Consider the following 71,498-nt stretch of genomic DNA (forward strand, 5'->3'; position numbering starts at 1 on the left):
AAAAAGCACAAAGGTGCCTAAGTGAGTGTTTTAACAAGTGGGAGATAAGGGCTTTTATGCTGAATGGATTAGAGGACAGAGTTGGTTTCCTGACACTTAATGCAAGACAAGAACGGGATCGTAAAGAACCTTGAAAGTGAAGCTTCTGTTTGATGCAATGGAGAAGAGGGTCCAGAAACCCAAGAGGGGTCTGAGGTGGTTTAGGTTTGATGGATAAGAGGGGAACACAACCATGTCTGTTGAGGGGAAATGAAAAAAAAAAACAAACCAGGCCACTGTAAGAGAGGAAAGAACCTGCTTGGGAGAGCTGCACCTTTGGGGGATTAAGAAAGGGTGGATGCCAAAATGTTACCTGAAGCAGTTCTCAAGAAGGGCCAGGCCAGGTGGGGTGATGGGACTGTGCCCAAGGAAGAGGAGGGAAGGAGATAAGGCTGTGAGTCCAGAGGGAGAGTTAAAGATGTCTTTGAGGTTTTTGATATGCTGAGGTTGTATTGCTGCCAGAAAGGAAGGGAGGAGAGAAAGTTAAGCCAGGGACACAAACACAACATGGGCGGGGGAGGAGAGGCTGAAGGGAAGAAATAACTGAAGAAGTAGGAAGAAAATTAGAGAGTACTGAGCAAAGAAGCCAGACAAGACAAGATTGTGGGTGGTGAATGATGCCAGAGCTCTGGGCAGACTGAAGAGGATGAGGCTGAAGCACTGATAGAGAAGTTTGATTAAGATAAGGCCACTTGCTGTGCTAGGAAGAGCAGTAATCATGAGGGCTAAAGGCTGGCATTTGTGTGCCTTTGATCCTTGAATAACAACACATGAAAATCCCTTGCATTTTTTATTTCTGTGTTTAATCTTGTCTCTAAAGCCTCTTACATTTGTGTAATTCCTTTCACCCCGAGGTATTTTACAGAGGGGACATTAGTTTGGCCAGCAGAGATTCTGGAGTGAACCAGAGCAGGTGTCAAATCTGGACAATGCAGAATGGAAAGTGGGAAGCAGCAGCAGGTCCCACAGAATACCTGGGTGAACCTTCTTTTGAGAGTATTAAATTGAAAGCAGATAAAAAAAAACACTTAAAAATTTTTAAATAATTTTCTTTAAAACCTTCCCCACCATGACAACTTGCAGGGCAAAAAGTTTTAATGGACCAGCATCTCTCCTCTTACAGCCCTGGAAATAAAACAGTCAGGTTTAAAACTGAAGGCATGATGAATTCATGCATTGTCTTCCAGCAGGAGGAACTATGGATGCTATTTTTCCATTTCCTGAGAAAACACAAATAATGAGGAAGTCGATATCCAGTATCTGATAAAAAAACAAAGACTGGGAGCCCACTCTTTTGTTGCTGCACAATGGTAGCTTACACCAGCCCAGATAAGTGCTGTGCAAATTATTTTCCAGAATGCCTGAGATGTGAAAGCCAGTGAAAGGTGTGCTGAAGAAAGCTTCCCTACTATCTGATTAAACAGTCCTAGAAAGGCCTGTTCTTGAAATAGCAAGAGAATTGCTGCTTGACACCTAAAAATTGTGCAAGACAGTAATCAGCAGCAGGGCTCTGCATGGTATGGAAGCAAAACATTGCTCTGTGAGGAAGGTGCTACTTGTTCTCTTCTCCTTTATGTATGGTTTTCATTTGTGCAGAGATTGTTTCTCACCCCCAGGCTCCTTTCCCACATTTCCCCTGAGAAATTCCATTGTGGATATCACAGCTATATTCTAAACCTTCCAGTAATCTGCTGCTCACTATTGGTGAGGATGTATCACACCCACAGAGCCATTACTCAAGCAAATCCCTGACTTACATTATTACTATTTCTGTTTTCCTGCCTTATTGCTCAGAAAACCTCTGCTGCTCTGTGTTCAGCCCTGCAGATGACTGGCTCCACCTCTAGGCCAATTACAGCTGGCTCTGCAGGGTGAGAGCTGTTCATGCTCAGGTTTTTATTTTTATTTAGGAGAAATCAGACCAGAATGTTTTGTTACATAGATGGCTCTCAGTTACAGCCACATTTCTATTGTTATACTTACCTGCCTGAAGTCTAGGAGGAAGGAAAGCTTTCACTCTATTCACTCTTATCATGAAAAACTCCCAAATATTTCCTAAACTTCATACATAAATATATTGATAGCATCCCTTCAAAAAAAGTTTCTTACTCCTAAGAGAATACTATTGATATCAGGTAATATCAAAATATTTTTCACTTTTTTTTTTTTTCCCCAAAGTTCTTGTGCTTTTTTTACTCAACACATCTTTATGTTTGCATTCTCAGCTAAAAAACTGGAAAGGGAAACATGAGTTTAAGATTAAAGCTCACAAGTTTTGGGAGATTCTGTGAAAATGTCACTTCATGAGTTAATGCATACACTAATGCACCTTATTTACTGGAACCAAAGTTTTCACAGACTCTCACATGCTCTCTGAATACATTCTGAGAAAGAAATTAAATACTTAATGACAAAATAAACAAAACTTGCACTGGGAAGTCTAGAGTTTGCTTTTTCCTTTTAGAGAAGCAAATAAATGGGTTGCTTTTAGAGATCTTAGAAGAGATTGCACACCCGAGTGGAGGCAGAGGCTCAGCAGAAGATTATTGGGAGATAATGGAGCAAGTCAGATGAGAAAACATGATGAAGCAGCAGAAAATTTACATGCTGTTTTGCTTCTTCCTTTTGCATTAATAAAACTGAAGCTTTTGTGTTTATCTCCAAATGCTGCCTGTTGCTGGATGTACCCATGTGCTGGATGACCTTCCCATTCCCCTGCTCCCGGCTGTGGGCAGCTAATGCCAGGCTGGAAAACAGCCCTGGTGAAACAGCCTGGGCAGCTCCAAATGCCTGGTTCTGTAAGGGACTGAGCACATTTTCACAGAGTCCTTTCTGCTGCTTGCACTGGCCCAGTGTCACCCAGATTCACAGAATGACCAGGTTGGAAGAGACTTTCAAGATCATTGAGTCTAACCCAGCCCCAACACCTCAACTAAACCCTGGCACCCAGTGCCACATCCAGGCTTTGTTGAACACACCCAGGGATGGTGACTCCACCACCTCCCTGGGCTGAGAATTCCAGTACTTGATCACTCATTCTGTGAAAAACTTTTTCCTAATATCCAACCTGCATTTCCCTTGAGGCTGTGTGCTGTGGTTGTGTCAGTGCTGCTGGAGACAGAGCCCAGCCCCAGCTGAGCACAGGCACCTTTCAGGAGCTGTGCAGAGTGAGGAGGGCACCCCTGAGTCTCCTTTTTTCCAGGATAAACCCCCCAGGTCCCTCAGTGGTTCCTCACCAGGGTTTGTGCTCCCAGCCCCTCACCAGCCTCGTTGCCCTCGTTGATAAATGAGACTGGCTGACCAAAGGCCCAGAAAACAGCCAAAATGAGGTTACTAATGAATAGCAGGCAATGTATTTTATTATTTAACATGAATCCCCTTTGATATTTGCTTATGGGACAGAATAGTCTGGTCATGCCTGTAGTCAGAAGGATTAACCCGTATCATGTGTCACAAATGTGATTGTAGTGCAATTACGCTAAAAGAATTGTGCTTTGTCTTAGTTCAAGAGCAAAATACAGTCCTGTTTTACAGGGTACACACACCTCCCACCCTGCAGCCCTCAGGGCTGGGCTCAGGACACTGCTTCATGTGCCTGACTGAGGTGACAGAGCATCCAGAGCGTGCTCAGGGTGGCTCTGCTGCCCAGGGCACACAGCTGGACAGGGCTCTCTCGTCCCTGTTCCCATGGGCCAAACACTGAGCCGTTCTCATATGCAGGAACTCGGTGACAGAGACCTTGAGATAATCCTGTTAAATAATTCATGAGGGAGGAACGTGTCAGCACTCGGCAGAGAAAGGTGACAGGGCATACACAGCACAGCACAGGTATGGAGTGAACCTTAAGCTCTGAGCTTAAACAGGGCACTGGTTTTATGGGAATCTAAGTGAGGCTGGTCTTGTTAATTATGGCAAACTAGAGTACTCACACTAGGGCACTCACACCAGGCACAGATGATGCAGGGAATGGGACCACTAGTGGGGAAACTGGAAAAATTTCAGTGCATATACTCCTGTAGTCATTGTGCTCTTAATATCTTGCTGGTGAGAGCATTCAGACAGAGAGAGGGGAGCTGTTTTGAATATACATTTTCATTTTAAACATTTTCACACAGTTCTGCGTCCCATCCTCTTTGTAAGGCTGAGAAGTAGGAATACAGCCTTGCTGAAGGACACAAGCAGGGACACACTTGAGCCTTATGTAAAAGTATCCCACATAGCCTAAGTACAAATTATGAAGCTGAGTTTTTGCACACACATCCAGGGTACCAGGAGCAGACCATGGAGTGACTCTTTAGCTCATTTCAGGAGAATATGATCTGATTTGACTCTGAATTTGTGTTCTGCCCTGCAAAGCAGCCATGTGGGACAGAACAGGGAAAGCACAGACATCCCTGGAGTACCTGGTGTTCGGCTTTGATCAGAGCTCACATCTACCCTGCTGTTCCCTGGCTGTTCCCTGGCTCTTCCCTGGTTGTTCCCTGGCTGTGTGCTCCTCTTCTCCACCAAAGGCACTCTGCTGGCACCTGGCATGAGCACACTCCTGCTGTCTTGGTGGGGATTCGCTGGAATTTCCTTTGTTCACAATAGAACTTCTGCCTGTGGAAGATGGCAAGGATTATTCCTCTTCAGGCAGGTGATTCCTGCTTGTGCTCTGACGCCTTCCATCGAGCTCAGAAATTGATAATGCTGGTCAAATGTGTTAACAGCCTTTAATTTTCCAAGGACTTATCACATAAACTGTGTTTTCCCATTTTTTTCCCTGCTTAGGCAGAGACCAACTGAGACACCATGATATGAGAGACTGTATATAGTCAGTGTTCACAAATTACATGCAGTCAAGAAACACTAAGGATGGTCTCTCCATCCCATAACTTTTCAGGAATCAGGAAAACTTTACACTGATCAACTTGCCCAAAGTGGGAGTTGCTGTTGAAAGAGGTATGCCACAAATTGCCAGTCTGCAATGGGACTTTCAGTTCCCTGCGCCTGAGCAAATCATCAGTTGTCAAAATATGTCTCAAAAATAACGAGCACCTAAATCTCCTTTAGGTTTATCTGCTCTCTGCCAGCACTCAGCAAGGGGCTGTCTTATTAAGCATTGAAAGAGCTGTGTTCCATGCTCCTCCTGACACACTGCTATTTAAGGCTCTGCCCAGCATTAATTTTTCTTTCTTGTTGGAATTATTTTCTTTTTTTAATTTGGTTTTTAGAACCAGAGCTATAAATCTGAAAAGCATTTTACACGCTGTGTTAGGGCTTGATTGAAATCCCATTGAAATCAATGAAAGCTTTCCTACTGACTGCAGTGGAATTGGTGCTTGGGAAATCAGGAAGAAATGTCTTTTAAAATAAGAATTGTATCCATGTCATAATGTTTATTACCAGTGGCAGGAAATAAACCAAAACACACACTTCTTTTCCCAACATGTCTCATATATCATATATCATTTAACTGCTAGCTATATACACCCAGCAGGGACACAGAGTGCAGAAACAGCTCTTCTGGGCTACCTAATAATTCTGCTTTATAAACACAAATCAATGAGAAAAACAAAATTCCCTTATCTGATTGATACAAATGTTCATACAAAATTGAAATTACACTAGAGGAAACATCCCAGTCTGCTTCTGAGAACCTGGAAGGAAAAGCTTCCTTTTAGTCCCATTTCTGTGAAGTTCTGTGTAGAAAATATTTCTTTATATATTAAAGATTATAATAATGTATATATTATAATATATATTATAATATATATATAATTATAATTATAATATTTCTCACACTTTCCATGGACAGGAACTGTCAGGAAATTTTAATTTGTAACAAAGCTTGTGGCTGTGATCTGGTTAACAAAAGTGGTGAGTCAAAAAAGAAAAGAAAAAAAAAGAGAGAAAAATTATGATGAAGATGTAAAAAACACTTGTGATACTTGTCTGGGTAATTACATGCAGATCCTGGAGACTGAAATGAAAGTGTGACATCTGCATGTTACTTTGTCATCAAAATTGCTGCAGTCTACTGATGAGCTAGTTACAACAGAGACAAGCCTCAAGTCTCCGGGGATGTTCCAGAGACATGAGGATCCTCAGGTCTTGTCAGAATTGAATTTTTATGTGGTATTCTCAGCTAACAGCAAAAATAATTATAGTTATGGTATTTCAAAACCTAACTTTGCCAAGGCAGTATTTAAAGCCTGAGTTGAATTTTCACATGCTGACGAGGAAAAAAGGAAGCAGTGCAGAGCAGTCTCCGTGCAAAAACAAGTGCTGCTGCAGTGATGAGCCCTTTGATAGTGCCTTTATCAGCGTGCAGGCGTGTTTTGAATAGCATGAGCCGTGGATGACTGTTGCAGCCTGTTCTGTGCCTTATGGGAGGCAAGAAAGGGCTCCTTGTTTGATTGGTAAGATGAGCCGCCTCGTTGCACAAGGTGATGGAGGAGAAATGCTTGTGAAGTATTTCCTAAGCTTTCTTGGATTCCTGCCACAAGGAAGTGCAGTGAGTGTAGTCACAGTGAATGGAACCTTGTCAAAAGGAACTAGAAGGGTAAGGTGCCTTTAAAGATTGTGGCAAAACCCCCAGCCAGCAAGCCAAACTGAACTGAACACCCAAACCAACCCAAACCAAACCAACCCGAACCAAACCAAACCAACCCAAACCAAAACAAACCCCAGCTGTTTAGTAAATTACAGAGATGGCAGCAGAAATAGGTGAGCATGAAAGAGAAGACATTTTAGAACTGAAAATGAAAAGCAGTAATTCTAGAACTGAAAAATGCTGTGTTTGTCCACTGCTCTTGGATGTTAGCATAAGCACTTTTGAAATTAGTAAAACAGAGATAAAACTCTGCTGATAAGAGTAAGTTTCTGATTCCTCCTCAGCTCGTGATGTTTTTAAACACTGGCAAACAATCAGAGACCCACTCCTGGGATCAGCAGGAGCAGATGAGTGGGAGGCTGCAGTGGAGTTGCTCTGAGGGCTGAGAACACAAACATGCCTTCCTCGAAGCAGTGGAGATATGCAAACTCCATTTACTTTTCTTTGTGGTTATCAGAGTTGTGGTTATCAACACTTACCTAAGCTGAAAATGTTTAAAGCTTGGAAAGCTTTAGCTTTCCAAGTTTAACATCCATTACAAATGACTCTACTGATACCTGCATTACACTGCACATCCAAGTCACTGAGCACAAATTGCAGCAGAGTGAACAAAAATGTCCTGTCTGTTCTCTTTCCAGGTGTGGGGAAGGTATGGATAGAAACAAACCAGCAGCCAGAGCAGGCCTGTGAATTTGCTGAAGCTGTAATCTAAGATCTATGCATGATGTGCCAAATCAGCTTTTGGACTCTGAGACCAAATTGCCACTGGTTGGGGTTTACCAAGATGGAAAATGAAGGGAAATGTCTGCTGGTTTGAGCAGAGCATTGATGTTCGGGGTGTGATTTTACATCCAAGGAAAACATTCTCAGTTCAAAAATGTACAAAGCCCCCCTGTGCAATAGGGACAAACTGTTTTCATCACTCGCCTTTATCAAAGCAACCTGGGATGGCTCCACACTGCTGTGAAATCAGTGACATCTTCTGCTTTTATAAAACAGAACAACTTTGTTTCATGCTAAAATAGAACCTCGGAAAAAAGATGATGTGCTTTTCACTTTTTATGAGACATTTTGGAAAGAAGGCAAGGCACTTTTGATCTTATCTACATTTTTCACTTTTTTTTTTGTTTTGCTTGCCAAGCAATATCAAAAACCCACACAGTGGAAATCTATTTTCAGTAAAAACCCACTGCTCATTTCCATTCTTCCATCACAGTGCCCAGGTGAAAATGAAAATTAAACTTAAAATAAGTGTACTTGAAGGCTTCTAGGCAATATTATCACAGGATCGTGGAATGTGAAGGGGCTGGGAGGGACCTTAAGGACCATCTAGTCCCAGCCCTGCTGCCATGGACAGGGACAGCTTTCACTAGACCAGGCTGCTCAAGGCTCATCCAAAGTGTCCCTGGACACTGCCAGGGATGGCGAATCCACGACTTCTGTGGGCAACCGGTTCCAGTGTCTCACCACGCTCACAGTAAAGAATTTATTCCTAATATCTGACCTAAATTTCCCCTCTTTCAATTTGTATCCATTGCTCCTTGTCCTATAATACAGTTCTTGGCGAAGAGCATAATAAAAAAATACGTTTTAATTGTTACGTTGTTTATTGCAAGACAAACGGCCTTACACCTTATTTGAGCAAGTTATTCCCCCCATAACAGGAGAATGGAAGGGAGCAGCAGGCACTGCACAGCTCCCGGCACAGCTTGGGCTGGAAGGGATCTTAAAGATGATTTGTTTCCAAGCCCTCCATGGGTAGGGACACCTCGCAGTGGCCCGGGCTGGTGCCGAAGAGCGGAGGGTGTGACAAGCGACATCCCGACCGCGCTCGGCCCCTTTTCCTGAGGCGGCCCCTCCGGCCGCCGCGCTCCCGCCAGGGGGCGCTGTGGGCACGGGGCCCGCTCTCCGCGCGGGCCCTGCCGGAGCCTCCCCACTCCAGAGAAACCCTCCCTGGCATCGGGAGGTTCCGGGAACCGGGAACAGCGAACCCCGGGCGCGGCCGGGGACGGACGCCGCGCCTCTTTCCGCGCCCCGCCAGTCGCTCCTCCCCGCCTCGCAGGACTACATCCCCCAGCATGCCCCGCGGCGGTGCCGCTCGGCGCGGCTGCCGCGTTCCGCCGGGCGCGAAGTGTCGCGCGGCGCGGCCGGAGCTGGGCTGGGGCCCGGGCCGAGCCCGCCGAGCCCCGCCGGGCCTGAGGCGGCGGCGATGGGCGGCGGGCGCTGATCCCGCCCCGCTCCCGCAGCCAGGCGCCCGCCATGGAGGAGGAGAGCATGGAGGAGGAAGGCGGCGGCGAGGCTATGATGGACGACCAGAACCACAACAACTGGGGCGCGGGCGGTTACGGGCGGCACCTGCTCGGCGAGCGGCTGCTGCCGCCGGCCGGGCCGCCGCGCCCCGCGGGGCCCGAGCACAACGGCGCGGGGCTGCGGGGCTGCGAGCCGGGGGCTGCCGCCGGCAGGGTGGGGGCGGCCGGGGCCATCGCCGCCATCAACATCAGCGCCTCGACCTCCAAGTTCCGTGAGTGACCCGGGCCTGGGCACGGGGGGGCCTCGCCTGCTGCGCTGAACCCGCCGAGCCCGCTCCTCTCTGGGGCCGCGCTCGGCTCTTCCCTGCCCCGACCTAGGGCTCGCCTCGAGAGGTTCTCGAAGCGAAGTCACACGGGTTAAGGCGCCTTGGAAGGCGAAAATAACCTTTCCAACTTCTGCTTTGCTGTCACGGTGGATGTGGCTGTAGAGCTGGGAGAGTGAGCGTGGGCAGGGCTCTCGGCTGCTGCTGGTTCTGAAGCCTTTTACTCAGTCCGTACTTTTAGTCTTTTGTCTCTCAGCCTGAAAAACCTAGAGATGAATTGGAAGCCTGTTAGGGATTGCTGGTGGCAGCTGTGGGCAGAGCCCCTGGAAGGGTCATGCTGTCCAGGAAGGGATGAGTGTCTGCAAAGGTCTGATAAGAACGTTCTGATAAGAACGACAGAAGGTTAATTTACCCAGTTTAGCCCCAAAAATAGAGTCATAATATTAGAGAATGGTTTGGGTTGGAAGGGACCTTAAAGACCATATTGTTCCCTGCTTGAGCAGGGACACTTTCCTCTAGACCAGGTTGTTCAGAGCTCCATCCATCCTGGCCTTGGGGATTCAAAATTGGCTTTTGTGTATAGCTTCTAACAAAAATAGCTTTTTTTCCCCCTATTTTTTTCTTAGTAAAGATTGAGGGAATGGAAGATTTTTTGCTGTACATTTCAGTTCTGCTTTTTTCCAAAAGTCACCTTTCTGGGCAAAATACACCATTTTTTTCTCATGAACTGTTGGAAAGCTTGGATTTGGATAGTTGAAAGCATTCCTGGAAGTGCAACTGTGTGATTACCACGATAAAATTTACATGGGAAATGCGCTTTGTGTGTCCTCCCTGCTTTCCCCAGTGCTCTCTCACCTGTCCACGTCCAGAGGTGAGCAAAAGCTCAAAGTTCAGGCTTCTGGACTTCTGCTTCTCTGGTAAGCCTGGCTTTTGTGGCACATGGCCAAGGCTGCCTACTTTGAAGTTAAGACTCCCAGGCTCTGTGAGTTTCCTGGCATTTTGCTGCCTTGCTTGTCAGGTCTCCAGGTACCTTGGGGTGGTTTCTAAACCCTGGAGACAGTTGAAATCAGATGTCGTTCAACCTTGCTAAACTAGGCTCTTGAAGTCCTACTCCAGACATTCAGAATCTTAGTTTTTCCTTCTGTTTCAGAATGAAAATGGTTTTCAAGCTGGATCTCTAACAAGTGGGAAGGTGATTTTCCAGCTAATCCACAATTTATGTCTGAGAGGGAGAAGCAGCAGCATGATTTGGCTTAGGGTGTGGTTTTGGAGTTCATGTTTTCACTTCTCCAGCACTGGTATCCCAGCGTAATATTTTACTGATTTTTTTAAAAATTGTTTTTCTGCAAAACAGAAAAATTCTCTAAATGAAGTTCATTAGAACTTTTCCACAGCTTTTTGTTGTGGGTAGTTGTGATGGTACATGTAAGTGAACAGAACAAGTCCAGTGAAGTAGTATTGAGTGAGAGCCTAAAGGAGCTGAGGTGGGCTCCTGCCTGTTCTTATCCTGGCTCTGACAGAGGATCCCTTACTCACCTTTAATTTTTACTCATAGAAGAAGGGAGAAAGGTCTCTTTGGATATAAATGTTCTCTAAGAGGGAATCAGCATGTGCTGGATTCCTCGTGCCTGCTCTGTCCCACTAATGGCAGAACGTGTGTGGAGAAGTTTGCCAGTCCTTAGCCTGATGGAAAAGTTGTCTGTTCTCTGCTGCATGAGGCAGTTCTGCAGCTGGATGAGCAACAACTCCTGCCTTGCTTCATGATGCAGAGGCTGTCCTGGATAGAGTATCATTCCTGTTTCAAAGAGGCTAAATCCAGTTCTCCTTGAGATTTTGGTAAGACTGAGAGCTAAAATTAGAATAATGCATAGTTCATTTAATAGTTTTTCTTTAAAAGCTTTTCTTCTACTTAAAGCAACTTAAGAAGAAACTTCTATATTGTAGTAAACTTAAAACGAAATATTTACAGTTGTCAATCATAGCTGTGTATTTATAAAGCAGTAGTGTTGTGAAAAGTATTTTTCAAACTTCATGAGGAAGAAAGAAGGCAAAGAACTTTTAGTACTTTAAGAACTCTTCCGTGATAGTAATTGCAGCATAACCTGATTGAGGTAAACAATGAAGAGTTTCCATTTTGTTTCTTTTCTCCTTTTCAAGAAAGGTTGGTGATAGGTGTTGTTGATGCCAGTGCCATTTGGGACAGGCACATGTGGCTGTGTGCACTGGCAGATTCACTGAATGTGCTGCATTCCCTCTTGCATAACATTGTTCAGTGCAGTGTGTGTGCACTGCTGCGTGGGCAAATGGTCTGATGAAGAAAAAGTTACTTTTACTAACCAGCCTCAAGCAGGCTGAGAAACAGGTTATAAAAATAGAGTAGAATTGGAAGCCAACCACGGGGCAAACTCATAAATTTGCTAATGTATGCTGGGATGTGTCAGGCAGGGGGGCAGAGCAAAATCTATTGTGAAAACATGCACTTGGGGCTGAGAAACAGGAAAGCACAGGGCCATAGTCTGTACATGGCTCTTGGACAGCTGCCTGAAGAGTTTGTACACTTTAGCAAAATATTGAGGATTGTAGGGTGCACTGCTAATTGAGCAGTAAATTTTCGTGTATCTCACTTGGTGAGATGAAATATAGCTTCTGAAAGTTGCTTGGTTGCTTTCTTTCATTTTTATTGCCAGAATAAATGACAGATAATTGTCAGCCTGCTGTCTGCATGCTTGGCAGTAGGTTGGATCAGCCATCCTGCTCTGTCTCTTGCTTTTTAGCTACAGATTTGAAAAAGTGAGTGTGTGTAAGGTTTTGTTACCAGTTCCATGGGGGATGTATACCTACTCATGATGGACTGTATTTTTTTTGGTGGTTTTTTTTTTAGTCTTAGTGGGTTTTGCCATTCTTTTCATTGAACTGGATGTCAAAGAATTTGGTAGGTTGAAGCAGACTGTGTTTCCATTATGACTATAATACTGATATATCTAGGTTATGATAGCTCATGCATATTCTTTTTTACTGAAATGGTTTCACTGCTGCATTTCACCTAAAGTTTTCCTTTGGAACTTTTTTTTTTTTTTTTGTATGGAAAAGCAGCAGTTGTTGCTGAAGATTTACTTGTGAAGTCTTTAATAATTTTCTGGAGAATGCTGAATTCTCTGGAAAATACTGACTTCTTTCGATTCTATTGGACTGATTTCTCTCGAAGCCCCAGCTCCCCAGCCTTGCTGAAGTTGGATAAAATCCAGCATTCTAGCATGCTTTCTTACAAAATATCAGTATCACTTCCCAGAAACCAACTAAATTGCAGTTCGGGAGTGGAAGCTGTTGGGCAAATCCTTTTAAATGTTGAACACCTAATGTAGGGATAAGCATTTAAGCATAACATCCTAAAAAGAGAGAAAAATAAAAAATTAAAGGGCAATCTGTCTTTCCTTGCTAAGGATCTGTGTGATTCCTTCCTTGCTGGTCTCGGCCTTTTTCTTGCAGAGTTTGTAGTTGGAGGGTCTTCAGGCCACCCTTCACTTCTGTGTGTGTAAGAGCTGCCAGGAGAAAAAGGGCTTTACTAATTTGTGATAATTATTAACATTTTAAAGTACTTTAAAAACTTTAAGTTTTCTGGATTAGAAGAATAAAAATAGTGGTTGTTCAGTTTGTAGTCTTGGACTTTTAGCTGTGTAAATATTGTGGTTGGCTTAGTTTCAGAACTGAAGTGTGGAAATCAAATTACATCGTATTTGTAAGAGACTTTTTGAATGAGAATGAAGCTTTTCTGGAACGTTACTGTGAATTTATCAGTAAATTTTCTATGCAGACTTTTCTGTGCAAGTCTCATGGGGCTTTTTGTAAAAGTGTTTTGTTCTCTACCTGTGCAGCATGTCTAATGGGCAAACCTTGCTGTCTGCTGCTGCTTTCTCTTTCCATATTGTAAAAAAATATAAAAAATTAACATCTCAACAGCCTGTTAAAATTATTTTGCAGTGTTCCCAAATCTTACTTGACTATTTTCTTTCAAATTAATATGGCTCATTTAATATGTTAAACCAGATGTGGGCGTGATTATACATTGTAATCTTAAAAGCAAGGCTTAGTCTAATGTTTATGCTGACTTCAGCTTAATAATTTCTGTGGAACAGAGTGGTTCTGTGGAGGCCCATCTTTTTGGGGGTAGCAAAGTAAAAAACAAAAGCTCATGTTTTTCTGCTGAGTGTAAGCAGGAAGAGTAAGGGTGCTGTGTGGAGCTGCTGCTGAGAACATCTGCCTGGAGTGTGGGCTCTGTAAGGGTTGAGAACTCAAACAAGGCGCTGCAAGGCAAGGAACAGGGGCTGAGTTTACTGCCAGGGAGGTGCTCTGCTGTTGCTGACTGCATGGGTGCTCTTTCATGGGGAAGCTGACTTGTTGGACTTGTTAACTGAAATCCTGGTGGTTGTGTAGCCCTGTGACCTTGACTCTCTCGTTAGCAAACAGTGATGTCCTTTCAGATTGCAGCCTGGGCTCATGGGGCAGTGTCCTGCAGTGCTTGGTAGAGGGGACCTGGTGACTGCTCAGACACTTTCAGGTTAACGAGATCTGATTCTGTAACAGCTGTGAAACAAGAGAGCACCAATGGCTGCAGCTGGAGTGGTGCCTGCTCAGACACTTTCAGGTTAACGAGATCTGATTCTGTAACAGAGAAACAAGAGGGCACCAATGGCTGCAGCTGGACGAAGAGGAACCAGGAGTGCTGCACTAACATCCTCCTCTAAGAAAAGCTTCTGGCTGAAATACCCTAACATGGCACACAAATTTGTAATACTTGCTCCTACAGATAGAGTTCCAGCACTTCCTTGTCTCACACCTCTCTCTTTTCCATGTTCTCTTTACAGTCTTTTATTTTCCTCATGATACTCATAACTGTTTTGCCAATTTCCTTACAATTGTTCCTTATAATGCTGCCAAAAGTGACTCACTCACAACCCCTTTGAAAATGCCTTTCAAAAATATTGCTTCTCAAACCCAGCAGTGAATCTACATTTAAATGTATATTTAAAATTCATTACTAACCAGAATATTTCTTTCCAGTGTTGTGTCTCAAATGGTCTATATTCTCTGCTCCATTTAGGCCAGGCCTGCATGTGGAGTTCAAATGAAGAAGTTATTCTAGATTTCCTAGGCAGGATAGTTTTGATCCTTTTTTGTTTTGATAGAGTTGATTTGATTTCATTGCTTGAATTCAAATCATAGATTTGATTGAGGTGCTGTTGGTTGCTGAGGGCTTTTTTGAGTGGGTGCTGTGAAGCTGTGGTGGTGTGACAAGGCAGCGAGGAAGTGCTGCGAGTAAGGCCTTGAAGGGAGGGTGTGAACCTGTTGGAACTGAGCCACGAGTGGTTGTTTCAGAAATCCTCCCTGAAAAGAGGGAGATCCAAACCCTTCTGTGGCTGTGAAGGTGCCCTGAGTCACTGCTGCAAGAAGGTGCAGTTGGGAAGCTCAGGGTCAGGGAGCAGTGGGGAACGCTAATTTAAACACCTCCTGTTCTTCCCTGTGGTCATCTTTATCTGCAGAAGGAGTGTAATTGTCCCTGCTAGAGGGGAACTGTAATGCAGATTCAGAAAAGTTGCCTGGAAGCCTAACTGCACTTGAAGGCACCGGGAATTGCATCATCTTTTAGACCAAGGAAGCTGCTGGTCCCACCTGAGACTTGTGAAATGAATGCATCTGCTGGGAAGCAATATTCAAAAACCTACCAGTCTTGGCCAGAGCTTGTCCTCCTGAATGTGAAGATGCTTTGTTAATGATTGATTCTGAACTGCCACAAAGTTACATAATTTATTAGTCTGATCGAATATTTTTATAAATTTTTATTATTATATTTTCATGCTAGAACTCCCAGCAGTTTGCTTTTCCGTGTTACTTAGGCCTCAGGGAAATACCAAAGCACTGATCTGGCAGGTTTTCTGATTTAATTCTTGTAAATACAAAGGTACAAATTCAAGTCTGGGCTTTAGTTTTAGATGAGTTTATTTTGGTGGAAGTGAGCTGTTCCCAGTTTTTTTGGCCTTGTTACTGGTGTGATCTGAAATCACAGTGTTCACTTTTTCTAGTCTTTTAGGTGAAGTTACTAAATCTGTTCTTGTCTTTTTCTTGCAGTAATGAATGTTATAACAATTGAAGACTATAAGAGCACATATTGGCCAAAGTTGGATAGTGCCATAGATCAGCTTTTAACTCAGAGTCCTGGTGACTACATCCCTATCTCCTATGAACAAATATACAGGTAAGGAAATACTTTAAATGCTACATAACTATTTTTTTTGAAGGAAATGTTTATTTGATGTTATCTATGCTTATGTCATATTTTGTACCTTTGAGGAGACAAATTGGAAAGTTATGTGACAAACAGTACTGTTTAAATGGGTAGAGTGAATAATAGATACGTATCTTGACATACCATGTTAAAAGGAATAAATGCTAAAGAATTAAAATGCTGAAGTGCTGAAGACACTAACATTAAAATAAACCCCATCACAGTTACTTAGTGTAATGTCCTAGGAAATGCATTAAAGACTCAACATCCTTTTCTCCAAAGAAATTGGCATGATAAGCAATTGACTTGCTATATCAAAAGGCTTCTTTATGGTAGCTAATAGGAGCCAGTTTGGTGTGGTTGATGTGTAGAAGGAAATAGAAGCACCTGGTGCCAAGGTCCTTTGATGTAAATTGTCATTTGTGTGTTTTGCCTCAGGTGTTTTGCTGTGTTCTCCCCTTGCCAAGTTCTAGGCAGTTTGAAGGACACTCCTTTGCATCTCCATTCTTGTCTGGAGAAGGCTTGGGCTGTAGCTGCCTTGGAGCTGCAGTTTGATTTGAAAGGAATCTAATCACACACCAGAACTGCCCTTCAGGCTAAACTAGTGCTTCCCTGTCACACTGCTGCTCCAAACCAAAATGCTGCAGAGACCTGGCCGTTTCTTGAGATGAACTGAAATGGAGATGTTTGTTCTGTAGGTGGCAGGTATTCGGGGTGTTGGTGAACAGGATGGAAAGTGGGTGACTGCTCTGCATTTACTGCCCAAGATGCTGTTAAACCCTTGGCCCTTGCACAACTGTGGCCTGCTCTCTTGGTTTTCTTCACCAGGTGTTGCCCTCTGTGGAATAATGCTGCCAGCTCCAGTCACTGATGGCTGTTTTTAGGGACTTTCAGCTCTGTTGCCTCATGCCCACTTGCTCTTAGCCACTTTTCTCTGCAGTTTAAAACTTTGGATTAAGAAAGGCGGTTCAGTTTTGCCCCTTAGTTCCAATTGAAAACTTCAAGAAACGTTCTCTTTCCTCTCCAAACTTTTGGAACTGCTTTTATCAGGACTCAGAGATCAATCATCATGTGTATAAATAATTGAGATGGCTGTTTGAATTAAGAGAGCCAGCTTTTGTGTAAGTAATCAGAATTCTTTCCCAGCTTGAAATCCCCGATGTGCAAACAGTCTACAGTAAGACATCTCTCAAAAGTGATCTCTGATAATGAGTAGGTGTGCAAAGTTGATGGTTTAATTATACCTAGTTATGGTTTGCAGATAACTGGACTTCATCCTTGTCATCTTTCTACTCAAAAGTTTTATTTACTGAGTTTTGAGTTTCTTCTGGATGAGCCCTATACATCTGGGGCACTTGGTGCAGGACTGTAATGATGCATGGATGTTTGTTGGATATATTTTACTATTACCAAAGCTAAAGATTTTCCATAGTTTAGTGTTACTGGTAAAGCTGGTGTGTCAGTTTTCCTTTAAAAATTATGTCTGTGGTTGTAATTACTCTGCCACAGCCTCTTCCAACCAGGAGATCGATTTTGGGTTTTTTTTGGTTTTTTTTTAAATATTTTTAGACTGTTCCTTTGGTTGAGAATCTGGACAAGATAGATTGACAAGGGAAGGATAATTGATTTTTTTTTAAGAATTGAATTTAATAAGGATGTTTGCTTGGAGGATTTTTGAGAATCTGTAGCAGACTTGAAGTTCAGATCTTCTCTACTTCTAAGCCAGTTCTTTAGTCTGAAAAATGGAATGTTTCTTGAAGTGGTTCAAACAGCTACATATGAATTTTTTTCTTTACAGTGAAACTGACATGAAAATACAGTAGTATTCTTGGTCATCTTTGTGCTGACTAAAGGAATCAAGTTTTCCATAATGCAAATTCAAAATACATTATTAGTTACCCAAATATTTGGGTATTTGCTATATTTGAGGTGGTCACTAATAGCTGTAGGTGTTGACTCCCCAGCAGTGAGAGCTGGGCGATAGCTTCCAAGATGTGTGTGCAGGTATTTACCATGGAGCAGTTTATCTCTAAAATATCAAAGTGTCATTAGTGTCTGTTTTCAACTGAGTCCAAAGCCTGCCTGTGCATAGTCACTTCCAGTTCTAAAAGGGTTGGATAAATTGGCAGAGAGGTGTGAAGGAAGGTTTGAGATGAGGAAAACATGAGCAGCTAAGTTGTCTTCTGGCAGTCTTCACTGCCTTCCAGGTGCAGTGCAGTTTTCTGTTCCTCAGGAGAGCTTGGGTATTCATTCACTGCTTACCCTCTTAATGTCCTTTTTAGGATTTCCTTTTCGTAAGGTGTTTGGTTATGTTAAAGAACTAACAAGCTTGTGACTTCTTTGGGTAATATCAGGGCAAGGATGATTCACAGTATTAGCCCACAATCAGGAACTGAAAACAGGATCTCAGAATGGAGAAGGAACCTCTAAGTAAAAGTGCTCAAATCAAATGTAAACACACCCTGTGTGAACATGGAAAGACTGGTGTTTGACTACAGAACATGTTGCAGAAATAGAGGCAGCAGTAGTGTGTGTTACACTAAAATCAGTTTTAAATATCAGTTTATTTGCATACAAATAAAACAGTCAGCTTGTGGAAGTGGCTGTGTACTGGTTAGCTGTGTAGCAAACAAATGTGTGGCCATTTGCTGTGGTTACCCAGCTGGCTGATTTTGTAAGAGATCACAAAAATCAGTCTCACTTTTCTTATCAGTGTTTCTCTCTTTGATCCAAACCAAACTGATATTTTTGCTCTTAGCAAAGAGCATTGTACCAAAATATCTTCTGCAGTTGCTTGTTTCAATATAGGATTTGCTGTTGGTAGACTTGATATGAAAAAAAAAGATTGACCTTGGTTGATAATATATAAATAATAGCAAACTAGAGATACTCAGTATTTTTAAAATATAATAATATGACAGGTGTGGGATGTCTTTTGGTTTTTAACAAATAATATGGTTCACCAAATAAGCAGATTTTTGCCATCTTTGTAGTTTGGGCTTTTGGGGCCATTTAAAGCCTGCAGAATTCAAGGCTGGGGTCTGAACCTCCCTGGAAATCAGTTGTTTGCACATGTCCTAAGAGCAGTCTCTGGCCTAAATTTCTTGCTGTCCCATTTCTTGGCACAGAGGAGTGGAGAGGGGAGCAGGACTGAGATGTGACTTGCCCAGGATACGAGGTGAAGCCTCCTTGGGCCTCTTGGATTTGGCAGCTAAATTTTGAAATGCTGACTGAGAGTAAAGCTGCTTGGTACAGATGAATGTTGGTGTTAGTCCTGACAGTGATGATTACTCCAATAACATCCTCCTGAAAGTAATAAATGTATTTGTTTTACAACTGCTGTAAACATATCTTCAACGAATAGCCTTGTTTTGCAGATGTTATATTGCAGTATGTAAGCAATAAAGTGTTCTTAAGAATCAAAGGTGGCACTGAAGACCAGACATAACACAGCAAAGCCATAGAATGCAGAATTAGTTTTAGTGCCCTTTTTCTGCATCTTTATTATGAAAGTGTGGAATTTTCTTAGAATTTAAGTAACAAAGAATGGAGACTCATGCTTGGGTCTGTAATTGTAGAACTTCTGCCATTTCTTTTTAACACTGCCATGGTTTTGATGCTACTTCTATCATACTTGTCAGCATTCCCCTTCTTTTAGTGAGGGTTTTGCCCTAGAATATTCATAGAATTGTTAAACTTGCTTATTTTAATGGAGACTTCATTCACAAAGGAGAGACAAAAGCCAGGAATATGCTTTTGACAGAAATGTCCTGACTGTTTTGAAGTGCATTCTAAGAGAGCTCATTGTAAGTTAAAATGAAGTTGTGGAGGGGGAATGGGATGGACACCCTGGAGTCTCCAGGGGAGTCCTAAGAGCCTGCTGGAGCTCATTCCAACCTTAGAACTGTATTTAAAAGTTCAACAATCATTCAATTAACTCTATAATCCTCTAAATTGAAACTTGAACAAAATGTTTTGAAGTCTGTTACCCTTCATTGCAAACTGTTGTAAGTTCATTGTTTGTTCCTATATTTGTTTCTGCAGTTGTGTGTATAAGTGTGTATGCCAGCAGCATTCGGAACAGATGTATAGTGACCTAATAAAAAAGATAACTAACCACTTAGAGAGAGTCTCAAAGGAGCTGCAGGTAAGAAGCTGCACAATCTAATTCTCTCTTTCCTGGGATCTGTGATTATATCAGAGCAGTATGGAGGTGGCCCGTGGAGGGGATTGCTATTACGACTGATTTACATGAACTTAAAAAATTGTTAACTACTTCACTCACTAGTGGGCTGTCAGACTGAAAGCCAACTACTAAATCCAGAGGTTTGGCACTGCTGGACCTTGGAGATCTCAACCACATGGAGAACAGTGGCTAAACCTGAATATATGATATAGAATGAAAGAATGGAGAATGGGAAATCTTAAGTATAATATGGGATGTAAATACCTCAGTCAAGTGTAAACTGAGCATGAGATAAATGTCTGCCATTCCTGTGTAAATGTGTATAAACTGTTTATGGTTCTTGTGCAACCACAAGCAGCACAAAAGGGAAAATCTAAAGGAAAAAAATTGTGTGAATTAAATATAGATTGTGAAGTATAAGTTAAGAATTACTGCATATGGAGTTCCATTACAGCTTATTCTGCATTTTTCTTGCCTATCTGTAGATGTCAGTGGTTTACAGCAGTCCTAATGTATACAGCTTGTATATCCGTATCCATCCCTGCATCTTACTTGTGCATCCATGGTTGTTTTCACGTGTGTACCTTGTTGAACATTCCTTTTAGACTAGAATCTCCAGATACGTACTTGAAATTGTCATTGTTGTAGCAGCAAGACTGCTTGATATTTTTCCCTGAAGCTTTTTTCACTTCCATAGCTGATGTTTGAGTTCTGTACTGATTTGCAGTGCATGAAGTAGAGAAGCCAGTTACAAAGAAACCCTAAAATACAGCAGCTTCTTCAGTGCTTCTAACACATTGATAACTAATTTAGGTCAGCCCAAAACAGTCTTAATGCTTAAACTGCCTCAGATATTTCTGGCTAAACATGCATTCCCAAAATGTGAAGCCTGTGATCTCTCTGATGTCCTTTTTGTTGCACTATTTTCCTCTTGTGGCTTTCCTTACAAAGAAATTTAATAGGCATGGTATTTGCTAGGTTCTTTCTTCTTTTCTCTTTTATGTTCTCTTTATTTGTCATGGAGTGATAGCCTCAGTGTTCTATAAAAATTGCTTGGAGTTGGTGAACACAATTTAAAGTAAAGCCTTGCCTTGGTTCTGCTGAGCTGGTGCAGCCTGTGCATTTTTTCTTCTGTTTGTGAGAACTATGAATCATTTCAGCTATACAGGTTTGGCCAGTTCTTCTGATATATCCTATGGTAATACACAGCTTTAATTTGATTTGAATTTGGGAATACCCCAAATTCTTTACTTGCTAATCCTTGACTATTTTCTCTTGAGTCCCAAAACTGAGGCAGCTGATGTTAAAGTTTGCTTTAGCACATATGAACCTAAATACTTCTGCCTAAAAACAAGGCTGCCTTCTGAACATCAGCTTGTTAAAAGAATAATTGAGACAACTGTTTAATGCAATCTTAGCCTTGCAAAAGCTTCCTTATGTGGGTTAGACACACCTGTAATATAACACAATACCATCCTTGAGTGCATCATGGCGGTTTTGTCTGACGTGTGAGCATGACTTGACTTTTGGATGACAAATGGATCTTTTTGAGCTGCTGGAGGTAAAACTCTCACGTGCCTCAAAAAATTATTCTATAAAGAAACTGTTTTAGCTGTGGGTTGTGAAATTTACTCTTAAGAAATTACTACAATGTGTTTTATTATTCCGAAACTTCTTTAATCTTAGTGCATTTTGGTGACATTCAGTTACCTGGAATGTATGTTGAAAATGCAGTTCTAGATCTTTACCCTAGCAACAATAGTAAATTACTTTGTAAATGTTGGTTGCTTGGAAGTTTCTGGTTCCCACAGGCAAACAATGAAAAAAACCCTATATATGTGAATCCTTTTAATGCACAGTTTGTGGTGTTTTGCTTTTTGACATAATCTCATTCACCTGCCAATAGACATTTAGGAGTTCTGTTTATTTGGCAAGCTATGACTTGTTGCAAGTTGTTGGTTTTTAATGTTCAGAGATGCAAAAGTAGCCCAGTAGAAGTAGGAATGTTGGTGTGTGTAAGAAAACTATGTTTCTAGAAACTGAAATGGCAGACAAATGCAATGCCTTTCTCTGGACAGGGCAGCACTTTCTTTGCATAGCAATGTAACAGTTAAATGGGAGGTGGGCTGCAGTGTCTGCATGGAACCAACATGCCAGTGCAAGCTGTCTCCTACAGGAGCCACTCACCCACAGCCAAACCAGTAAAACCCAGATACCAAACAGTAACAGTGGGAGCACCTCAGGGGACTGGTCAGACTTGCTCTTGCACGGATTTAGTCTTAATGGAGTTTGGTTTCTCTCTTCGGGGCATTCACTGCAGAAACTCCCTATATATATTTATTGTCCCCCTTGCTGCCTGTGTAGCCCTGTGCTTGCCTGAGCAGCAGGAGTCAGCAGAGTGAGGGGCACTCGTGTCCTGAGCTGGGTGTCCTGTGCTGGGACCCAGAACAAGCCCTGGTCATCCTGTGTGACATCTGCTTTTCCACACTGCAGGACAGCTTGTGTGGTGTTGGTGTTTGTTGCCCTGTGTTTTCCTGAGGGTTTGTTACACAGCTTTTCAGCTCGAGAGAGTTACTCTCAGTGGTGGTAGAGACCACAGGAAAATGTGGCTGGGCTGGTGTATTTCTGCATGTTGGACATTGGGTGAAGAGCAGTGAGCAGTGCTTGCTGAGTAATGGTACATTTAGAGGAGATGAATTACTTGTCACCAAGCTGATGTGGGGCCTCCTGTATGCCAAGACATTTCCAGCTCCCTCATTGCTGTATCAGGCAGTTAATGATCCCCTCTTCAGACTGCCATGGAGAGACTCGCAGCAAGGATTGCTGTCCTTTCCTGCAGCTGATGTCTGACCAGCTTCTCTGCATTAGTTAAGACAGAGTTTTACCATGCAGAGTTTCAGTAATTGAGAATTCAATCTCCCTAATTCCTGAGCTGATTTGAATTTTGGATTTTGTCAGCTTAAAAAAAATAACGTGTCGCTGCAGAAAACACAAATTAACTTGTTTCCTGTTGTCTTGAGGTCTGTGAAGCCTGTAGCATGCAGATGATTTTTCTAAGATGCTTTATTTGGAAACATTTCACTGGTAATGGACATGGTTCATTATGTTGTGGTTTAAAATAATGTCAGCTGTTTTTGTGGGTAATTGCTGAGTCATTCAGATGTATGAGGTAGGGTGGATACACAAACATATGCTTTCAAATTAAATACATCTCTTTAAAATGAGTAAAACTGTATTTGCATTAGGCACTGGTGTTTCTGGCTTAATTTATTCTTATGCACTCTGATAAAGTAATTTAAAATCAAGCACTTTACCCATTAGCACTTCAGCAAAAGATGCTGGAAAGTACTCAAAGCACTGACAATCAGAATGTGCTGTGGCTTTGAGCCCGCTTGTTACAAATGTAGCTCTTTTGTGCAGGTGCAGTGCAATATTTTCATTTTACTTAGAATAAACTCAGTACTTCCTTTTTGAAATGACTGAGGGCTGAAAACCATTTATTTGTCATGTTGTACCTTTTATTTATCTAGAGGAGAGAGAAAAGGGGATCTGTTGTTTTCTGTTTGTGGTGGGGTTTTTTATGATGATGAATTATATTTTTTTAATGAACATGACTGCACTGAGGAGTCACTGGTGTTGGTAGATAATTTGCATGTCTGCTGTTTGGCCCCCAGGATCTGCAGGTTTATAGTCTTTGTTGTGCAATGCCAGAAAGGTTTCCTGCCTGATATTAATCATTACAACTTCTCAGCCTTTTGTCTTGGCTCTCAAACCAGTCAGTGCAGTGTATGAAAGTATTATCCCACTTGCTGTTTCCTTGGGAGAATGTGTTTGGAAGTCAAGTATCCTGAGTGAGGGCTTTAAGGTGCTCAGAGAATCCTGGTAAAGGTATCAGCAAAAGCAGCTTTAATATTAAAGTGAATTTATTACTGTGAGTTTCACTGAACTGAATCAGCTCATATGGATGGTTTGAACTCAGATGTTTGAAACCAGCAGTGTTATAAATGTTTGTATATCTGTGTGTGGACATCAAAAAGATGGCTTTTGACTTGAAGTAGTAGGGGTGACCATATTGCCAGAATTGCCATTAAAAATAACACAACCATCAGCAAGTTAAGCTGAGAGGAGCATTCTTGTCTGCAGCTTTTTGGAAAGGCTTGTTTATCTCTGCAGCTCTGTTTATCTGTTTTGTCACACTACACTGGGGCTGCAGACCTTGGTGCAATTACAGAAAGATACCAGTAAGTACAGCACAAATTAATGTGTATTTAATCGATGGAAAAGCTTCGGAAGGTTTCTTACTGCTACACATTTTTTCATGTCTTTAGATACAATGTCTTTTTGTTTTACAAGCATGTAGAATGGAAATGGAATGTGACCCACACCTGCTAACCTGCTCTAAGACAGTTACATGAGAAAATGTCATGAGGCTTTGAACAGGTTTGAGTGCAGGCTTGACTAGGAAGACGCAGTCTTTGAATCAGTTGTGCTTTGGTTTGATGTCTGTTTTTTGTAAAATGTTTTAATAATACCAGTGTCTGGTGAGGTAGACCTGGGCATCACATATACATTGCAAGGCAAGGCAAACAAATTATATTTTCTTGAGAAAGAACAAAGAGTGGTTTAGAAGATTCAGACCACTTACATGAATAACAGGTTAATTTGTGTAGTCATAGCCATTCTCCCTTTTCACTTGGCAGGCGTGGGAGGGATGCTGCAGTCTATGTGCTGGCATTTTGGCAGGGAGCATATTCCCAGGAAAATGGAGCTGCCCATTCACCATAGGAATGTAAGCTCTACTACACATACTGCTGGCTGTGCCAGACAACTCTTCATAAACAGTTTAACTTTGTGTTCCTCAAGCACAGAACTGTTGTCGCTGTTGCTTTCTTCTGAGCTGTTTCTGAGTTATTTTGAGCCAGCAGCTGCCTTCTGATTTCATATGTTCAGTTTAAGAATGATATTGAGACTGGTTTTGAAGCTCAAAAACCCCATATCTTTTTCAGATAGTTTCTTGCCCACAAGTGCCTTGAAATGCCTAGGTATTAGATTTCAAATAAGGACAAAGTAATTTAGCACACAGGATCTCCAGCTGCTTGTTTTCTTTTACTGTGTCTTGTATGTAATCCTTTCCCAAATGTGTTTTATTGTTACTTCTCATTTCTGTTGGTGCTGAGATGTCCACTGTGGTGTGTGAGGAGATGAAATTGTGTCTTTAACATCACCTTTTAAACAGCAGCCATGGTATTTTATTCTAAGATGCAGATGACTCACAACCAAGCTGAAGATGTTAAGCAAATGCAACTGCATCAGAGTTTGAGAAATCCAAGCAAGCATTCAGTGCTCCTGTGAACAGACACACAATACAATTGTTGCTGGAAAACTGTTCTTAATCCTACGAGTGGTAGATAAGAGCAAATGTAGGAGAGGATTTAAACTGCCTGTATTGAGTGTTTTAAAAAACCCCAAACAATTCAAGATACCAACAAACTTACAAAAAAAACCATCCCCAACCCCCTGAATTGACAGTTTGATAGGATTCAGGATGAGGAGTGAAGGAATGAGGGATTCTCTTCTTTCCTGGAAAACCTTAAGCTAGGAATGTGTGCTTTGTATTTTTGAATACCTTCTGTAATACCTTAGGTGAGATAGAAGTGGGTTTAAACACTTAATAGTTGCTGGGGAGTTGTAAGAAGTAAATGTCATGCTTAATTCTACCCCATCCCTTGTAATTTAAGCAGCTGAATATATATATTCTCTTTTTTCTGGACTAGGACCAGGAGTAAAAAGTGCCAGCCAAAGCAGTTTTTTTGGGTTTTTTTTTCTTGTAATAGCTATATTTGAATAAGTGTAGATTTTAAATTGAAGTTGGGCTGTAATGATGGCCATTTAGTATGAAAATCTTAGCAACTTCTATTTACTCATGAATTTGTTGCCATGTGCTGCTTTTTAGTTTACAAAATTCAAATAGTTTTATATAAACTATTCCAGCTCCAGTTACTGTCCTGTAAATGTGAATGTAGAGATGTGGAGAAAGATCCTGTGCTGAAGCAAATAATTGATTTCAGTCTGGCACTTCGGAGCAGCTGTACAGTAACATTGTGATGAACAGAAAACAGATGGTTCTGTTTTCCCCACACAGATTACAGTAATTCATAGATGAGCTGTGAAAATACTATTATTGATTTCTCTTTGGCTTGGGTATTTTGGTAGTTTACAAGTCAGGCTTTAGTTGAGCAGAGTTTGATTGTCAAGCTTGCTTTTTTTTTTTTTTTTGTTTGCTGTCCGTTGCTGTTACTGTCTTGGCTATTGAGGCTTGACATGAAACACTATAGGAGAATAACATTGAAAAGTGACATGTCATGCTGATAAAGCAGACAACACCTTGATTTCTGCATTGCAGAGGTTAAAACCAAGGTCTGATACTTGCCTGACACTAGTGCAGCACTTCCTCTGAAGCCATCAGGACATCTCTTGGCCTTTTTGTCTTTTTCCAGAGCAGTTGCTTTCCACTTCATTGTGAGGCACAGCGGTGGTTGGCAGCTCCCAGGTGTCGTTCCATTAGAGGCTCCTGAGATTCTGAGATGTTGTGCCCTCATAAACAGCCTCCCTTACTGTGACACCTTTGGGAGCTGAACTAGCACAGTTCTCATCTGCAGAGGGGAAAAGAGATATCAGTGCTTATATCCCTTGTCAAAATGTGGCAAACTGTCTGCACACATTGCCTGGGATTAAATCTCCTCTGCCCAGACAGCTTCTGATTGTGTTTCATTTTGTTGGCTTAATTGTTATTTTGTTTTTTAATGAAAAAGGCAATCTATCAGTGAGAGAAGAGCGGTGCCCTGTGTCAGGCTATGGTCTCTTTTTGTCTGGCATGTTCTTTCAAGTCAAATTTTCCTTTTTCTTTCATGTTAGAAGCTGTATACAAATCAGAGGGTATAACCGTATTTAAAGTTGAGGTTGAAAAGGAGTGAAGCAGGAATACATACTGCTTAGAATGCAGATTTCATTGCATGTTATTTGCAACAAATTGTATATGTAGCTATATATGTAAGGGAGTCCTTGGAGCTCATAGCCACTTTTATATGGTGTTGGCATTTTTGAACTAAAATTTGTTTGGCCACCCATGAGAACTACATTTGCAATAAGATTAAATCCTTATGATCAAAATGAGGAATAACCATATATAGCCTTTGGCAATTGCATGTGGAATAGCACTCTTTTTTCCTTTGCCAGTTTTGCTTTCCTTTCTGAACTGTCTGCTCTGTATTGGTGTTTGCTGTGAAAATTATCCACGTGTTCATTAAGCATATTAAGAAGGGAGGCAAAAGAAGCTATTTTAAGGGGGAAAAAATGGTCATAAATTTAGAATACTTAATAGAGCAAAATATCAACATAAATTTTAACTCTTCTCTTAGGGCTGCTGGTGAATGTCCATACAAAGGTTGAAAAATGATTGTGAAGATAGCTTTAAGTTCTGATAAGGTGGTCGAGGTGCAGCTAAGCCTTTGAATGTTTCTTGTGCCACAGATGCTTTGGCTTTAGGAAAATCTTTGAACTTGTTTTCTTGCAAGGCCCCAGTTACCGCTGTATTCTCCATCTTCTTTTGGCTTGGTGCTGTCTGAGGGGAAAACAGTGTGGGGGAAGAGAAGTTTTGCTTCTCATTGGCAAGCAGCACTTTGCCCTTGGGTTTGTATAGGTGTATCTATATATGTGAGCAGTAGGAACTCGGGCAGCCACCCAGCCCCTCTGGAGAGACCAAAGCAGGGCTTGGGCCAGAGGTATGTAGTCAAAGGGGGAGGATTGGGGTGGAGAAGTGGATAGTGGAGGACGACATTGCTGTAGCTCCACTTCCAGCTGTGAGTATCTAAGTGCGCTTCTGAATGCTCCAGTGCAGCTCCCCTGGGGCCTCCACATGGATATTGTAACAGAAACAGTGCTTAGTGCTTCCTGTTCTTCTGCTTCTCTTCTCAATTTAACTTCACATGCTGCTGAACAGATCTTTTAAGTTCCTTATCCCCTTCTTTGGGAGATAGGGTATTATAGCCAGAAAATAGCACATTCAGGTTTTGTGTAGCCAAGTTTAGGCTGGGGCTCCAGGGAGATGCTCTGTTGGAGCACGGCTGGATTCCCACAGGCCTAACCTGGAGCATGAGCCCTGAATGCAAAATTCTCTCTGAAGATGTTGCTTCTTTGTGAAGCTGAACCCCCTGAGCACTTGCCTTGCCTGAGGTGACCCAGCAGTGACTTAGAAAGGTTTTCTGTGCAGGGCAGTGTTCCCTGGAGCTGGAGGATGTGCCACTCACCAGCTCAGCTGCAAAGCAGCAGCTTAATGCCACCCTGCTCTGGTGGAGGGAAAGCTCAGGGGGGTGGGAGCACACACTGCAGCACTTGTGCACATTTGGTTATGAATTCTAGGCATGACAGCTGGTGCTTTCAAAACAAACCTCTGCTTTTTAAAAAGTGTTTATTTGCATATGCTAAATGTCAGCTTGTTACAGGCTCACTGTAGTTCTTACTGAATGGACCTTGTGCTGGGCACTGATGTACAGTACTAGGATAACCTATTTCCTGAAGGGAGACTGGTTTTGCTGGAGGGAGTTAGAGCAGAAACTCTGGAATGATGTGTGGCTTGCTTTGTGTGAACCTAGTGTATCAAATCCTTTGTAGTTGTTTGAGTTTGCTATGAAAGCATAGCCCATGCTGTTCCAGATCTTTCTCTTGTTCAAATTACAACCTGACTTTTACGGTTTCTTGCAGGCCAGCCCTCCAGATCTCTATATTGAAAGATTTAACGTAGCTCTTGGACAGTATATGGGAGCATTGCAGAGCATTGTGCCTCTTTTCATATATATGGTAAGTTTTAGAAAATTCTTTTCAAATAAATATGTCCATATATAAGATGGTGACTGAAAATGAAAAGAATAAAATCCAGCTATAATGATTTCTGACATGTAAAACTAATGATTCATGCCTAGTTTTGGTGCTTGCCTAAAAATACAGATCAAATTGTATGGGGAGAGGAAGGGGAAACCATGTTTTTTACAAGCAGAGTTTTGCAGTTGGTTTCTGCCCTAATACTTCTTTCCTGGGAGTGGGGAGAATAGTTTTGGTTTTAAAGGGGAAAAAGCCATCTCAAATAGTTCATTATTCATAACTTTTTGTACAGAGATCATTTATTGACTTGTTAAATTTTGGCTTCGTCGTTTGGTCAGGTTGTGGAGATGATTATTTTTTGCTTTCAAATAGTACACATTCAGAAAAGACAGGAAGAAGTGTGGCTTGGAAATGTCGTCATCATTTGATAAAGCAATTCAAAGTGTTGGATGGATGAAGCCAAAATAATATTCATAGCACTGTCAGGTGTACTTGGACTGGTTCAGAAACCAATAATTTGCATCCTTTTTGTTAAAGTTTTATTGCCTTTTTTTTGTGGTAATGAATAACTGAAGCTTGAAATTTGTCCTTCTCCCAGAACCTGTCCTTGTTTTGACATCACTTAGAAATGAAAAAAAGAAAAAAAATAGATTAAATAAACCTCAAACTCTTCAAAGTTTTTCTCATTAGTAATTCCACAGAGTTTGGGAAGCAGCAGCCTTTAGGAGGCTCTCCTGTGTCTCGGTGAATTTAGGTAACTTGCTACAGTATTTTGGCATTGTGTTGCCATACAGATTTGTGGCATTAAAAGAGGAACTTGGCTTTCTTGAACCTGATGTCTTCTAATCTGCTCTTTTATCTGGTTCTGTTACCTGTCAGTTCCTCTTGCTGCCAAAAGCAGTGCTGACTTGGCTCAGCTGTACAGCTGGTTTGTAAGACCAATGGCAAATTAGCTGTCATACTTTTTCACTGAAATAATTTCAGTGTTGTGCATGATGTGGGAAATATATCTAGAGAAGTCAGGGTGAAAAATGTGTTTTTTAGTTTTTCCAGTGTGCATTTGGAAGTACTTTTATGTACAGGTACTCTTACAATCTTACACTGTACTGTCTAACCAAGTTTTCTCATACAGCAACGACAGTTTCCTCTCTTTGGTCCAAAAGTACAATTGAATAACAACTGCAAGAGGTGAAAGCCTAATTACAGTCTAAATTACAGCTTTGCAGTTCCTTTGATAGATACTTTTCAAAGCCTTTTGAAGTGGACCAAGTTGTTAAACTCTGCCGTTATGACAGAGGTGAGGAGAGACTTTCGGTTTCTGTGATTGCTTTAATCAGGGGTTTCCAAGGCTGTTGAGTTGCTCTTGAGGACTTTGTTCTGAAAGGACAATTATATTGCTGCTTAGGAAAACTTTTAATATACATTTAAACATTTCTAGAATATATGAAGCTGAGGAAAAACTAAAACTTTTATGTAGAACTGGAATATGGCATAATACTTTGTCTTAGTCCTGTGTGTCCTAAAAGCAGCAGCAGCACTTGTCTTTCCTGATACATACCAAAGCAGGAAAGGTGATTTCTTACCTTGGGTGATAAAGGGGTGTTTCCAAGCTTATCAGGAGGGGACTGACCTTGCAACTGAGGGACTTTTCTTCTTCCTTCTTTTGCTGGGAGCACTTGGTTTTTTCACATGGTGATGGATTTTTTCAGTCTTAGGCTGCTGCAGCAGATTTGTCAGAAAAGCACAGAGACCAAATGACCCTCTGAGATTCTGTGGGTTTGGGCTCCTTCAGAAGTTCAGGGATGTAATTGAAGGTGAAGCAAATTAAACTGGAAGTCAGCTTCATACACAGTGCTTTGTTCCTTGCAGAAAACTGTTGCAGATTTAAATGAGATTATTCTAGGTGCTTACAGGTTGTACATATCACAATGTGCTACACACATGAATGAAAAAATATTTCTACTTGAATAAAAAATAAAATTTAGATCATATATTTTTCTTACAGAATCTCAGTTTTTCATTTTACTTTGAGATACAGCTGCAAATCTGTTATTTTATCATGTTATATGAGCCTGACATTTGTGAGCACTGTGGTTTTGGGATAGTTAAAATACTTTCACTGCCTCCAAAATATTGTTAATCCATACTGAGTGGTGTTGCATTTTGTTGCTTATCAGCTAGAGGGCATTTTGTGTGAGTTTGTATACACAAATATATGTGAGTATGATGTGATAAGCACACCTATATACTGTGTTTTCTTCTTTCAAGTACTTATTGATCTCCTCTTAACTGAGTTTTATAAGATTTGCCAGATTGCTTTGTCATAAGGTGTTTTGTAGAATTAATGTTTGTACCTGACTTTCTCAGTTACTCACATCTGCTTACCTTTTATGTGTCAGTTAGACCTTTATGTGACTTGAGACATTTTTCAAGAAATACTGACACATCATTGGTAGTGACAAGTTATACAGAAAATCTTCCTGATTTACCCCTGACAAGAATGGGGGAGGTGACAGCTCTTCTCTCTCCTTCCAGTGGGTTGGAAATGAAGTACTTCAGTTAGATGTTTTTTCACTGTCTGTTTAAGCTCACAAAAGTGGAACATCTTTTTTGAAAGGTGTTTCCAAGTAAGCAAATGGGAAGAGTATTTTACATTTCTTCTGTGTTTGTACTGTCTTGGAACTGCTGTGTTGGTGGGGTTTTTTGTTGCTTTTCTAGTAATGAAATTATTAGAATTAAAAGTTTAGGCTTTCCAGCCCCTGAGCAAAACGAAACATCGTAATTTGCACATCTTGTGCAAACTGGTTTAGGAAAATGTTCTGGTGAAAGGCTGTAGTGTGGTGTGCAGCTTAACATTTGAAGTGTATCTTTAGTTGCTGTGGTTTCTGTTGCAATGGCAATTCACTATTGACCAAAAGCATTACTGATAAGTGAGTCTGTTTCTAATTAGGATATTCTGTCTGCAGAGCCTTTCCCTCAATCTCTGTTCACAGGCCCAGGTGAGGGGAAACAATTGAGTCCTAGTCCTTGATAAACCTCTACAGGCAGGATAAATTCAGGGTATCAGAGGGAACCACCAGCAGAAAGTTTTGTAAATTTAATAAAAAAATCATTTTAAGGCTGTTGTCCAGCACTGCAACAAACTTAAATTACAATAAGGGCATGTATTCAGCCCTCAGATTGCCTTTGTTCTACCAGGCAATCTTTATTAAAGGTAAATAACTGCTGGTGAATGTTCTCTCACAGGTTTAAGAGGTTTCTGTCTGGACAGATTTTTACGGTGTGTTTGTAGTTCTGGTAATGGCTGAGGTAATGGGTTTCACACAAAAACATAAAGATTGCTCTGTGTTCTGAGATTTTGTTCTGGTTTTGTTAAATGCTTTAGTGAATAGGAGAAAAACTTGATTTAAAAACATAGAAAAACCTTTCTCCCTTAAGATATCCCTTCTTCTAGTAAATATCTCAGATAAGTTCTCTTGTGGATTATTTTTGAATTGATTTTCTGTTAGATTGTCTGTTTAACTCTTTTACACCATTTGTCTAAATCAGTTAATTCAGCTGTTCAACTTCCAAGTTAACTTTTTCATGGTAGGAGATTTATCTTGAAGCAAATTTTTCTCCCCAGCTTTTAAAACACCTCTATGAATAAGACACACAAAAGAAATCTTGCTATTAATTGTAACAGAATTTTGCTATTAATTGCAGGAAATGGGGCATTGATACCAAATAGTACATTAGGTGTTGGGGCCCTTGAGGAACTCATGAATAGAATTATCTTTGAATTTCCTTCAAAGAAATGAATTCTTTATTAGTGCTGAATCGGTCAAAGTAATGGAATCCTAAAAATTTTAATATAGTTCACTTTTGTGTAGATTTGTATGTATCACTTATTTCAACAGCTGATTCATTCTGAGTAGCTATCCTCTGAGATTTTCAGTGAACCACAGAAGTGGATAGTTGTGCTGATGTTTTATTATTACAACTCATCTATTTTAATGGTTAGTCATTAAAAAAAATTCTTTTGTTGCAAACATGATGTCCAGTTGTATTTTGGTGTTAAGAGAATTTACAAAATGTCTAAGAATTCTAAAATGAAGTGTTTTGAATACAAGCTCTCCAGTCTGGATCAGTATGGAAGTATAGCTGTACTTATAGCTGTTTTCTGTATCTGTAGATACAGAAAACAAAATACATGTGTATGGCTGTATGTAAGTAGGTTTGTCACCCACGTTTTTTTGTTGTACAGGAATGTTCTATTTAGTTTAAATGCAGTCACCAAGGAAACACTTTACCGGTGAAATATTCTACAGCTTTATTATTCTGAACTGTTTTCATTCAGGGAGAAATAATAGGTTGACTTTATTTTCTATTATGAGAAACAAACTTGAAAACTTCTGTTTTATTTTCCAGAATAAATTTTACATAGAAACCAAGTTAAACAGAGACTTAAAAGATGACCTTATAAAGCTGTTTACGGAACATGTTGCAGAAAAGCACATTTACAACCTAATGCGTAAGTAAAGCTGTTGAATTTTTCTTATGGTGGAAGCCTGGAGAGCCACAGTGCTTTCAGGTACTGTGGAGATCCACAGCAAATAGGGATAAAATGCCAAATATTAGTGAACTTCAATACAAATTCCTTTGGGGCATGAGGAAATGTGACACACTTCAGCTTATTTACTTCAGAAATCTGACTTTGTATGAAGTAATGTTTTGCTTGAGATCTGGGAGATCCAATATTTATTTTCCTTTGTGACTTGTGATTATGGCAGAATGAGTGTTTTATTGTTCTGTTGTTTATGCTGCTACTTTTCAACATCATTATCAAAATATTGACAGGTGGCATTAAGAAGGTGGTGTGGTCAAAGAACTGTGCTACCTCTGGGGTTGTTGTCACGATGTGCTCGAGTACTGCTGTGGGTGGTGAGCTGCAGAACGCTGCCAGCAGTTTCTCTCTTAGGTTAATGTGTTAATGCAAACACAGTGTGCTGCAAGTGATAGCCACAGGAGCACTGAAGGGGAAGTGTGACTCCTGTGGTGAGCCACAGTGTTTGTGTGAAACCTGCCACCCCTGGGAGGGTTTGTGTGAGCACAGGGAGCTGCTGCTGGCCTGCTTGGCCCCTCAGAAGGGCAGCTGGCAAAGCACCGGAGCACTGGGAGTGGAGTTCACTGCTCATTTGTCCTTGCTTGGGTAGCAGTGCTCTGCTCTTTCCAGGCAAGGGCTGGGGGAAAGGAGCTTTGCTCTTGTTTCAGGCTCACTGAGAGGTGACTTCCTGGGAGAGGGGTGGGTGACCAGGGTGGCTACAAGGTCAGGGAGCGTGCACCCTACAGGGATGGGCGATCATCTGACTGATGAAGTCTTGTTCTTGCCATCCTGAAAAGTGACACTAGGAGCCAATCACATCACCTTAAAAATAGCAGAACAATGAGAAATGCCCAGCCATGGGCCTGATGTTTTATTTTGTGCTAAAGAGAATTACTGGTATGAAACATAAGATGATTGCTGCAACAAGGTAATGGAAAATTTGGCTGATAATTGCCTTAAAATGTTTGTATTTTTCAGGCAAAGAATTTTTTTTTTCCAGTAGCAAGGCAAAGGTGTAACAGTGGATAAACCTCTGACAAAGGTGATGTCAGATGTGTTGTTGCTAAGTGATTAACTTTCTGCAGTGATAATAGCAGAATCAAATAGAAATTGCAGGTGAACTGTTGAAAGGAAAAGACCTGTGGTGTTGTGTGTGTGGAATCAGAAATACTTTCCCCCAGCTCTGTTAAATGCAGAAGTTAAATGAAAAAAAAAAAAGAAAAATAAAGGTAAGCTGTCTGTATTGCTGTATATGAAGTCTCTTGTTTAATGGGCAAGAGGTTCATTTCCTTGAGTTCATTTCAGTCTTACCATCAGTTTATTAAAGCTAAGTTATTTGGATTTTATCTCCCTCCTAAGTAAGATGATAAATACTGACAGGCATGAACTCATAATTGTGATCTGATTTAATTAAATCTTGGATAAGAGGATCTGGAAATTGAGTTAAATAAAATTTTAAATTTGCTAACAGGTTCTTTGGAAATAATTGAAGATTCATTGCACATGATGTAGTACTGCAGATGTGCTGAAAAACTTCTAGTATTGTATTTTTGTCTGCCTTTCTCAGCTGTTTTTTCTAGCTTCCTGAAATTCAAACCAAAATAGATGAGTAGTACCTTGCTTTTTGGAAATGTAAGGGCTCTGTGAAAATAGAATGCAAGTCAGTGTTTGTTACTTACTTTGCTTCTCAGTGTCAGCATGTAGTGCTCTTTGCTGATATTTGATACAGATTTGGTTCAGCAAAAACATGTTTATTGTGAGGGGAAAAAAGTACAGATGTGACTGGGGATACTTTGGAAATTAAAGTAAAGGAAGTTGTGATTGGTGTGGAGAAATGGAATCCTGGTGCTGTTTTTTAAAGAGATGCTGCAACTGCTACTTCAGTGAGAAGAAGCCTGCCTTCCCTCTGTTTGAAAATAAAATCAAATTACAAAATTGGTTTAATCCATTTGTGATCTAGACTTGGAGGGTCAGAGTAACATCTGCTCTCTCTCCTGAAATTTGTTGCTATGTTTGTACAAAGTGGGTTTTGTTTATGGTACCTTGTCATTCTCTCAGAGCCTGGAAGCTGGCATTTCGGTTTGAAGCTCTGTTCAGGAAGGACTGTAAGGTTCATTTGATTTTTGAAAAAATTCCTGTTCCTCTTCAGAAAGAGAAGGGGGAGAAGCCAGAAGAGCAGTGCAGCCCCCGGTCTCTTCCTTGGCATTTGAACTCACTCAGACTCTCCCAGGCTGAGTCCCCTCATTCCTGCTCTGGCTGCTGGGAGGCAAGAAGGTGCAAGATCAGCGCCTGTCTCTGCTGGGAGCACTTCTCTGAGCACTTGGTTGCAAAAATTTGAGTGATCAAGGTGTCAGTTCATTACTTGCAGAGGAAATATTGCCTGAGTGAGCGTTACTTTGGCAAATTTTTCCTGTACCAATTTGGTTCCATTTGGGGTTTGATACATGATTTAAAAAAAAAAAAAAAAAAAGCACTTGACTATCTGGATGACTTCTCATTAGTTAAAGTAAATCCATAATAAAAACTCACAATAACAGATCCATGAACACAGCTGTTTGTGAAACACTTTTACACTCACACATTTATCAAGTCAGTGCTCTTCAGATTAAAGTGGGTACATTTGAACTAAGTGACTATAACATTATTTTCTTTACAAAGCTAAAGCTGGCTCTTGCTGATAAGACTGCTGCATTCAATGGCTTGGGAGAAGTTGCTGTGTGCAGAACTGCTTAACTGAATGTAACAAGCAAAGATACAGCATCTTATTTACAGGCAGCTTCAGAAATGAGTGTGGAGGGGGAGAAGGTGCAGATAATATCCCCATGTCACTAGGGAAGGGGTGGTGGAGAATGTTGTTTTTGTTCCTGCTACAGTCCTGCATGAGGTGACTTGTAAGCAGAAAAACTCAGAAATAGATTTATTTTCTCCTTATTTTTTTTTTTTTTTTTGGTTGGAGGTGTATTAAAGTTCAATAGAAGGGCTGTTTATGTTGAAAAAGGTTTTTCCTTTATAAAAACAGGAAAGATATTTCCACTGCATTGCTGCTTTCTAAAAAGTACCAGAAAAGTTAACTCTAATGTTATCAGCTCTTTAACAATGAAATTGTCCAGCTTTTTGATTCAGCAGGTAGAAAGCAATGCAAAATTACAGAGAATGGATCTGTGTATATCTGTTGAAGGCTGATGAATGCAGCAGGGAGGATGTTACCTGGGCAGGGATTCTCCTGTTGCTGTGCAGTGCCTCAGTAGGGGTGTTTGTTGCTCTGTGGGCACCTAGCCCTATGTATTTAGCAGCTGTGTTTTGCTGTGCTGACCTCCCAAAGCCTGTTGATGTCAGTGAGGCAAGGGATGCTCCTCATCTCTTCAGCTGTGTGCCGCTTTGACAGAATGCCTTTCATTAATAAGTGCCATGTCCAGCTTTTGTTTGTGAATACAGAAGTCTGTTTGAGAGAAACAGTGCAAAAGTCTGAGAGAAGGACTGTGATTGATGCCAAGTTCATGGCCTGACTCTACAGCTACAACAGAGACCACAGGGTTTGTTTTGATGTGTGCTGGGTTTTTTATTCACTCCCCTTGCCTCACCCTTTGGCACAGATGGACAAGAAAAGATGGATTGAATTGACATTCACCCTGTTTGAGGTGGCATTTCTTCCCTCCCCCTCAATTTTGACATCTGTCTCAAACAGTTTGCACATGAGAAGCAACCTGATACTGCCTTGATGCACAAACTGCAGATAAAATGCCTGACAAGGGGAGAAAACACTCTCACGGTGTCTCAGCTTCTTGCAGGGAGCATTGTCCCCAGCCTTTCTGTATGCTGCTGACATTGATGGAGTTGTTCTTTGTGCTTCTCATTTCCTTGTCACATTTAATGACTGTTTCATAAGGAAAATGATCTTGTTCTTGAATGTCTGTCCTCAGTTGGTTTTGACAGCAGTGCCTGGAGCATCATTATAGGTTTGGTGCAGCAGAACCACGAGCTTTTATCTGAAAGGTTTGGGCACTGTAGGAAGAGCTGGGGTTTCATGGCATGGTTTAGGCCATGTCTGCATCAGTAAGTGGGGTGGTGTAAAGGGAGCAGATACGAAATGTCTCCCTGTTGGTGTTGAGGACCCAGTGCTGACCTTTCCCTGCTTTTTGGAGAATTTTATTTCCTCCTTGTTCATGTTTGCTCCTTTGGACAGAGTGCCAGGGAATAGCAGTTTGAGCACATCTGGTTTAATCCCACCCGAAAGGAATTAAAGTAATATGCTCCAAGACAGCTCTGTCATACCAACCAAGGAGCAGCAGTCTGGGGATGATCAGTGAATTTGCTTCAAAATCACATTTCTAATCTGAACTAAAGCTTTAATATAGAAACTGCCCTCAGGAGTTTGAAATCATTATTCTTTTTGGTTTGGGATTCAGGGTGGCTACTGTGATGACAGAAGCAATGTGTTGTAAAAATGTCTTTTTTGATTACTGAGGCCCTTTCCTTCTGCAATATATTGGATGTTACTCAGCCTCTAGACACTGCTTTACTTTCTCCTCAATCTCTGAAAAGTTAGTATGAGAAGAAAATCTGCACAACTCTACTCTGCCATGTTCATAAACTGTATTTCTTGCTTTTTAAGTTTTAGAATGACAAAAAAAAGGGGAGATTTCTTTAAAAAAGAAATATTAAAAAGGCAGGATGGCCTGTGGAGTGACTCTGTCCTTAGAATTAGCATATGTGTCAGGATAGGTAAAATAAAGTGAGGTTTCTTCCTCAGGACCTTAAAAATGAAGAAAGGTAGTGGAAGACTAGGAGAAAATACCAGTTAATACCAGTGGGTTTGTGCCAGACTAAACCAGGGTGATTTCTGTTAGAATTCCTCTGAAACTAAAAGCTAATGTACATTTTCCCCACATATAAAGGTGTTGAGGTTCCAACTTCTGACAGTAATTGATTTGGGGGGCAAGAGGGTTCTGTAGCATAAAAAGTCGTTGGTTTTTTTTTAGATCTAGGGAAGGCATGCAACTATTCTAAAGTTCTTCATTAAAAATAATTTTTAAAGAATTTTATGCATCTACAGGATTGTGAATTTCAGTGTTTAATTTCTAACTTTTTTTTATGTTGGCAAATAGTTTAATCACTTCAAGTTTCCAATTCTAACCTTCAGTGTTCTCCTTCCTTTTCTTCCAAATGTTGATGGACACAGATAACTGATAGTGAAAATCACCTGCAGTTTTGTTCCACTTCTTTTCCAGCCATGGGGAGTGTGCTGACATGCTGCTGTTCCAGGAAAGTCGACCATTCCTTCAAAACTCTTGTCACATGAATGTCACCCTTTTCTTAGACCTCAGCAGACACCTTTTCACTCTGCAGGACTAACTCAGAGAGCTTTTGTAGCTGTTAATGTTTTATACCCTCTGTGCTCTGTAGATCTGATGGAATAATCAATATTTACACGCTCAGCAGTTCAAGGGGGCCATCACTAATACTGGAGTCACAGATGTAATTTGACAGCTAAGGACCAAGTAATTGTGTTGTAACAATCCTGGAAGCAGTCTGGGTTGTTACCAAGTATTGTAGAACACATTCAAATTCTTTAAATAACAATCTACATGCAAATTTTGTCTCTGAACTAAACCTTTCAGGAAGGATCTCTAGGCCATTTTAAAAACTTGTGGCTATGTTTCTTATTTTCCTTGTTTCATGTTGATTGAGTTGCAGCACCTCAAATTAAGTTGGAAAATACAGTCTCAGTTAATGACCACTATGGTTAATCTAGCTCCTTGGCAAAGAAATAGGAATACCATTCCAATTTCAATAAGACCTCATAAAATTATAAATGTGAAAATACCACCCTATTTTCCAATTATACAAGTCCAAAAGCATATATCTCTACATTTATAGCTGTGTTTTTCATATTTATTATTTTTACAGCACTGAATATTTTCCATGTGTTTAAGACTCAGAATTTATTTTGTAGCATTTTTACTACGTACTTAATAAAGCTTTTGGTCTATGTAATGAATATTTTTAAAGTAAGCTGTGGCTTTATTAAATGCCTAGTGATAAATGCATAGTAATAACATTTTTTTATGTTTTTTTTTTCTGATCTACATTTTAATTCATTACAAACTTACACTGAATTTAAGTTGGTAAAAAGTTATTTTTAATTCTGTTTAAAGGAAGATAAAACCCCTGGATCATGAGGAGTTTGATATAACTGCAAAGGTGAGGGTTAAGCCAAAGAGAGAGTCAGTTTTCCTTCAAAAGGCTTTTGAAGTTGTAGATCAGTAATTAGCATGGAGAAACTGAAGAAGTGAAAAGGTAATACATGATCAAGCTTCATCAGACAATTTAATAATAAAACAGGCAGCAGGTAAAAAAACCCCAACCAACCAAAAATGCCAAATTTGTTGCCAAACAACAATAAAAAACAAACACAAAAACCTGACCAACAAAAAAAACACAACCCAAAACGGCAACAACAAAAACTTTCAGCTGCATTTTGGCTGCCAGCTGTGGCAATTCCCTCCCTGTTTAGTTGCTGTTGGCATTGGTGTTCAATCCAGTGCTTTGCATGGACTGAGATAAAGGAACCATCTCCAAGGTGCATGGGATTTTATCACAGTGAAGTGGAAAGGTTTGTGTGGTCAGATGGACCCTGAACAATTTGGCTGAGGCAAAGGTAATTTATCCTACTACAGATTTGGCTCCATGGGATCTGCAGATCTTCCCAAGAAGGCGGAAATGCTGTGCATTTATGTGAGGGCTCAATTCCCTGGAAGTATTGAAGTTGTCACGCTGCACAATAATACAGACATTGCATACACAGTGGAATTAAGTCCTGACAAGCACAGTTTGTACAGCAGGACAAAGATCTCCAGCATCTGTTTATGTTCAGCAATGGGTTCTGCTGCTGTTGGAGGCTGGACAGCACAGCTGACTAATGCCTTGGTGTGAAAGCTGTTGGGGTTGCTTTTAGTGGGAATATGATTTCTAATTTTTTTTAAGGTGCTTTGTTGAGTAGTTACAACTTTGAACACATCTGCCTAAGTCATACTTAGGAATGATTTGTTAAAATAGCTTACTTAGAAATTCTGTTAAATTACTACAGAGGGAGGAAAAAACCCCTTGTTGCAAAAGTCTCACTGTTCTGCCAGAAAAGTTACATTTTCAGCAAGTAAAATAAATCAATTTTCAAGGGAATGTTGAAGGGTAGAAAAAGCTTTTTAGAACAGCTAAACTCTAGTTTCTGCAAGTCAGTCTTGAGTTATGAATTAGTGAATTTCAACTTGAGATATCATCTGTTACTCCCGGAATTACTGGGCTCCTGGGTCTTGCCCCAAGTGCCTCACTGTAATTAAGAAGTGGCTTAAATGTTCATCAAGGGCTGTGGTTCTCCAGTGCTGCTGTGCAGTATTGGGATAACTTGGTTACTGCAGAGTACCTGAAGTGTTGCAGGTTCACACCTCACCTACTCCAATACTGTTCGTTCACTGTTTCTCAAGAATCCTTGAGGCCATTTGGGTATTGTGTTCAAGAATATTTCGAAGTATTTTATATCTTTCTGCATTTAATACTTTTCATCATGGGAATCTGCACTTCTCTTCTTTGATTCTGCCAGGAGTTATTTTCCAGAGTCTTTCCAGTTTAATTAACTTGTTTGCCTGTTAGTTACTCAGTCTGTAGAATGTGGTGTTAATTTGTGAGCACTGTGGAGGTGGTCAGATGGTATCATGGTGCCGTTACCACCCTCATTCAGCTGAGGTTCAGCTTTATTTTGCCTCTCCCTCCTCTCTCTTTGTAAATGCTGCAGGTGTAGTTCTGGGGGTGGGTAGAAGGAGTCTGTGCAATTTGTTGTAGACTCTGACTAATTATTCTAATAAAGTAAGAGTCAAAGCCTTAGTATTTGTTAGTCTTTTGTAAGATTGTAAAATAACAACAGAGGTAATTTCAGCATGTCTGGCAGAGCTGTTTGTATTCCTTGAGTGAGCCTCTCCAGAAGTAATACAGGATTGAATTAATGTCTAAGTTTGTTTCATTGCAAAACTGAAGATTAATTCATGTGCAAAGAAGTTTTACATCTTTGCACCTTAGTTTACAACTTCATCTTTAAAATTTACATTGAGATATTTTGCTTCTATCCAGAGAGGAGTCTTGTTTGCTCTGATGGAAATCATTCTGAAAACAGAAATCCTACAGCAGTGCCATTCATTTTTTGAGGCTTGGTGTCCAGCTTTTGGACAAGCTGGGTTAGTTCATACTGCATTGCTTATTGAACGGGATATTCTTTAATTTTCTTTATTGAGAATCAGGAAATATATGCTATTACTTTGTTATCTTGTTGAACATAATACTGTCATGCTTGTATTTATTGACTGTAAGTCGGGAGTGAGTGATTTAAATCTGCATTTTAGCAGGTGTTGTGTGCATTTGCAGAAAGCAAGATAAGAAATGTTAATTTCTAAAGCTGCAATAAAGTAATCAAGATTTTTTGGTTTAAATAATTTATTTTGCGTAATTTAATGTCTACATATGAAGAGCAAATTCACAGTTCTTTGGGTACTTTGCAAATCTGTTGGTGATGCTTAGGCTGAAGTGGCCACAGTCTAATTAAAGATATAAATATTTGTATATGCACACACATTGTTTGGATTGTGCATTACTGTCACATAAAGCACTATGCCCATTTCAATTCTGTGATTTCCAACTTTCTTGGCTGCCAAGAGGCTGTTTGACAAACGTTTAGGAAAGGGGCTGTAAATATGTCATTACAGAACAAATCACAGGCTCTCATACCCTCAAGGCTTCAGCTGAAATGAGCAAGCACTTTTAAGATGGCTCTTTGTAAAACAATTCATTCATAACAGTTAAATATAACAACTTTGATTACTTGAAGGTTAAAAAAAGTACTTTGTTTTCATTTCCCTATGACATAAGCCACTTAAATAGTTTCAGAAAGAGAAGAAAAAACAGGCTACTCAAGATTTTTCTTTCTATTTAAAGTATTCTAGTGGCAGATGCTGAAGCCAGAACTGGAGATGCTCTGAAGCTTAAAAAGCAGAGATTCTCCAATGTAAGCCCAAGAGACATTTTCCTTGGGTAGAATTGTAAGAGTAATTTCTCCTCCTGTGGTGGGCAGAGAAAGGTGCTCAACTGCTTGATAGAGAAATAAAAATCAAGATGTAGCAGTTGGTTTACACGTTTCTTAATTTCTTTCTTTTGTGTGTGTGTGTTTCTGTGATTCAGATTATGTACAAAGCTTATGTAAATACAAATAAGGATAAAAACCTGTACATCACAACATAAACAGTAAATGTGCTTTTGGCAGGTTTTTCCTCAAGAGGAAGGTGCAATTATTAACTTGTGTTTAAAAGAACAACTTTTCTTTTTGGAAGTTTACAATTTTTGCACTATAAATGCATAGACTTTCAATCCATCTTAGTTTTATGTGCAAGATCCTAAATGCTGTAAAGGATTTGTGGATCTTCAGGTGTTTGACACACTTGGTATGAGTTTGCTTCAGTTCTGTGTGTGAATACTTAAAGCCATCACCTGCTTGGTTTTACTGAACCTCTGCTAACCTCCAATGAATGAAAAAGAAGTTATAACACATTTTCACTATACATAATTTGAGTAGGATACTTCTATCTAAAGGTGATGTTTTATTACTCTTGAGAGTAAGTTGAAATCAGATATGTGGCTGGTTTTTTTGTGAGGACACCAGGTGCCAAAAAAAGCACAATTACTGTGGTTTTTTGATTAAGAAAATCTATGTATAAGAGCCTGTTTTTCTTGGTTGGACAAGTTGCTGATTGTGTTAATTTTGTTTCAGCTTTACTTTTGGAAGCTCAGTCAACACCGTTTCAAATAACTCCTTCAACCATGGCAAATATTGTGAAAGGCCTGTATACACTACGACCAGGTAAAAAGGAAAAATGTTCGTACTGATCTCATCTTGTGATTGTCATTTGTTTGCCAAAATGTGTGTGCTTTCTAACTAATGCACAGTTAACAATCAGAGTGTGTTGTTTCATAATGCTCAGTTCCACCACCGTGGTTCTTGTTGTCTGTCTGTCACCTGGGCAAGGTACCATGTGAGTACCAAATACTTTTAAAAAAATCAACCCAGCCCTCTGTTCTGGAGAAGGGAAGATCCATTGCTTCTCTGTAGAAATAAGGAAAGAAGGATGGTAATGGATCAGTCATGGGAATTCAGAAGTATTGAAATGGTGAAAGTTGTATTGAGAGTCACTCTTCAAGCAATCAGATATTTGGAATGAGGTGAATGATTGACTGTTTCTTGTATGAAGCATTGTTTTGTTGTTATTATTTCATGGAAGAGCTTAATTTAACTTGTGAATACATTGTGACATCTTATGCTACAACAGTTATATTGAAAGGAAAATGGTGTTGCAGATTTCAGTCAGTTTTATACAAGAATCTTCCAAGTTTTGGAGAACTGAGGAGGGCCTTACCCTGTATTTGAGAAGTTTTTAGAAACAGGAAGTGTTCACAATGTCCATAAATAAATGGTACCTGTTTCCCTTCCTTTTACAGTACTGACAGTTTCTTACTGTGCATGCTTGAGAGGATTGTTCCTGAGCTTCAGTCTATTTTTGCAGTCCCTATTTATGGAAATAGAAATGAGAATGGGAATCCTTTACAAAAAGCTGTAGTGCAATATTTAGCATGTGTACAAATATAGTGGACTCTACAGTACAAAATGCACTTTCTTTAAGCAAAGATTATTTTTACGTAAGCAAAATTAACATACTTCCATCATCAATTTTAAGGCAGTGCTAATTTCAGTTTTAGAAAGTGTTCAGAACCAAAGATAGGAAGGGTATATACATAAGTATAAAAGTATTACACTTTTAAAAGCAATTCAGGGTGGTTGGTCTTTGACCAGACTTCATATTCTGTGTGAAGGAATTGTGATTTCACAGTGTTCCATTTCAGATGATCCCTGTCTTGCTGTCCACAGCACAGCAGACGCTGCTTTGGGTTGGTACCATGGGACTAACCAGATTTTGGGTAATTGAAGAGCCCAGGATAGACTTCTTGGAGTAAAAGGCTGTTCTTTGGTGATCCTGGTTCTTGAGGATCAATTCTGAATCAGTCAGAGCAAGGGTTCCTGTGAGGCAGTGCTGCTCACTTTCCCATGGAATTGCTCCATTGGGTGTATGGTGGGGCTGGTGGGAAGGTGACTGGGGAGGGGGAGCAGAAGGTGGGGCCAGGGGAAGGTGCTGTGGGATTAGAGGAGCCTGTGGGTGTCTGAGTGCTCTGGCTGGTGGCCAGGGGTTTCCTCTTCTCATTCCCTTCATTTCCTCTTCAGGTTGGAAATTCCTAACAGCTGTCACAGTTCCAAACTCTCTTTTAATCCCAGCTCAGTACTGGGGCCAGTCCTTTTTAAAGTCTCTATCGCTGCTATGGATGAGGGGGTCGAGTGCTCCTTCAGTCAGTTTGCTGGACTTTGGGAATTGTGTAAAAACTTGTGATGTTCCTCAGTGAATTTAAAAATGTCCATTTTTTCTAAGTAAAGATCAAATTTCAGGTAACTCCTACAGCCTGTGGAAAGTCTGGCTGCAGAAATAGTTGAAGGCTATTTATTTTTCTCAGGACTTGCTATACAGTTGCTGTAAACCCAATTTTCATCCCTTGCTTAGCCTTAAAGCCTTAAAGCAACTTCAAGGTAAATTGTCTTGCTCCTGTAAAACAGTGTTCAGTGTAGTGAAATTAAATCACATTTCTGTCCTGAAGCTGAACTAGTACAGGTTAGACATATATTATGAACATTAGAAAGTGTTTGTCTAAGCTTTGGAAGATCAGTGAGAGGAGTGCATGAATTCCTTTGAGCTGGGGATGGAGGACTAGGTTTGTATGATACTACTGTGCTTTTTAGAAATAAGGCTCAGGAGAGAGAAGAGTACATTTTGGGGATAGATTTCCTGGATTACAGCGTTACAATCATTATCTAATTATCCAAGTGAGTTTGCTGATCATCAGTTGCCTTTCCTTAGGAGTGTCCAGAGACTCAGCAGGTCCTGTGAGACGCAGTAAGAACTGAATTTCAATTTGATGGTGAGGTTGAGAAAAATAGTAATTCTTCTATCTACATGTAAACATCTGATTTCAACAGTCTCATTATTTGTTCTGCTTTAACGCATGGTTTCTGTGGATTTGGGGGTTTTTCTTTTTCCTTTTTTTAAATTCAGGATCCTAATATGTATTCAAAATAAAGTTACATTTGTCAAACAGTAAAAATGTCACAAAATATCTCTTCCATGTATTTTCTTACTGCTTTCTCTCTTCTTACAGAATGGGTACAGATGGCACCAGCTTTATTTTCTAAATTCATCCCAAATATTCTACCCCCTGCTGTGGAATCTGAGCTTCAGGAATATGCTGCTCAAGACCAGAAACTTCAAAGAGAGCTTATTCAGAATGGATTTGCTAGGTAATAATTGTTAATCTTTAGTAGTGATTGTGCAGGACAGTGCTGAAATGATAAAAATGGATACACCTAAAAATACTGAAGAAATAATTTAAGAGTTAATGCAGAACCTTCACAATTCAGTATGTGAAATAAGGCCTTATTTTCAGTGTCTTTTGAGCACTAACAGCCCTGCAGAGGTACCTAATAAGGAGATGATTGTAAGGCTTGAGATTTTTTGATCAGGTTGCTTGCAGTTCATGCATCCCTGGGTTTTGGTAGTGCTTCTACTGCATAATCATGGTTCTGTTCAACTTCAGCCTTTACTTTAGCTGTTTATTTTCTATAAGCTCTCTTTTATTCATGGTGCTTCTGGAAATGTCAGTTTTCCCTTAATTCACTTTCAGAATTATTTATACAGGCAAGGTGTTTATTTTAAATAAACATTTCCCATCTGAACATTGAATTGGGGAGGGGGGAAAGGGGGAGGAACAAACAGTAAAAGACACAGCAGAAAATGTTCATACTGTAAATTGTTCCCTCTGGGCAGTGCCTGTTGCTCTGTGCTCTTCTATTTTTCTTCCCAGACAAAGGCACAGCACTTCTCACCATTTCTGCAGTACTCTCACAATATAAGATCAGACTGGGGAAGCCTTGTGCTCTACTCCCAAGAGGTTCATTTGTTCATAAAGAGAAAATATCTTTATTTTTCCTGTTACCTGTGCAATGCTGAGAGTCTGGCCCTGTAGTTTGAACATCCACTAAATGTGGGTATGTTTAGTGCTGGGTGTATTTCTGGATTTCATACGTCAAGGTTTTCCTCAAAGGTCATCTCTCTCTTCACAGCTTGGTAAACTATTGGCCTGCAGAGCTGTACCATTGACCCAAATGCAAATGATGTGGTGTAGACTCTTTCCTTGTAAAGGCTGGCTGTTGAGGAAAATAATTTTTTGAGAGATAAGCATAAAAATAAAACCATCAGACCCTGGGCTGAGAAAAACAGTGCATTTGGCCCAAGAAATAAAAGTGTGAGACTCTGTAACTGAGTAGGCATGTAATGCTGACAAAAGAATGTAATGTACAGAACAAAACAGAAAAGGGAACAATTTGGTGTTGTCAAACTTTCAGTCTTACTAATGCTGTAGGTGGCTGATAATAGTTCTGCCTACAAGTGCATTTCACCAGTTTCACACTGCTTAGAGAACTAAACGTGACATTTGGAGTACTAACAGTCTATATCCACAAAACCAAGTGGTTTTTTGAAATGCATTTTGCCTTGTAATGGTCAGTGTCCTTTACTGCCCTTCCCAGCCTTTCCTGCAGTCTCTCATCCTTACAGAACCAGCCAAAAAACTTCACAGCCAAGTCTCTCATTTTCAGGTAACTAAAGAAAAACATTTTTCAAACCAGTTGGTTTTGTGGATACAGACTGTTAGTACTTGAAATGTCACGTTTAGTTCTCTAAGCAGTGTGAAACTGGCAAAATGCACTTGTAAGCAGAACTATTATCAGCCACCTACAGAATTAGTAAGATTGAAAGCAATAACCATGAGGAACACAGCACAGTGAGGTGTATTCAGCAGTAATTGCATATCAGCTTATAGTTGAAGAACAACAGCTTATCAACACCATTAAGTGCTAAAATCTTCTGCTTAAAGAGCAAGTGTTGTCAGCTCAAACTTGCTTAGAGTCTGTAAGATTCAGGAGCATCTTTTCAGACTGACAGATGCAGAGTTTTTTCACATGGTTCTATAAAGTTTGGCTGAGGAGCTCAAAGCGAGGAGAACAATTTTATGCACATTTTAAGCTCCAACTGCATATGAACATTTTTTCCTCATCTCCATTTTGTAAAAAAATTATTCTGTGAGATCGAGCCTACTGTCTATAGCAAAAGGATGAGCTAATTAAATCTATGAAATATAGCTTATACTTTCAGTAAATTGAGTAGTAGTATTACTATGTTTGCAATTTATTTTTGAATCTCTAGAAGCTGCTGATTGTGCTAAGGTGTTTCACTGTTACTGATGATCACAGGATGGTTGGGGTTGGTAGGAACTTTTGAAGGGCTGGAGGAGCAGGGACATCTTTAACTGAGGTTATCCTGAAAACACCTTTCTTTGCTTTCTCCCACAGAGGTGACCAGTCACGCAAGAGAGCTGGAGAAGAGTTAACTTACAGTAAGTACAGATCCAGCCCTGCCCTCCCAGCTTGGCCAGACAGGTCCTGCTGCACTTCTGGGTTCTCAGGGTGGGGAGAGGTGTCAGAGGCTGCGTCTCCACATGGAGCAGCTGTCTGCAATGTAACCTTTCCCATGCCAATAAATCATACAAACTGCTTGGACGTGGAGCCCTTGGGGAGTGGTATGTGTTCTGGTACTGGTATTAACTTCTGCTCGTTTTATGGCCCTCTTACCAACAAGTTTCCTCAAGTGCTTTCAGCTGAGTATGTTCACTTTATTCCCTGCCATGAAATGATGAGCTCTTTTTGTAGGCTGAAATGACTGAATGGACATTTGTGTGTGAATGTTTTGCAGACACTGCTGTGTTTTGGGGGATGTAATGTGGAAGTTTAACATGAGAGAATTTCTTAACTTTTTCTATAATTTCAGATGGCTCATCAGCTTGTGCAAGCTCCAGGGGATACAGATAGTAAATATACTGGATCAGCTTCTATTCCTAGCCAGAACAGACACTGGAGGAGCACAGGTGGTATCTGGAGCCTCCTTTTGCAACTGCTGATACTCAAGCTCTGACACAAACTATGCCTCAAAGAAGAATTTTGGACTTTCTTCTTTATATATTGAAATGTCAGTTGCTGCTACAGTTGGAAAGACTTTGAAAGACAAATTCCTTGGTCTGGTCTATCAGCAAGCTCTTCTTCTGTGACCTTTGTGAGGAATGCACCTTGAAAAACAATCCTTTCAAAGTGGGAATGGGCAGCCAAAATCAGCAGCTTCCAAAAGCATTAGAATGGAAGAATCCTTTTTGCACTCTTTTCTTAATATTAAGGACATTCTTAAAACTAGTTAACATGTCAGTGTATTAGATTTTAAACTTCAAGTTATTTTCTGGAGCTTCTACTTAAATGATAAGAATAAAGTTTCATTATTTTGCAGTATTTGTTTGTTAGTTTAAAACCTGTCACCTTTCAAGAGTTGGTCCCATATAAATGTATTTTCTGTCAGGGAGTTTTGAATTCCAGAATTTTCTTTTATCTCTTATTTTGTTACTTGGTATTTTGAAATTGGTTTTCCTATGTGTTTGTACTCTGTGCCTTCAGCTTGTGCACTTTGCGACTTTACAGACCATATTTTGTTACTGCAAAATGTGTTCTTGAGGAAAAACTTGATGTGAACAAACATGCTGCAAAGTTGCACTTTTCTCTTGCATTAATAGGAAGTGAAAATAAGGAGGGAGGAAGGAAAGTTGAACCTATCACCATCACTAATAGTGACTTGGAAGATTGTCCCCAGTTATTTTTCACGTGTTTTAAATGTTTAATGCAGGGACCAACTCTTGTAGAATCCCCCTCACTGATATTTCATTGGCCTCAAGAGTTGGACTGGGTGATCCTTGTCCCTTCCAGCTCAGACTATTCTGTGAGTCTATGATTCCATAATTGCAATAGATGAAGATGACAATTCCAGACTGTACAAAATAACCAGGATGTGGTTTATATTGTGCTCTGTAAAAACATTGTGGGCAAAACTCTCCAGTCTGGTAACTCTGCAGAGTGCATCTCCATCAGCACAAGATTTGCACTGGCCTGAGCAATGGTACCTGTCCAGCATCACTCTGTGGCTCCTGTGCCATTTCTCCTGCTGGAGGGATGTGATGGAGCTGTGACAGTGGATGTAGTCAGAATCAGGGATTTCAGGAGTGATGTCAGTTGTGCATGTGCCCATCTGCCTCCTGCCTCCAGTTTTGTGTCCTGGAGATCCAGCTGAGCCCATCTCCAGGGAATCTGGGCCTAGGGGCTAAGTCTGCTCTTGTGATGTGGGTTTTAATCAGCTCTGTGTGGCTAATGCAGCTCTTTCATGAGGGGAGAAACATACTTGAAAAAGCAGTTTGATTACAGGGTTTGGGGTTTTTTTCATTACTATGGATTTATTTTTTATCACCTTTAGTTATGAAGAGAAATAGGTTGGTAATATAAAAAAAAAATCTTTCTGAAGTGAAATAAAAATTTGTTCAGTTTTGTCTGGCACAACTCTTTTGCCTGTTTTAAAAAAGACATAATACCAACACAACTCCTTTCGTGCTTGTATGGGTTCATTACAAAATGCAAGAAAAAAAAGAAAAAATAGATGCGGCAGGGACAAAGTTTGTTTTTGTTTTGTATCCAGGCTTTATGTCAGAGGATTTAATTCCATCAGTGTCTCACCAGCCACTTTGGCAATGTGATTTGGTTGGAGATTGGGGAGGAAGAATGAGTTTGACACTGCTGGGATTGAGAGATTTTCCTATGATTTTCCTATGTCTTTCTTTGCATATTTGCAAAACCTGTTTAATTGTGAGGAAATGTTTCTTTTCCAAGTAAGACCTAATGCTTCAGTGTTTTGTGTTCAGTGTAGAACAATGCCAGCAATCTGAACTCATCCCCAGTGGTGTAAACCAAGCCTCTCTGAAAGGGATTTTCAGGTGTTGGTAGTGTCTGCTTCAACTTGCTACCAGCTACTTAAGTTGGAGCAGAATTAGATAAAATCAGGGGGTTTGAAAATTTTGTTGAAGTGTGCTGTGGAGAAGTTAATGAAGGCTAATAAGGAACAAAAAAATTTGCCATCCTCCAGGTTTTTAAAGTTTTGGCTTTAAACAAAAATAAAACCTCTGATAGTGTCTTTAGCTTTAAAAATCACTGTCTGCTGAAATGGCAATATTCTTGAGTTAAGAATAGATGCATTAACCTAATTTGGTTAAATTTGTTTACAACTTCATTACCATCCTGGTTCACACAGTACAGTAACCAAGCTCTGCCATCTCTGTCAAGTGGTCAGTTTTTCTCTAGTCTTAAAGTGGTTTTACTGGTTCAGGTTTGTAAATAACATGTAGTGCTTTTGCTTCATGTTTGAGGCAAGGGTTTAACATTCCTTTTCCATTGCATTATGTTTGGGACACAAACTCCTAGAGTGACAATTCCATCAAAAGGTAAAGCATTCCTGTCAGTGTGGTCCACTGTGTATGCACTGAGTAGGGCTTGGATGCTTCTGGTCCTGTTTAGCATTGTCACCACTGCCCCCATGCCTGAGGAATCTGTTTGTTAAGCACTGTATTATGTTGTAAATCTGGCATTACAATTCATGTATGTTTTGGCATTATTTACATAATGCTGAAATGTTGTTTATCTGTTGAAGACATTATCATTGTGACTGAGCATGGAACAGAATACAGGATACTATACTAAATTATTTTGTTTCTCTGTTAACTTGCATTTTACTTACAGTCAAACTAACTCAGCCAACTTGAGCATTGGTACTGTAAAACCAGAATTACCCAACAGCATGATTCTAACTTCAATATTTAATTTAACCAAATAACTTGTGGTGAATCTGTTGCATCTGTAGCTTACTCTGTTAAGCAGTGAAGTTGGTTATACAATGGGTGTCCTCTTTATGTTGCACTGGTTCTATAGCCAAGCTTGCTACATTAAAATATTTTTAGATTAATTTCATTTCTTTATTTGAGAAGTTGAAATATTTGAATTCAGCGTGCTGACTAATGGTTGACAGTTGTTGATACATGGTAAAGATGGTCTTTGGTACAAATGATGGGGTTGGGGGTCTATCCAAGTAAGTACCCAGCTCTTCTTCAGCTGCATCTCCTTCCTGCGGTTGTTGGGGAAATGTTTACAGATTAATGCATTGAAGAAGTTTTTTACTCCTGTCATTTGATAAAAATGCGATCAGCCAAACTCTTCCCTTTTAATTTGTCCCTGACATGACTATTTACTTTCTAAACATTACAAAAACCAAACAAAACCCCCAAGAACTACAAAGGGCGTGTTTTGAGTGACTGAAAAATGTTTCTCATGTACACTGTGACAACCCTAGTGAAAGGAGTATTCTGTAGAACTATGGAATAAAAAACAACCACTTGAATTTGACTCCTGTCATCAACCCAGCTCCAGCAGAGAGAAAACACAATAATTTGGTTTTATTTTGTTTTTTATTTTTGTGTGATGCCTTGACATGCACAAGGTGTCCGGAGGGCACTTAGTTCAGCTCACAGTGTGGACCTTTAGGGTCAGTTGACAGCAACCATCCTGGGATAAACAAGGATCTTTCTGGTAGCTTACAAACTTCAGGTATGGGTAATCATGGCAGGCATGAACCAGGTGTGGACTTACTCTGGCAGGTGTCATTCAGTAGTTACAAGCCATGGGAATTTACTTTGTAAATTTAGCACGCGTCAGTGTGATACTGGCCCAACAAGATCCTTTAATGTCCCTAATGCCTGTTAAAAGAAAAAGGCTGGAGAATCTAAATTTCACCCTTGTAGCACTGAAATAGAATGGCTTTGAATGGGGACCAGAGACACCTGTGAGGGGAAGTTGTGCCCTGTCTATCAGGAAGACAGAAAATCAGCATTACTGCCTGAGCAAAACAGGGCAAACTTGGTGATTTGGCCTCAGCTGAAAACTCCTTGATGAAGTGCTTTGTGCTTTGCTAGAGAGAGTGAGGGAAAGGATTAAACCAGTGTATCTTGATCTAACTGGAATGACTTGTTAAGGGGATTCCAAAATTCCATAGGCAATGAGGACTCAGAAATCCCTTCTGGCTGTCTCTGGAATGCTCCAGATACACTTGGTTAATGTTCATCTTTCTGAGCTTCTGCTATCTGACCTAATTAGCACAGAACAGGAATGTTGACTTGCCTAATGATGACAACAGAATGGATTTAGTAATGGCACTTATTGCCTCATTAGTATTGTTTTTCAATTAGTGTTCCTTATGAGAAACTGTTCCAGTTTCAGTGATGACCTGGGTCAGCACAGGATTCTGTTAGCAGTGTTTACACTGCTAATAATTTATTTGTTGTTACTCATGGTTTGCACCACTGGCCATTTATCAGCGAACTGGATGGCTTTGTGCAGAGATCAGTTCATGAATTAATATCTCAGGGTGGTTGGGAGGTGCTGCCTTGTGCATGAGGTGCATTGCCAGGATGAGAGCTCCTGTTCAGTTATGGGCTGGGTGGGGGTTTGAAGGCTCTGCTGAGGTGATTCCTGAGCTGAGGGTCACACTGCTGTCCTGTGGAAAAATCCAGTGACCATGGAGTGAATTGCACTGCCAGCAAACAGCCCAAATGCCTCTACAGAGTCACTGTGGGAGAGCTGATGGACTGTGAACTCAGCTCTCAGTTTGAAACAGGTCAGGGCTTGAAATCTAAGAATTGTCTATTCCTGACTCAAATTCCCTGTGTGGTCAATGTGAAACAAAAGACTTCTCCAGCAGGTACCACCCATCAGTAAAGGGAGTGCTCCCAGATTTCTGGTTTGGGGTCTCAGTTAGTGGCCATGGGCTGCTGGTGCTTGAACCCACCTCGTGGAAGGAGCTGGAAGCAGAAACTGACAGACAGGAGCAGTCCTACCTGTGCAAGAGCAGAAGGAAAACAGGCCTGCTTCATTCTTTTTCTTAATTACTTCTCTATTAAGTCTTTATTGAGCAGGCCCCTGCTGTTCCCAGTTGCTTAGATAGCCTCAGTTGTTTCAGGTACACAGTTCAGATGTCTGTTGGAATGGATCTGAGGCAGAATTCCATCCAAGCTGTAAAATAATCATTTCCCTTAAAATGCAGAGATGCGTCATACCTGGTGATTATCCACTTGTTTTGGAAATAATCTCATTACCCTTTTTGTTCCCTCAGTTGCAACTTCTGAATGCATATTCAAGGGAAATGTGCTTGCCAGCTATGGCTCTGATCTGTTTCAGAGAGTGCCATAGTTACAGATACACAGGGGAGAGACACCCATGAGGTGAAGTCCTGCTTCCATACTTGTTTCCCTCTGGGAATGTGACATGGACTGAAAAACTGCATCTTCAGTTCACTCATGCTCTGGCATAATTATGTTTTATTATTTCTTTCTTAATAATTCCCAACACTGAATTTGCCTTTTCTTACTAACTGCTGTATATCAAGCTAACCCTTCTTACAGCTGTTACAGTGCCAAGGTGCCATCTGTGGGTAGCAGCAGCTCCTCCTTGTGAAAGCAGAATTGGGATCACGTTTTCCCAGTGCCTCTCTTTGTCAGTCACTGCAATCAGATGTGTTTGGAGCTCTCACCCCCTTTGCTGAATGAAATGAAGTCCTGTGGCTCTTTGTAGCTAATGTTCTGCACTTCCCTGGGTGATGATGCACAGGAACTTCATGTTTCACTGATCACCTCCTTGTCAGCTTGTGAACACTGCAATGAGCAGGACCCCAGTGCTGTGGGAATGTGATGCTGACCTCTCTCTGCTGGGAAAACAGTCAGTTCTCAGTGGCAATTTCTTCATGTGGAAAAGCTTCTCCATTATAGGAATTGCCGGGCAGACCTAAGGGTCTGAACTCTCACATCGCAGGTGACAAAAGTTCAGGTGGAAATTTGTGATGTTGATGAATTGGGGATTTCCTTGGGTAAAAGGAAATGACAAATTTTAGCATGATATTTCATCTGCTCTATTTAGCAAAGAGTTTCCCCAAATCTGCTGCAAACTCTCTGAACTTGGACTGGTAAGTTTATAACTTGCCAGGTCCTCTTGTCAGCTTGCCAGCACAGCTGCTCATCCTGGGAGAATCTCCTGGCACCTGAAGGTCCAAACTGGGAAGGAGACTGAGCAGAGCAGTGCAGCAGCCCCAGTGGCTCTGGCTGAGGTCTCACACCCACACCTGCTGCTGTTTCATCTGCAGGGCCCTCCAGTGCCTCATTGTCACACTTGCTTCTCTGTTACTTTAAATAAGCCACAGTCAGTGATGTGGAAATATCAGGAATCACCTTTCAGGCATATTTACCAAAGCCACCCTGCCATTCCTGAGCTAAATCATCTCTGGGCTCTGTAAGAAATCAAAATTGTGGCTTCCTGTTTCCAACTCCTGGAAAAATCCAAATCCCTGGGTGGGATGGCATGCAGGGTCTGTGTTCAGCTCTGCAGGGCTGGTGCACAGTGGTCCCCAGGGCCTCAGCCCTGGGCCACAAATGCTGCAGGAAGGTTTTTAATTACAGGTGTAATGACAGCTTGTGTATGGCCCAGGGCTAACCTTCAGGGACGGGAGTTGGTTTGCCTAATAAAAGGGAAAAAAGAAGATTATCCTTTGCTCTGTATTTATGCAAGTGAGCAGAAAATGGCTTTAAGCTGTAAGAGAGCAGGTTAAATATTAGAAATTCTTTACTCAGGGTGGGCAGGCCCTGGCACAGGGTGCCCAGAGCAGCTGTGGCTGCCCCTGGATCCCTGGCAGTGCCCAAGGCCAGGCTGGACAGGGCTGGGAGCACCTGGGACAGTGGAAGGTGTCCCTGCCATGGCAGGGGTGGGAATGGATGGGATTTAAGGTCCTTTCCAACCCAAAGCAGCCTGTGATTCTATGAAAACACCACTCTCCCGTGGGCTTTGGGGAAGAAAGGAGCAGAAAGCTGAATCAAGCTGGGCAAACTACAAAACATTGTCCTGCCAGAGCAGCAGGGACTGCCCCTGGCTGGTTGAGGGCATTTTTCCACGTGTTCCAGAGGTCAGAGCTATGTGCTGAAAGAAGTGTTCTGAGGAGAGTGGGATTGCCCAGCCTGGTGGGAGCTGTGTGCTGGGGAGGGCAGGATGTCATTGTACCAACAAATGGTGCTTGTGCTCCTTTTGGCCATTCCCAGGCTAGGACAAACCACCCTTAAACTGATTTAGCTGCTTTGCAGCCAGTTCTTGGTTGTATATAAAGTACTTCAAGAGCTCTATTGATTTTTTAAAGCATCCTGAAATCACAATACATTAGAAGTTAGTTCTTAAGGGAGCTAATTTAACTTTCTGCTGCTTTGCATCCTCAGAGTGGCTTAGCTCAAGATTGCTTTAGTCTTATGAATTCTTCTTCTGTTGAATGCAAACAAATACTTTGGCCATTATTATATTATTCTCTTTGTTTGTGGGCTACATATGCACAGGAAAAAGCCCAACATGTCTGGCTGCTTTTAATTGAACCATATGACTTACTTGATTTTTCATCAGTCAAATTAAGGCTAATAAACTGAATTTAAAGCAAAAGAAGGATATTCATACAGAAAAAATAATTCTTTTCTTGGCTAGACAAATTTCAAACAACAGCTTGGGCCCTCAATATTAATCTCTGAGAATTTTCAGGGTCATAAAGAGCTAATACAAAAAGGCCTGGCTCATGTTGGAATGTCAGCTCATGAGCAGAATGGAAGGAGCACTTCACCACTTGGGACAGCTTATCTCTGACCACAAACTGAGACTGTGCAAAACTTGTGTGTGCCCCAGTAGGCACAATTTCAGTATTTTTTTAGCTTCTGCAGTGTGTTGCCTGAGTTGTGTCTGAAATTTGTAACTTTTCATGTGGTTTTTACATATTGTCTCTATTTCAGCTATCCAGTGTCTTCTGGCTGGATCATGCTGGACACCTTCAAATCCCCATCTTGCCCCTTAGCCCAGGGCACAGTCTGGGCTACTTTGTGTGTCTCCAAAAGCAGATGCTTGGAGGAAAAAGGCAGGGCCAGGACAGGACTGCTTAGTTCAGGAAGAACAGCAGTGCACCTAGGCAGTCTCTGCCTTTTTCTGAGGAGAAACACCATGGCCTGAAATCCCCTGGGTTTAGTAATCCTAATCTGTGCTTCTGGCTGTCCAGATGTGCTCTGGGGAGCCTTTACACCATGCTAGAGCTGTCTGCATCCTTTTCTCTCCACACTCCTGTCCCTGAGTGCTGCTCTGCAGTGGGCAGCTCATCTGCTGCAGCTGGGTGAGGCTGCAGCTGTCAAGGCAGCTTAAATCTCTCTCCTGTGTGGATGATGTACTGGCAGTCCTTGAGCAATGTTGCATTTTAATTCCCCTTAATGGTTATTTGCAAAATGGATGAAAATATTGACAGCTTGATATTTCAAAACAGATTGAAATCTTAGGTACTTCTAGCGTCAACATAATTGCTTTCTTGGGAATGGGGGAATTAATTTAAATATATTTAAATTTTCTACCAGCATTTCTAGTCTGTTATTCTCTAGTTGTTGCTGTGCTGTCAGTCGGGTTCTCCTGATTTGTAGGTTCCAACATCGTATGATTTTCTTTTGCTGTCACTTTTTTTTTTGTAGCCTACTTCAATATGTATGAAATTGCAGATGTGTTCTCTCTGGTTTTATTCTCAAGTCATACAAACCTGTCACTTTTTCTGCCTTTCACTCTGACTCAGAGCTGTCAGAAAGGCTTATTCCCACTTGGTGGAGAATTCCTGGAAGTTGAAGAGATAAAAACACCCAACTTTAAAGTAATCTGCCTGATTACTGAAAGATGCTGAGAGGGGCTCTTTGGGGACATCTGTGCTGAAGATGGATGTGTCTGGCCAGCCAGCAGTGCTGGCCATTGCTTCAGCATGTCAGGGGTTAGTTTCAGCACAGAGTGACTTCTTGTCCATATCTTAATGAGAAAATACACTTTAATTTCCTCTAAACCATAGAACAAACCTGGCACCACAAAATGAAGTGGTGGTTGTAAGGAAAACAGTGAAACGAGGTGACAAAAGCCAGTGGTGGAGGATTCCAGGGGTACGGACACAGAGTGAAGCTCTGCCCCTGCTGAACTGGGCAGGGACTTCCCTGCAAAATACCAAATGCTGCAGTTTTCTGCTGAGCTGTTTGTGCAGGGAAGTGCTCAGACATGTGGCTGCATCCAGTCTTGCACAAGGAAGGAAACAGCACCCAGCTGTTCTTTAAATTATGCACAAACCAAATAGGGATGTTCTGTAAAACTGGGACATGTGAAAGATCCACACAGAGTCTAGTTGGACAATAAATTACACAATTTATTGGAGTCTGCTGAGGCCTGTGACCTCAGAGAGTTCACTGCAGACCATTTCCCTCACCAAGGAATGGTAAAGGAGATGCTGTGGGCTCAGTTTGCCTGCAGTGTTGTCCGAGCCTTGGTGCTGGAGAGGTGGAAAGGCTTTTCCCGAAGAAATGACTCTGCTCACAGCTCTTGAGGGATGACAGAACCAAAACAGCTGAGGAAAACACATCAGTGGCCATACAAGTGCTCAGCCTGCAATACCTGCAAACACAGATTGCCTGGTGCTCTCTGGGCCATTCCTTGGCCCCCAAAGCCAATGTGGGGCTGCTGAGGAGAACGTGAAGTAAATGCCCACCTGCTTGGGTGAGGAGGCAAAAATCATCCCTTCCTGTCAAGCCTCTAAGTGCATGGAGAGGTTGATAGATAGATAGATAGATAGATAGATAGATAGATAGATAGATAGATAGATATAGATAGAGAGATAGATATAGATGGATCGATAGGTAGAGAAGATTAATTTTGATGTTAGTGAATAGCTCTGCTTAGTGGAGGTCATTGAGTTACACCACGAGAAATCTCATTTTAAGGGAAGGAAAGGAGACCTTGGGACTGGAACAAAAGGTCCCTTTTTGATAATGCCATTAAGTTAAAACTCATTGGGGGTTTTCCCACAAAGGTACACAACCACGAGAAATCTCATTTTAAGGGAAGGAAAGGAGACCTTGGGACTGGAACAAAAGGTCCCCTTTTGATAGTGCCATTAAGTTACTTATCAAAACTCATTGGGGGTTTTCCACACGTTTCCTGATGCTGCAAGACACGAAACCAGGCAAGGGAGAGGATTTCTGCTGTGTGCCCTCCCTGAGCCAGCTTCCTGCAGGATCAGCTAGACACCAGCTCGTGGCTCTTGGAAGTACTAGTGCTGATATCAGCATAGTAAAGAAGACCCCCTCAACTGCTTAAAAAATCTCATTTTCAGGCTCCTGAGGGGTTCCTCCATTTTTGGTGGGCATGACCACTGTTACTTTTGTGAACAGGGAGGTAGCAGCTGCTGAGTGATACCTGTGACAGCCCATGGGGTGCTGCTGCTCCAAGGCCTCTGTGCAAATCTATCCTCTGCCATCCCAAAATTACTCACGAGGGTAAGAAGAGAGTTTTTTTTCTGTGGTAGGTCAAAGTATTTTATGACTGAAAGGTAGCCTATATAAAGATTTTTTCTGCAGGCATCTTTTCACAAAAATAAAGAAAAATTCCCTCCTGTATAAGAAGCATATATAAAGATTTTTTCTGCAGGCATCTTTTCACAAAAATAAAGAAAAAAAGGCTAATCCTTCAATTCCCTCCTGTATAAGATTTTTTTACATGTCTCTGCCTTGGTAACCACTCACAGGAACTTTAAAACTGTCTAGTTGGATACTTAGAAATCAAGCTCAGAAATGGTTTTCTCTAACCAGAAATGGTTAGAGATTGGATTTTCATGAAGCCACTTTGATATTTATTTTTAATGAATTGATTATTTTGAATTCATGTTACCAACTCTCTGCTCTTCTTGCTCTCTTGAGATGAAAAGGTGGTGTAAAATGACTTGCTGCAAAATCCTGGCCTCAGTTAATGTAATGTTTTTGATTGGAATAAAGGTGAGCAACAGAGCCTAAAGGCTTTTTGATTTGCATTCAGAAGTTCTTGATTGATTGGCTTCTAGGGGATTACCCAGCATGAGATGGCATCTGTGCTCCAGTTTTGTTCATTAAATAGTCAAACTTTTAATCTAAATTCCAGAAATAAAAATTATTTATAAAACAGATTGCATTTCTGTTATTGATAACTTTATTTTGGACCTTTAGCTGTGATCTTGCACAAACAGAGGCAGATGAGAATCAGCAGACATTTGTTTGACCAAAGACACTCTGAGAGCTGCAGTGAAAACTGCACGATTTCACCTGCCATTGAGCAGTGCCCAAGTGTGCTCCTGAAGTGACACCTTCAATAAACACAGGGAGTAACCAAGGCACATGAAGTTCTTTGAGATTCAGAAACGTGTTGGTCTGCTTTAGAGATTTTACCCCGAGCAGTCATTAGGAATTTCCATGGACTGTCTTTGGGGCAAGCATTGTTCCAGTGTGGTGCTCCTTGTTTTGTAGTGCTGACTACAAATTCTTCCTTTTTGTTTTGGGCATTTATTTAGTATTAACAAACTTCCTGGTCCCATGCCTCTCACTAAAGATGTTCTTTAAAAGAGTGACACAAATTACTGTTGGTTTCCCATTGGCCGTGAATTTGGACTTTTCATTAGGAACTGCCTCAAAAGCAGCACTTGCTTTAATCAGCTCTTGTCTGGTTGTTTGGAAAGGCTTGCAAGGTTGACTGGCTTTCTCAACTTGATCTGTGCTCACAGTAATGAGGTATCAGGCTAATGAGACCACTGCCATTACAATTACCAGCTTATTAAATCCTAATTAGGGACCCGATGCTGCCGGGTGCTGAGTGCTGGTTGTAAGCAGCTGGATGTTTTCCTGTGCCCATTTTTGATCTCCAGTTGAAAGCAGCACTTGAAGAGCATTGAGGCTCCCTGTGCACGTATCAGGTCTGTTTCAGTGCTAATAGGGTAATTGACTCTAATGATGTTGGCTGGTGTGTAATGGTCAGAGCTGCCTTTCCCTCCCCGAGCAGCCCAGCATCCATGCCCTTGTTAGATGGGCTGTGATTCACATGGCAGAAGGCTGCAGGATGCTGAAGGACAGTGTTTCCTATATAATGTTCTGTGGCAGGTTGTTTTCTGCACATTCATGCACTGGTGAAAGGAGTTTGCAACTTTATTGTTCATCAGTGCCAATTAAATGCAAACTCAATGTTAGCCAGACATGCTTCCTCCTGAATAAACAACTCAATTCTGTCCTCCCGAGGCTGGAGAATTTTAAATGTGCAGCGTCTCTTTTGGAATCTAATTTCCACCTGACCTTCCAGTGCCTGCTCTGTGTTCTGAGGCAGTTACTGAGCTGAGCAGGTCGTGTCAGTACAACTGCAGGGCACTTTCCAGAAGTGCATTACAGAGCATCTCTCTTGCCTGCCAAGGGCTGCTTGTTTTGCTGTTGTTTTTGCCAGGGCAAGATTGTATGAGCTCTTCTTGGTATTCATCTCGTGGGGATGAAGTTTTAGGCTCACCTTTGTGGAGTTCTGCTGTTCCTGGCAAGTGAGGCTTTGCAGGATGTGAAACCTTTCAGCTCAGTCTGAAAGCAGTGGCTGCTCCCAGGTTTGGAGAGGCCTGGACTGTGCTCCCTTCTCACCCATCAACCCCAAATTCTGAGCTTAGGGAGTGCCTTAGAACTGAAACATGAAGTTACAAATGCATCTTGCAATACATTCTCTGACTAGAAGCCAGGTGGATTCCTCCAGGTCTGCCAGGACTCCAGACACATTCTCTGTGGAAGCTGCCCAGATGGCACAGAACCCACCTCCTGCTTTTTACTGCTTCTTTTAGTGAATATTGGTCAATCTGCTGCCCCTGGGAGGAAAATGCTCCCTTGTATCTCAATCCCATTTCTCATTAGCAACCCTGCTAATGAAGTCCCGATAATGATGTGGACTGCTAAAAGTTGTGCCTCATCCAGCCTGGCCTGGAATGTTTCAGGGATGGGGCATCCAACACATCTCTGTCTCCTGCTGGGCACTTGTGTAAAGGCAGCAGGGGAAAAACTGGGTTTTAAGTGTTCCAGCTTAATCCTAATGATCCTGTATGCTTGGCCAAGAGCTTTCCTTGTTTCTGTTCTGGAGCATCTCTTTTTGCTCTTTAAATGGACTTAGGCTAGTGAAAGAGATTGATCCAGAAAGAATAAATTCTGAGTCTGGGGTGCCAGCCCCACATGTCAGCCTGTTCTCACCTTGTTCCATGAGGAAAATCACTGTCCCAAAGTAGGAGCCTTAGAGCCATGAGACACCAGTTGATTAAGAGAGTATTTTCTAGTTTTCCAAGCAGGCAGATGATGTGGGTTTTGTCTGCTTTGCTCTAAACACCCTTCTCAGGGCGCCCCATGGATGAAATGGGCTGAGCACTAAATGAAGGAGCTGATTCTGCCAGGGCTGGGGCATGAAATTGTTACCCAGCTCTGCTTGTGGATGTCACAGCTGAAGGCACAGATGGGATTGAATATCTGGGCAATGCTGGCTCTGCTCCCCACCAGGGGCTCAGACCCTCAATTATGTCAAATTTGGCTATTCCTCACATAACCCCTCTGCCACCACCCCAAACACAGACCTTCCTTTCCCTGCTGTCTGTAAGGCTTATCAGCTTCTCGCACTCCTATCTATCACCTCCAGCCATTTCTGGTGTCACATCCAGGAGCTTTTTTACATCTTCACCACTTTCCTTAATCCCAGGCAAGGCCCTCATAGCAGTCACCAAAGAAACACAAATATATAGGTGTGATGAAGCCTTTTGCTGCCACAAGTGAACAAAACAAATTCCTTTTTGCTGTAGAAGAAGCAGCATCCCATCCCTAGAGGTTTTCATGGCATCCCTTTGTGGGTCACTGTGGGAATCTGAACGTCTGCAGGAGAAGCAAAAGTAAAAGTCCTAACAAAAAAGCCACAAGAAAGAAGATTATAATGTTTGTATCTGGGGTGCTGTGGTTCATCCAGGAGTTTTAAAGAAAAGCTGGAGTCTTCCAATAAAACCCTGGGTTCAGTGATTAGAGCCAGAAGAAATGATCAGCTGGATTTTGAAGCCTTCAGCCTCACAGAGACATGTACTTATTTGTAGGACATGTACTTATTTGTGTTGCTCCAAATGCCAGAGAAAAGCTGAGGAGTCAGTGTCAGGCCCTGCACAAAGCTCTGGAAGATGTGAATCTGTGATATCAATCTCTTAATTACAGCGGTTGAATTTCCTGAAACCTTTATTCCCTGACATAACTTCGTTGAAAGATCCTGGTTGCAATTAACCTTTAAATGCTTAGGCAACTGCAAGGACTGCTGAATCCCTTAATGCATTAAGAGATTAGGGATGCCTTTTGATGGCAGGAATTCAGTTTCTGGGCTGTCTGGGAATGGGTAATTTCCACTGTCTCTCCTCTATTTAGATGCTATGCTGTTCCAGCTCCTTTGTACTCATTTCCCCCAGGTCTGCACTGTCACACCTTCATCTGTGCCCTCGGGCTTCTTGCTGCAGCCAAGGTAAAACCATCTAAAGTCGTGCCTAAGAGGCTGCTGCTCAGGACAGGCTTCAGGAAGATCTGTGGGCTTTGGTTTTTACTGTAGGCAAGTGCTGCTCTGCAAAGACAGACTCCAGAATCCCTGTAAGACCCTGAAGCACAGAGTGCTGAGGGTGCTGCACCCCTGCCCTGTGAACAGCAGGTGCTGCAGACCTCACCTTCACCGTGCCTAAAAGTTCTTAAAAGACTCCATTTTTTGCTTGAAGGAAGGCTATTTACACCTTGGCATCTTACACTGGCTTGTTCAGGATTACATTCACCAAAATAAATATTCCTAAACTTCTCCAATTTTCCAGCAATTTGACTGCAGCAGTTTTTTGTGTAACAGTTTCTTCCTGGCCAGGGTATTCTGTTCAAGCCATTAATTGAAAGCAGGAGTCCTTGGAGATACCTGTTGCTGTGTGAAAGGCATGTGAATGGTTTTTATGCCTCTTTGTGCATCTATTCAAGTGGAAAACAATGATTTTCACTGTCTTGCACGTAAGATATAAAGTTTAATTTATCACTGGAATCACTCTGAGGTGATTGATTCTGGGACCAGGGAAAAAAAAAGTGATTTTGCTGCATGTTTAGGAAATTGGTAGCTCTGATTTACAGATCCTTAACAAGCTCGCTGAATAAAAGAAAATTTTTCATGTTGGTGGTGGAGATGCCTCTGGGATAACAGAGCAGAAAGAGAAAAGGGTAATGAGAACTTGTAGTGATTGATAACTGCAGGAATTTTGATCAGATTAAGGCAATTACTGTTGGGATGATGGTCATTAGTACTTTGTTTTTAATACCGAGATGAATTGCTAGAAAGCAGAGGAGTGTGCTGAGATGAACAGGAACCATCCAGCACTTTTTTTTTTTTTTTTTTTTGGCTGTTGTCTTTTTTTTCTTTTTTGTCTTTTTTTTTTATCTTGCTAATCATGATGCAAAGTAGATGGCAAAACAGGCTGGCAGCCGTGGGTGAGTGAGCAGGGAAGCAGTGTGGGGAGCAGGGAGGGGATGCAGTGCTGTGCAGGCTGCTGGCGGCAGCACCCCTGGGCAGGGTCACCCTCCAGGTGCTGCAAATGAAGGAGAAAAAGTCAAGTGTGGGCAGAAAAGAACCAGACACAAGAAAACAGCCTGGAAGAGTCAAGCAGACATGCCTGTTTGTCTAATGGAAATACTGACTTGATTAGAGCAAGCTAAACCCTTGGAGATGATCCTTGGTGATAAAAGGGCTTTTTTATACAGGAACAGCAGTGAGAGACAGGGGGACTGATTAGAAGTGAAGCTGGACAAATTAGGAGTAATTTCTTTTCATGATATGAACTGCAGGAAGAAGCTGCTGGGAGGGTCACAGGTGACACAGCCAGATGTCTCCGTGTCTAGACTGGCTCATTGTTAAGAATTCAATCTTTTGCCAAGTCGTACCTCAGTCACCTGCAGACTTTGCTGTGAGGGTGTTTCAGGAACCTCTGTGTGTTCATCCCCCTGCTCCACCTTAGGTTTTATGTGACCCTCATTTGTGGACTGGCCTGGGGAACAGATTTGCTGTGGCAAACCCAGTCCTTGGGCTTTAAAACATCCCCCAGCCCCGTGGGCCAGAGCCAGGTAAGGCAGAGATCACCAAGCTGAGCTTGGTTCTGCCCTCAGATCCTGCTGAAGAAAAACATTTCCAAGAGGAGCTAGAGGTGCTTTAGTTAAAAATCCCTGTGAGAGCCCTTCAGTGAGCTTTAAAGCTGGCACACTGCAGGTTCCTGCGTAGGTTCACATGTGTAGTGAAACACCCACAGCCATCATGTGAACCCTAATTAATGAGCTGTGTCACACGGGCGAGGCCTCTAGGGCTGCTGTGGAACCAGGTGTTGGTCCTTTAAGGAGAACTTCCTGTTACTGATGTTGGAGCTGATAATTCTGTCTCAGAGGCAGAGGAGATGAGCTCAGCCCGGCGCAGCTGGCTGGGAATGCAGGCTGTGCTCAGGGGGAGGATGAGCTGCACTGATGTTGCCCAGAGTGGACGTGGACAGGCCCAGCATGGTGGCACTGATGAAGTCAAGCTCTGGTACCACTGCCTTCCAAATAAACACCTTGGGGAATGAAGCCAGTGATGGCATGTGCCCTGGGAGGGAGAGGAGCCAGCTCAGCTGTGCTGTCCCTGTGCTGGGAATGGGGGATGTGAAGAGTCCTGTGCACTGGGTCTGTCTCTGGCTGTGGGACTTGGAGACAGGTTTGTCATCACTCATTCCTTTCAGTAGGAAGCCCTCTGCACTCTGTGAAGGCTGCACAGCTTTCCTGAGCTGGAGCTCCTGGGCTGCTGGCCCTTCCCTGGGTGCAGCCCTGGGAAGGTGCTGGCAGCTGGGGGGATGCTGGAGCCAGGGTGGGTTCTGCTTGTGCAGATCCAGCGGGTTCAGCAGGAATAGCAATGTCAGCAGCAAGCCTGTGAGCAGTGCCTGCCTTGGCTCTGCTGGGAGGAGTGGATTTATCCACCTGCATTTTAGAGAGGATTCCTCAAGAGAGGGGAAAGACTCTCAGGGTAACCAAAGAGCAAACAGTGAACTCTGGGTGTGGAGGGGAATGAAACACATCAGGTTTGATTTGTGCTTTCCTTCCAGGCATCAGGTGTAAACTACAGGGGGAAAACAAACGGGCAATGGCTCTGCATCTGCCTGTCTCTCTCCCTCCCATCCAGGCCTGCCCTGCTCCAGGGAGCTCTTGAGCAACTGCAAAAAGTGCATTCAAGGTGTGCTGTTTGCTGAGCTGGGGAATGCAGCCAAGCCCAAAGCAAAGCCCCAGGTTAGCCCTCAGGTTTCACGGGCTAGTTCTTTGTATTTGAGAAGATCATCTGCTCACCCTTTACATGAAAACATCAGCTTAAGCCAAAGTGATGCAATGTCTCAGAAATCAAAGTCTGGCCCAATATTGATGTTGTGTTCTTCTCCCTAGCAAAGCAAGCCAAGAAAAACTGGAGGACCCCCTGAGTGAGGGGTTCAAATCCAAGCAGTGGATTTGACTGCTGCCCTTCCTGTGTGAGGGGAAGTGTTTTCCATCAGGACGACTTGAGATAGTGAGCTGCTCCCTGACTCCGAGGTGATGGTCCAAGTTCACAAAATGTTGGCAACATATCTTGCATTAAAATGTATGTCAGGGTTTGTAGGCACTAAAAAAGAAAGCCCTGGTCTTATTAAAAACAAATAAAAAAAAGCCACGCCCTCTGGCAGTAAGAAATATCTCAGTCTGAAAGCAAGAGAAATCATTTCTGTAAATCCCACCAGCAGAAGTTGTACAGATTTATTCTTTTGCTTTGCATCTCATTTCAGTCTCATCCCTTCTGCATTTTTTGTGGACTGTTCCAGTTGCTTGCCTGTCCTGGGTGCTCTCTTGTCTTGCCTGCACACACCACCTGGGGAACCTTGCATGCAAAGAGCCTTTTTTCCCTAATTTGACCCCAGAGCCATGTAGGTCTATGGAAATGAGGTGGTGCAGCTGCGCATAAATCATCACCCAGGTTTGCCTGCAATGTGCCAGTGGCTGATCTGACACTGTACCAGCACACAGCTCCTTTGTGGGTGCTTCCTTCAAGGCCCTGCTGGGAGCATCTGATGGTGGCACCAAACTGTTCTGGGAGGAACAGCTCCTCCTTGGGCCATGGGCATGGGTGGGAGCTGGGTGGGTGGAATGGGGCTCCCCACCCCTGCAGGGCTCTGGCACAATCCCTCCCTTCTGGAGTGCTCCAAGGAGCTGTGCCTGTACCGTGAGATCCGTCCTTTCCTCCTGCACAGGAATCACCCAGCAACCTGGGGGAGTTCCTGCTGCCTCTTGACTCTTTATCTGTTCAAAAGAGACACCTCCTCCTCCTCCTGTGGAATTGCTGAAGTGGCAGCATGGATCACATTTCCAGCCTTGGCTAACACCACCCACTGCTTTGGGTCTGACTGGGGACATTTTGTTCCTTGGCTCTTGTGGTGAAGTGAGCAAACCCTTCTCTCTCAGCAGTGGGTGCAGAGGGCAGACCCTGGACCAGTCTGCAGAGTGGAGTTAGCTCCCAAAAAAGGAGGTGAACAGCAGAAGAGGGAGGGATTTGTGCTGCTGGCTTGTGCCTATGGGCTTGCCCTCGTGGAAGGAGAAAACAGCTCACCTTTGTGGTGACAACGGTCACAGCCACCTCTGTGGTGACAGCAGCCACCTTCGTGGTGACAACAGTCACAGTCACTGTGGTGACAACAGTCACAGTCTCCTGTGTGGTGACAGCAGCCACCTTCGTGGTGACAACAGTCACAGTCACTGTGGTGACAACAGTCACAGTCTCCTGTGTGGTGACAGCAGCTCACCTTTGTGGTGACAACAGTCGCAGTCTCCTGTGAGTCCAGCTCCTCCTGTGCAGGGCAGAAGGCAGGTGGACGCCTGCAGGGTGATAAATGGCCCCAGCTTTGCATGCAGGCTGTGCCTGGCTCCTGCTGGAGAGGCAGACAAGGTGGTTTGGAAATCACCAGGCATGGGAGTGTTAGCAGGCAATGCTGATCAGCCACGTTGCTTTCCAGATACTGCTTTGCTCCTAATCCTGAGTGGTTTTTGGATGGCACTGGTGATGGGGAATCTTGTCTTAACTGGAATTTTCATGGAATCTTGCTTCTTGGAACAGGCTGAAAATCCCCAACCCCCAAATTACGCAAATTCACTGCAAGATTTACTTTCATTTTTACTTAAATCATCTTTACTTGTAAATGACCTTCCCTGACTTTGGGTTGTCACAAGGAGAAAATACATTTTCACCAGGCATGTGGATATGGAGTCAATTTCCACAACAGCAGGAAATCAGCCAGGGCTTGTTTAGCTGCTGGAAACTTGCTTCATTTGGAAACAGGAGGGTGAACATCAGGCCTGAAGTCAGGCACAAACCAGTTCTTGGAATGCTGTACAGCTGCATTTGCTCTGAGATCTGCACTCTGTCTTGTTCCTGGCTGATGAGATGATTTGGGATGATGAATTTCCCTGTGGGACAGCAGCTCTGCTCCTGTCCAGTCTGAGCTAAGAAGGTAATATATTTAGGTGCTAATCCATTTAGGCTGAAAATGTGATTCCAGAGGATTTTTGCTAAGTGCAGTCCCATTCTATGATTTCTACTATCTCCTCCCATAAAAGTATATATATGGGTGCAGTGAATGTCTCCCATATATATTTGTAAAGTCATTCTAAATATATTCATTTATTTTCATGAAAGCTTGCCACTGCCTAAAGTCTGGTCAGCCAGGAGTGCAGCCCTGTTAGATTACCTCTGTAACAACCCTACTGAGCAGCAGATGAATATTTTCATCATCTGTTTAATGGTTGCAGGAGACTCCACTGGCTTGCCAGGTTTTTAACTAGATCTGGGGAAGGGTTCAACAGAGGGAACTGACCCCAGAAAATCAATGTGTGCTGTGAATTTGGAGAAAGGTTAGTGAATTGTTTCTGTTGGGGAGGGAAAGTAATCACTTTGTTATTTGGAAACACTGACTGCTTTTTAATTTGAAATGTTGACTTTTATTGAACAGTTTCCCTTATTTAAACTTTGATCCAACAGCAAATATTAGTAAATGGGTTTTAACAACCTTTCAAGTCAAACAATTTTGCAGGCTGACTCCAAGCAGGATGCTCTTGTTTGCTTGTCTCAGAGATTACTTGAAAACAAAACTTTCTTGGTTTTTTTTTTTTTGGATATGAGCTGTTTTCCAAAGTTCACCCCCAAACCCTGAAAAAATCATTATTTATGAAGTTTTGGTCACTAATTGAAAAACAACATCATGTACTTTGGCTAAAGCACATTTATTGCAATTGCAATTTAAGAATAGAAGTATTCATTTTAAAATTAACCCTAGGTACTTTTTACATTTCAAGCTAATATATAGGAATACTTTGGACATGACAAAGTACAGTTTCCTTTAAGATTATCTTAGAGCCTTGAAACTGAACCTATGTATTTTTATTTTTTTTCCCTAGATTTTAATGTAGTTGATGAATTTGCCAACATCTTTCAATGACCTTTAGAACTTGGATCTTTCCAGAACTGACTTAATTAAAGATGAGATGGAACCAAAGTGAATGTTTTATTGTTCCCTATTAAAATTCTCCTGAATTATTCAGCTGTCAGAGATGGAATGGAATTCATCATTAAGTTATTCACTTAGATAATTAAAGGAACCTGCAGGTTCAATAGAAATGAAAGTAGAAAAAGGCAGCAGGGTGCTGCATGTGACAAGTTCACTTCCTGGCAGAATTCTTGGGATTATTTAATTGTCCACCCATAGGTTGAGGAGGGTCCATTGAGTTTCTGCTTTTGATTTTTAAATCTATAATAGAGTATGCAAATTGAAGAACTCCCAACAAAGCCCAGCTCAGCTCTTCTCCATGTGCTGAGCCTGAGGGTTATTAAAAATAGAGGTTACAAGATCCAGTCCTTGGTGCTTCTCTTATTCCAAGTACCCCCTGAAACAACTTCCTGCCCTCATCATCACCCTGAAAATCAATTGCAGGGAAACAAAAGAATGTCTGGAAAGAAGAACACTGTGACACAGAGTGGGTGCCTGCCTTGCTGGGCACCAAGGGCATTCTGCACCAGGATGTTTAATTCCTGTTGCTGTGGCTCACAGTGCTGGAAGAAGGCTTTCTCCAGGGTGGGTACCATCTGCTCTGGCCATTGAGGGAGACAAATTGGTTCCATGAATCTATTTGCTATTCAAAATTTTTTTCACAACGCCTGCTGGATTAATTAAAAAATAAATATCCTGAAGTGTGAGGAAAGCCTAACTATAGAAAATTCTGACTAGTGGGGGAAGGAGAAGCTTGCAGTGCCCAGCCTGGACCTAGGGATGTTTTTTTTTCCATAAGTGATTTAGGAAATTCTGTAAGACAGACAATGGAGATGGTGAAAAATTGGGTGTTGAAGGGGATGTGATGGTGAAAACATTTGCTAAAACCCCAAACCTACAGCCCTCAGCATTCCCTGCAGTCACTCTTAAACCTCCACTGTTCTGGCTTTCACAGTTGGCTGCAAATTAGATACCATATCATAAATCCTGATCTGTTTATCATAGAGCATTTCCAAACTATGTGATCTTCATTTTAATGAACAGCTCCTACGAAAACAGAAACTTACAAATTCAGTCCTCTCTTTGAGTTCCAGTGAGTGAATGCAGCACTAATTTCAAACTTCAGTGGCTTTTCTATTGCACCTGCATCTCTTAGATATTTTTTTTTCCTGCCTGGCTGTGTTATTGTTCTGCCAGTGAGTGTTGGCTGTGCCAGTAGTGTATAAAAAGGATATATAATGCAAAAAAAGGGGTATGCCACTGGCTGTCACAACTGCCTGGAAGGAGTCTGTACTGAGGTGCAGGTCAGTCACAAGTGACAGGACAAGTTGTGACAACGGAGGTTTAGTTTGGGTAGCAGGAAAAATTTCTTCACTGAAAGGGTTGTCAAGCCCTGGAACAGGCTGCCCAGGGCATTAAAGCAGCCACCATCCCTGGAGGGATTTAAAAGGTGTCTAGATTTGGTTGGGACCCCTCTGAAAGGTTTCATAGCCTTGCTGAAGCATTTCCTAGCTCTTCCTCCAAGGCCTTTTTTTTCAAGCCTAAAACCTAGTCTCTGGATTTCTCCAAGGATTTCTACTATCTCTTCCCAAAAAAAAGTCTTAGTTCTTAATGCTATCAAGGTGAAAATAGATATTCTCTTGCATGGTGTTTGCAGTCACAGACTTCATTTCTAGGTGTCTCTGTGGATGCTTGGTAAAACAAGATTGATGTAACATCAGAAAGCAAATTGTGCTTCTACCTCCTGTGCTCCCAGAAGAGAGAGAAAACTCTTATTCAGGTGTTGAAGTGAATTAATTTCTTGCAGTCTAATGCCAGATTTTGTTAATATTCTCTTTATAAAGAGTGGGCAAGCCCTGTGGGACAGCAGTGCGTTCCTGAACAAGAGGCAGCAAAGCTTGGTGAAGATCTGAGGAGCAGAAAAATGCAAAAAGATTGAAAAACCCATTCTAGAGGTGACTTCCACACTCCTGCTCCTCCCCTGGGAGCGAAGCTGGGCTGTTGCTCCCTTGGCTCTTGGACAGCAGGACTGCTGCAGGTTGGTGAGTGCATCACACACCCCCTGAAGGTGTCACAGAGACTCTGGCACCCCTCCAGTCTTGCTCCGTGGACAAGGATTTGCATTTCTGATGGTGATGGACTGGTCTGCAGGAGAAAAATAAGACTGATCTCATAAGCATACTGGGGTTTGCTTTTCAATTAGGCTTAATTTTTATTATGAGAAGCGGAGTGTTTACTGGAAAAACTGATCTGCCCACTTTAAACCCCCCAGGGAATTTGATCCAAGGCAGGCAGGAGGTTTGCTTGCCTACAGGTGACAGCCTCCCTCAGAAATCCCAGCCTATACCTGAACTTATTTCATACCTATACATAGTGCTATATAATTTTTGAGGCTATCTTAATGAATTTTCCATTTTTTTTTCTCTCCTTAAATGTTTTATTTAAGTGTTTTACTGTGCACTAAGGAAACCAACAGATTTGTGGGAAGAGGTTTGCTGGGGAGTAACATCTGAAATCAGAGTGGAGTAAAGTTTTAATAAATAACAACAAAGGAAATGAATTAATAAAGAGCATGAGTGTTTATGGAGAGCTCAAGGGACAAGGGCTTGATGCTGATGGATCTTTTCTTACAGCTTGCTCTAGGAAGCAGAAATGCCTATCTATATCTGGAGTGCAAGTCATGGGCTGTGCTGGCTAAAGAAGAATATTTGTGGGGTTACTGCTCTAGTGTTCATCTTTTAACCCTTCT

At 41.7% G+C, this 71,498-nt stretch overlaps 1 protein-coding gene across 2 annotated transcripts; it reads left to right on the top strand.

The window, feature by feature from the left end:
- Positions 1–8,739: 8,739 nt before the first annotated feature.
- CACUL1 (CDK2 associated cullin domain 1) lies at positions 8,740–51,637 on the top strand. Of its 2 annotated transcripts, XM_041461208.1 has the most exons (9): positions 8,740–9,155; positions 15,330–15,456; positions 19,531–19,633; positions 28,433–28,528; positions 32,960–33,062; positions 42,943–43,032; positions 45,429–45,567; positions 47,677–47,720; positions 48,152–51,637. In XM_041461208.1, exons 1-9 carry the CDS (start codon positions 8,894–8,896, stop codon positions 48,190–48,192), a joined length of 1,005 nt encoding a protein of 334 aa, XP_041317142.1. In that variant the 5' UTR covers positions 8,740–8,893; the 3' UTR covers positions 48,193–51,637. The 2 variants fall into 2 exon arrangements, with proteins under 2 accessions (XP_041317142.1, XP_041317143.1); XM_041461209.1 differs by lacking the exon at positions 28,433–28,528.
- Positions 51,638–71,498: the final 19,861 nt, after the last annotated feature.

Source organism: Pyrgilauda ruficollis, unplaced genomic scaffold (assembly GCF_017590135.1).
Source record: "Pyrgilauda ruficollis isolate IOZ18807 unplaced genomic scaffold, ASM1759013v1 scaffold15, whole genome shotgun sequence".
In the NCBI taxonomy this organism is placed as follows: domain Eukaryota; kingdom Metazoa; phylum Chordata; class Aves; order Passeriformes; family Passeridae; genus Pyrgilauda; species Pyrgilauda ruficollis.

Coding starts and splice junctions, on each gene's coding strand:
- CACUL1 (XM_041461208.1), top strand. CDS start 8,894: ATGGAGGAGGAGAGCATGGAGGAGGAAGGCGGCGGCGAGGCTATGATG. Junction 15,457..19,530: donor TCCTATGAACAAATATACAG/GTAAGGAAATAC, acceptor TTGTTTCTGCAG/TTGTGTGTATAAGTGTGTAT. Junction 28,529..32,959: donor TGCCTCTTTTCATATATATG/GTAAGTTTTAGA, acceptor TTTATTTTCCAG/AATAAATTTTACATAGAAAC.